At 39.9% G+C, this 59,186-nt stretch overlaps 1 long non-coding RNA gene across 1 annotated transcript; it reads left to right on the top strand.

Annotated features, from left to right (window-relative positions):
* Positions 1–891: 891 nt before the first annotated feature.
* On the top strand, positions 892–24,204 carry LOC119698344. The gene is made up of 3 exons (XR_005256131.1): positions 892–1,598; positions 19,632–19,712; positions 19,816–24,204. It is a non-coding gene; the product is annotated as an uncharacterized LOC119698344 (long non-coding RNA).
* The last annotated feature ends 34,982 nt before the right edge of the window (positions 24,205–59,186 follow it).

Below are 59,186 nucleotides of genomic sequence, written 5' to 3'. Positions count from 1 at the left end.
AAAAACTCAAGCAGCTCTGAACTGCAAACATGCAGTTGCCCCATCTAAATAAAACCCACTTCAAAACACTTATTAAAGAAGAAACTTGGATGTCCCAGATGACTTGGTTTTTGTGCTGTTGCAAATCCCCAGTTGTCTATACCTCTCTCTTTGATGGTCTCAAATGGTTAACATCTAGACTTTATTATGTTACTGAATCTTTTGTGTTATCAGGCAGCACCGCATCGATTAAATCACACTCAGGAGAGAGCTAACCACAAAGCCATAAGCATTCTTGACAGGTCATTCTTGCTTGAGCCTGGTTTCTTCAGTGTAAAGATTAAAAATCTTGTCACTGATGGTGAAGAATGAAGTACATGCAAAACAATGGAGCATCAATAACTCATAAAAAGCACTTAACAGAAGTGGCAGAATTTGAATGAGATGCTGTATACATTAAACAAAATCACACTAGTAATAAAGTTGAAGATTGAGAGTACTGTGAAATTATTTCACTAAATATTGAACGCAAGTACTAATTGACAGTGATTGTTCATTTTGGTGATGCATTAGTAAGAATTTTATTTTTATTCTGCACTGTACCAAACCCAGACAAATAAATCCTTTGCATTTTTGTATCACTTTTTTTTCCTGAATATTCCATATTAACAATATTTGAAATTAATGGGTTCTCATTTTTTATTCTGCTGGGTCTGATTTTGCTCTGCTCTTTTAGAATAAAAGGCAATTCTTTTAGAATAAAATTCTTTTAGAATAAAATTCTTTTAGAATAAAATAGGCAATCTACCTAGTAGATTCCTGAATTCTATTGTGGCATGTACTTTATTCCTTTGTCTTGGTTACTGGTGTAGGAATTTTGGCTTTGGAAGAAAGACTATGACCAATATACATTTGCATTAGAGTTTATTTCTCCCTTCTGACCTGCTATAAAGAAGCTGAGAGTTATGACTTGTTCAGAGGCCCATTCTGGTAGCCAGGTAACCCTGGGGAAGAGAGTAGAAGCAGCCCAATACTTTTTACCTACCTTCTGTCTCCGCAGGTTTCCATCAGGTGAACAGAAACCTTGAACAGGGGAGACATTTGGTATCTGCATTTTTCATCCTTCTAGTGCTTTTGATTCTGAACTCTCAGAAATGGTAGGCAGTGCTGATGGTTGAAAGGCAGTGTATGCTGGGGTCTACTTTGGGAAATAAATAGCAGTGGTTTAATTTGACTTAACAATATTATCCTATCTCATAATACACATGATGAGGGAAAAGAACCCAGGATTTTGTTGACAACTCCTGAAGCTTATATTTTTAAAGGGTAGTCTTCAGCAGCTGGATTTGAATCAGATGTCAAAATTGAAAATAAGGCTGACAAGTGGCTTGAAATGGTGATTTTTTAGGGGGAACTTTCAGTCCAGAAATACCTTTGTTTTTATGGAATGCTAGCATAACTATGAAGCTGACCTAGCAAGTCTTTTGTCTTTAGGTTTCCATTCTTTACAGAGAGCTGTACACTTCCACAGGAAAAAAAAGTGGAACGACAAAACTGAAAACATGAAGGCCTACATCTTCTTGATAATCTTTATCTGGGAAGCAGGACTGTCTCTCAAGGTATGCAGAAGAATTCTTACAAATACAAAGAGAAAAGTGTTCTTTCTAATTGAATAATCTAAATGACTACTATGGCCTCCCTGTGGATTTCCTATCCAAATGCCAACTCAACCTGTTCATGATTACCTTGTGAGAGCCAAAGAGTTCACAACCTGCAGTGGGAAGATTGGAGAGCATGGCAAAAATGAACATAGGAAAACTGAGACTGCTTCACCATATTATTATTACTTAATACATCATTAAATTGCAGCAGTCTGAGTGAAGATGCTCATAAGGTTATGTTTTGTGTGTCCTTTTTAAATTGTCAAAGGATTCAAGTCGCTTAAAAAATGGGTAGAACAAAGTGTGCTACAGAAGATTTACCACTAACACTTAGACAGTCTTGCTGTACTTCAGACAGGCCATCCCTCGGGCAAATTTGTGTAATCTACACAACACACAATTTCCATAGGCATGAACACTTGCAGGGCAGGATTAAGGTGAAGATTTACACTGCTGGAAAGCAGACAGGCCGCTTCTTCTAGGGATGGTTTCTGGAGCTGTTTGGTGTATTCAGTATTTTTGGAGGATAGAGAAGCAGTTTTAAACTGTTTAGCCTAAAGTTTACAGTAACAGGGACTATAAGTAGTCCCAGATGGTCTCAGCACTTTGTTGCTGCAGGCAGGATGGTGATTTCAGGGAATGCTCATGGGCTGATGCAGAAATACAGGATGTAAAGGTATGAAGTGTTCCAGTCCCTCTAAGTTTGCAAGCCAGAGAAGAAGGGGGAAGTGCTGCAAGGCCTTCAGAGGGATTTGCAATACCTCCCTTGTAGGATGTCTGATTTTTGTCTCATCCTTGGCAGAAGAGCACACAGACCCATACCATCATCAGTTATGATATACTGTAGGGTTGCTGTTCCACTGCTGCTAATTCTCCCTCCTCTGCACTTCTGGGATTTACAGCTGCAGCAAAGCTGCAGCTGCTGCTGCAGATGAGACTGAGCAGTGAAGAGCATGAGCAGGCAAGGAGCTGCCATTGCCTTCTCTTTCTCAGACTGCAGCAGATCCCTGCTTCCAACCCATCAGGCATGGCAATACTGCCTATCCCAGTGCAATGGGAACAACCTGTGTGCTAAATGTGGCCCAGCTGGACCAGACCTGGCTTGCTCAGCATAAATAGTGCTGGTTTGAAGCTCTAATTAAAACAAAGTGAGGATAATAACCTTCTGAAACTATGGAGGGGAAGCAAAACTTCAAACGAGCCATTTCAGTAAGAAGGAAAATTTGATTTTTGTTTTTTGTCCAAGCTTTTAGAAGGTGTTTGTTAGATCAAGATAGCTATTGTGATCTAATGTTATGCCTTAAGATGCCCAACCAAATAAATCCCTGGTGAATTTCAAGGTCAGGAAAAACTTTTGCGAGTATGAAGGAATAGATCAGCTCCAGTTCCTATTTCAAAGAAATGCCTTGGAGGCAATAAAGCAGTTTTCTGCCCCTTAAAGAAAAAAGGGTTATGTATCTAGGGAAGACTATTTGGGACAGACACATCTGACCCAGAGGTGGGTGGGAAGAGAGGGTTTGCAAACACAGCTGAGTCATGTGTGGTGTTTGCATTGTGCTAACAAACAAAGAACTCAAATACCTGTAGCTCTGTGAGCTCCCCTCTGACTGGTGTGCTAGTGCATTTGGTGTTTTAACAAGTGATAGGATGCAGAAGGGCTGGCTGCAGAGGTTTGGGCAGGTGCTAAAAAGAAGTAGGCTGACATTATAGTCTGGTTCATGGCTGTGTTGATAAGCAAATAAAGCACAGCAAGTAATGAAATGTATGTGTTATTTCACACCGAGCCAGGTAAATCCAGTTTAAAAAAAGAGTCTGGTGGCATATTAGATTGCTTATAGGAATAAAGTACCTACTTTGTAGTCTCACTTTCACACTAGCAATTAGCATTAAATTCCTGTTTTGGAAAATGGTTGGGTTCTGCTGAGGTTTTTTTGGAAACAAAATGAAAAGTTTCTGTGCTCCTGAGTGCTAACTTATTTATTCTGTTCTTTGCATAGGATAACTGGAAACAGCTTTCTGCTTCATGCTGAATTTGGCTCAGGTTTAAATGTGCTTTTGCATATTTTCTTATCCTGTAAGTGTAATTGCTTTCAGTGAGCCTTGATTACTGTCATCTACTGTCATGCCCTAGTGCATCTGACCAGTTACAACTGCACAGTAAAAAAGCACTTTATGTGATTGTTATCCGTGTCCACAATTTTTATGCTGCAGTTGTGTAATGCCCTGATTGTACCTCTGATATTTTAATGCTTACTCCTTTAAAGTGGATCTTTAAAAGATTCACTGAAGTCCTGTTCCTTAGTATATTACCTGGAGTGGATAAGCAAGTAGAGCACACTTACAGGCCCTCTTTTGTTTTCCTGCTTATGCCAAGTCCACTTTTTTTTTTCTTGGCCAGCTGTCTGAGACATAATTATCCAGAATTGCAACTATCAGACTTAGGTGAAGCTTTCATGTGGAGATCAAATGCCTTCTATTTCATAAAAAGCTCACTATACACAGCAGAAGAGCTCACTGGGAAGCTTTGACTTATGTCTGTGCTCCCTTGCAGTTGGGGTGATGCTCTTCCAGTTGCGGAGGGCTCTCCTACAACTCCACCTTTACTATTTTTCAAAACTTTTTTTTGTTCATCCAGCTTCTTACTCATACCACAGCCTGCACCTCCATCACAGCTTTTAACTGTCTTGTCTCCTCCTGTGCCTGTTTCTGGATCTCTTTTGCTTTTCTCTTTGATTGCTCAGTATCCTTCCTCTCCCTCCACTAGGATATCTTTGGCTCCTGCACATGATCCACCACCATGATTTTCTCTTCCTCCCCTCCACAGAGCTGTGTCCCTGCCACTGCCATTATTCCTAACCCAGCACTCCCCATCTATTCTCCCTCTTCCTCTCATGGCCTCTCTAATGCCTGATGTTTCAAAAATGAAATGTTTGTGCCCTTCCTCACACCTTCCACACTTGTGCCCTTTGGTCCCTTTTTGTATGACCACATGGTGGCTGGTCCCTTGAGGGTTCCTTGCCACCTTTGCCCTATTTAGCTTTATTCCCAGGGAGCATAAAGTGTACCAAGACATATAACGGGGTAGGTCATGGAGCTAGATCAAACCTGGAGCTGCCGGTACAAATATGGGAAGATGTAGCTAGGAGGCCTGTTAATTAACAATTTTTATGTGGAGGTTCAAAGGAGCAGAATGGTTCTGTGAACTTTTGTACTCAAATTAATTCTTCTGTACTGCCAGGTAAAGGATCTAATGATTTAAGGCTGGAGCATGAAGGCCAGTCGTGTTAGCAGAAGCTCAACCAGAGAAGAGCAAAAAATCTGCACTCACTGTTGCTTGGCTTCACTTGGAACATCTGTGTCTCTCAAAGGCATGTCTCTTCCTTGATGCTTCTTCTTGTTTTTCACTTTCATTTGGTTTTTCACTCAAATTTAAAAGAACCCTTCATTGTAAAATGGTAGCAACCTCTCCTTACATGTGTCTATTGCTAAATGAACTACATTATTTAATTAGCAATTGTCTCGTAAATAATTGAATTGAGTCATACATAGATTTCAGTCTAAGGTACTATTCAACTTGGTGTTAATTAAGGTGACTAATAAAAGAGATAAGAAAACATGAATAATGAAGTCAGTCTCTCTACCACATCACCCACAACACTTACATGGCCTTGGCTACCTGGAGATGTAATATGAAAAGCTCTTTGTCTCAGCTAAGGGAATCACTGGTTGTGTTTTCCCTGGATCTTATTTTAAGCTATCCGGGTCACACTGACCCACAGTTACATTGTGCTACTGAGAGCAATTAGATTTACTTAGCTTTCCTTTTATTTGAGACAAACTCTATAGAACATAATTGTGCAGGTTTTTAAATGAAATTTTACGCACTATTTCAATCAAGCTTGTATAAGCAAGAGGTGCATTTTTTAATTTGGGTTTTTCTTTTTTTTTTAATGTGAGAAAGAACTGCTAGTTTTTGAAAGGTTTTCATGGGTTTCACATCAACTTCTAAAATTCTGCTTGTTTCAAAGGAACTGCCAAATGCTGGAAAGCTTGCTTGTTCTTGCTTTCTAGTTATCCTGGCACAATACCAGAAGTAAATCTCAAATGCTGATTAAATCTCAAAGAGAACGGGGATCCAGAATTAGTTGCTTGCAGGATGTCATACCTTATAAACACCAGAGGAGAAATAACTTAACACATCTCAAGATGGATTATGGTAAAGGTCTAGAATACATAAATAATTGTTTAATGATGTGACATCTACACCTCCTGTATTAAACTATATTAGCTGAATCATTAATGGAATAATTAGCTGAACCAATACAGACAGTAAGTTGTTGTTGCCCTGGTGAGGCAGGAACAAGATATAGAGCAATAGATCTGGCAACAGGACAAAATTTAAGGATCACTTTTCTTCCCTGTGGTAAAACTTGAAAGACCTGCAAAAGAGGCACTGAGCTTGCTTTCAAGGATGGTCTCCATAGCAGCACTCTCAACTTTGGAAAAAGCTTTGTCAAGAGCTTATCTTGTCAGTTTTTACTATTCTGTCACAACCTGGCTCTACCCACATCTGAAAAGCTGTATCTGAACTCAGGCCTTGCTCTCTGCTTGAATGGGTAACTTGGCATGTTTCTACTGGACCCTTGGGTGAGAATATACTGCTGTGGCCATGGCATCTCTGCTTTGTAGGGTAGGGCCATGGCACAGGTTGACAGATCTGAAATCTTCTGAGCTGCAGGTCATGCTAAGGACAGTGTGTCAGGAGACAGAACAAATTCATCAGTTTACCATGTATTTTATTCCTGAGAAGTCTAATGCTTTCATGGCTGAAAAAGAACAAAATCCACCCCCCAAATAAAACCAAGCACTTCCCCCTACCAAACCTCTTCTCACTGATAGAGGTCATGGCGTGTGGGGGGAAAAAATGCTTTGTCACTGTTTGTATTCCTATAAAACTAAATTCACTAAAAGCTCCTGACTGAAGTCTGATCTTCTAGCTAGTTTTGGGGTAATCAAAAGCCAGAGTTTCACTGCCTGGGCAATAAAATAGAAAAGTCCATGAATACAAGCAAAGGCATTAGAAACCCCTCTGTTGGGGGTTCCCAGTATTACCCATATCTCTCTCCCAGCTATATTTCATTTTAAACCGCTCTTAATCCTGCCCAAGGGAGCAATAGGTCATTGTATCTTGCTAGATTAGCCTTCAGACTGGTTAAAGGCTTGTGAGCCACTTTAGTTGGGACAACACCAGCTCACTCACCTCTTCAGACAAAACCACAAAAGCAAACCTAGACACCAAAGCACCTACACTGTTTATAGCTGCCATCCTTGCTCAGCAGGTTTCCAGTGTTTCAGGTCTGGTATGAGTCCACAGCTGGCTTTAGAAATGGTCCTGGGCAGGCCTGGGAAGACCTTTTCCATACATATTTCTGGAATATCTGCAACTAATAGTTTAACTGGTCATCCCCAAAGCCTCTGAACTCTTTTGACCCCTGGCTGAAGAAATGCAGCCACCAGGTTCTTCTCTGAATTCTTCTTAGAGCTCCTTGTTGTTCTTGAGGTCTTCCATTCTTCCTGACCACAAAGTCCTGGTGATTTCTTCACTGTCTGATTAGTCTGAAGAGGTTGTGGAGTTGAAGAGGTTTAGGTTGGCATTATGGGCAGTGTTTAAGGGAGATAGCCTGGTTACTCTTCAAGGTGTGGAAGAGAGGAATTGTGACTTAAAATCAGCAGACAGAGTGCACTGGCCACTTGCAGAGGCTTTAGTCATGTTGAGAGCTCTCTGCTTGCTTTTCTCTGTGGTGCCAACCAGCTGCAGCAGCAGGGAAAGAGGGGAAAGAGGAGCTGTCACAAAGCACTGGCTCCTACAGCAGGCTGTGCTTGCCTGGCTTCACTCCTGGGTCTGAGTCAGCTGATAGCTGAGTAAAATTAGGTCACCTGCCACCATGTTCTTGGCTTTTAACACAATATTTGAGGTTAGGTTAATAGATTAGTGAGAGAAAGCTGGCTCTGAGAATGGAGTGCTGGATGGAAGAATGTGTGGGTGCCTTAATTTGGTTTTATACAAGTCCTAACAGTCCTGAGGAAGTCCTGGCTATGATCACAGCTGCAGATTCAGTCCTTTTGCTGTGGGAGAGGTCCTCACAGGACTGCTGTAGAGTGGAAGCTGGTACCTTGGGAAAAGAGAGGGTAGATGTGCTGCCTCCAGGGGAGAGACTGGTGGGGCTGGCTGTTTGATGAGCTGTCAGCCTGGCCGCAGGATGGGATGCTCTGTGAGGAGTGAAGATTCCTGCTCCCATGGCTCCCTAAGTCCTCCCCAACAGCCAGAGAGGAAGGGTGCTTGGGGAAGCACGTTGGTTGGTTCCTCTCATTCCCCCAGTCCCAAGCTGATGGTACATCTGTTCTGCCAAAAGTGAATGTTTTTTCAAATAGGCACTAGCTGCTGTGTGAGGAGCACAGATGAGAGGTTTCAGGAAAGAGGCAGGATTTTAATTCAGAACAAATGTAGAGGACTGCAATATGTGTGGTATGTTCAGCACAGCTTTGAGGCTTTGCTGTCTTGTTTTTAATTATATCCTAATATGATAGCATGCCACATTATTCATGTTCTTAATAATGGCTTGTATTGTTTAAGGAGATGCAAACAGAGAGACCCTGGGGATATACAAAGCTCAGACATTTTGAAACTAGTAAGATTCAATGACTTCAATCGCTTGTTTATTTTAAAGGGGTACATCTTCATCTACAGCAAACCCAGCATCTCTCAGTCCAGCCCCAGAGAGACTTCAGTGGGACTGCGTGATTCTTAGCTCAAAATTAGGGATCCATCACTGATTTATCTGATGTAGGTTGCTGCAAGATGTTTTACAAAATGTTTCTGCATCATATTTAAGCAGAAAACTTGCTTGAGTATTACTCTCTATGAATAAAAATGATTTACCCTGGCAGGTTTCATATAATTATTTTACATGTCAACCAAGGGACTGACAGTCACGTTTATGTGAGAAAAATATCTGGTGCTAGAACGCAATGCTCTTAATGGCATTTGGTGAGGAAAATTTTATCTGCAAACTGACTTTTTTCCTTTTTCAAAATTAATAATTATTTTTAAACACCCTTATTTAATTTAACAGTTAACATGAATGAATTCCTGGAATTCTATTGTGTTCTACTGCCAAGCTGCCTGAGCAGGGCCTGTTCTGTGATGCTGGAGGATGGGGATAGCCTCACATAACAGCATGGAAATTAATCTGAAAAAAAAAAAAAGATTATGTTGTGCCAGGATTTAGAAAAGAATAGCAGATGAGAAAGAATGGGATCAGAAGGAAAGTCATGAAGCAATTAGCTGAGCTAGGTGATACAGAAGGAAATGTTCAAAAGGAGGTGGAGATAACTAGGTGAAAAAATCTAAACTTAGTGGGAGAGGACATTGAGTAAACTGGAAAAAAAGAAGGTCAAGGGAGAATGCTATTAGTGTGTACATCCACTGGTAGCAAAATGACACATTTTCATACCTCACTGCTCTGAGCTCTTTTTAGTGACTGCATACAAAAGCCTTACTCTGTTAAGATAGGCACAGTCCAGGATCAATATTGTACTCACACTTAGGACCACATCCTGTTTGCCTTGCTTTCCTAAATAGTGACATTATTAAGTAGAATTTATTTGCAATATGTTAGTAAATTTTATGTATCAGTAATTTCTCTTGAACAAGGAGACTAAATGCCAAGGAAAGAGAAGTGGGAGAATCTCAGTGGGAATTAGAAAATAGTGTGGTATGTCTCAGTATCCACCTTAAACCATGACTCCATGCCTGCATATAGGGATTATTAGTGATATCTGTTTCTTCATCCAATTTGGACTAAAGTGTCATGTTCTGTCTTATAATGGCAGATACAGACTGGGATACCCATGTGTATAATCTTAATCTGTCTTTAAAAGGAAATTATTTTTGTTATGTTTGGCATCTTAGCATAATTTCAGGATCTAGTTTCCTGAAAATGACAAGAAACTACCTTAGTCAAAGTACAGAGTTGGGTTTTGTACAACTTTCCTTTACAGGAAATGGTTAAAATTATAAATTTACACCAAAACTGGTATATAGTTAACAGTTCATTGTTTCCTCCCAAGTCTGGATGTTAGTTTGGCTATAAGGAATGAGATCTCAGAAAATACCCTGACAGATGACACCAGTTATCTGTAACTATTTTTCCCTTTAAATTTAAATATTGAAATACCTGATTCTACTTATTTCTACTTATAAAGGACCTATACCTGCAATGACCTAATTTTGTAGAGATAACTTGCTTCTACTTTTTTTTTTTTTTATTTTTATTTTTTTTCATTAAGGATGCAAATGAAAATAAGCCTGTGCTTTAAAATTTTGCCTGGAATAGTGTAAAAGTTGTTTCATCTGCTAATAATGGAAAATATGACAATGCCACCACAGCAGCACAGTATCAGCACTGTGTATTAGCATGGTGCTTACACAGAACACCAAAATTCTTTCCAGCTCCTTGCAATATGTCCTGGAAGAGTGGAAGGGCATATCTCTTCCAGTTGGTCCTGGCACGAAATCCGAGACGAGACAAATTGGGAATGAATCACAGTTTGTGTTATAAATACGAGCCTGGAAATGACTCAACTGGAAAATTTCAGAGCTCAGTTTTGTGCTGAAGGAAGAGCAAGTATTGCTGAGTAGACCACTGGTGCTTAGTCACTTTACAGAGGGGTTGTGGTGTGGTCATGGTCTTGGCTTGAGACAGGCAGGGTCTCCCCTGTTATGAAAAATCCATTTTGCAAGGTAGGAGGTTCTAATCCCTTGGCATCATCTTTTGGAAGCTGATCCAGCTTATTATTCTGCAGATACTGTTTTTTATTTACTCCTTGGCTTATAAGGAAATATGAAATTTTTCTTTGGCATGTGATGGGGATAAAGATCTGCACTTCTGGAGCTACCTGTGATTGAAGTGGGGTGAAGTATTAAAAAAAAAAAAAAAGTAAAGCTTTTTTTTTTTTTTTAATTTTTCCTCTCTTTTGGTCCAAGAAAACTTCTGTAATTCTCTTAGGAGTTGCAGAAATGAAAATGTATGCAGGCTAAAGGGGAACAGAGGGGAAACCACCTTTGATTCAAGTTCTGTTATTATGGCTAAAATGTCAGACATTTATATTATGAAATCCATCTATAGTATTTTAGGAAATAGCATTTCATGTGAAGACAGGGAATGCCCTCTCCCTGGTGAATTTGCATGAATTGATAAACTGAATGATTAACAAAATCAGAGTCTGGGTATTTAACTACATATAAAAATGATAATGTGCCAGCTTGTGTCTTGGGATAATGGAGGCAGACAAGTCCTGACAGTCATCCAAAGGGACTTAATTTCCCAGACATGTAATCCAAGCTGTTTTGTGCCCTGGTCTGCACAACTCTATATTTCAATGCAATCTTATATAGCAAAGACATTAGGATCTTAGAAAGTATATCATATGTGATAAGTTTTTCATTCAGGAGAGTCATAGGGCAGCACCAAAATGCCATATTGTAGAGTTTGGCTGTCATGATCAATTTGTAGAATGAGTAAGTATCTGTTTTATTACTTGTAAATCAAAATCAAAATCAACAGTGAAACCCTTTTATTGCCATAGGGATCATATTTAAAATTCCAGAAGCCTCTCAGTTGATTAATTTGATCTGGGAAGTTTACAGACTGTTTGAATAGTAAATATCATGTTAGTTAAAAAAAAATCCAACTTTGGTAAGGATATATGATATAAAAACCTCCAACAAATCAGGATTCTGAGAGGTGATCAAAATCACATTAGTGAGAAGATGAATGAAATGAAATTAAGATCTTACACTGAAAATAACATTCCTATCTATAGCTCCTCACTGTGTCTTCCTACCTAGATAAGGACTCTAAATAGCACATAATTATAATGTATAAGTGTTTCTCTAGATTATTATTCTGTATAACATTTGAAAGATAATGTATTCAGTCATTTTTACACCCCATTCCTGTATTCAGGGGAGGCTTTCTCAGAAGCATGAGGAGACACTTGTAGTCACCATACAAATTTATCAGCATATTAAAAATAACTCATGTTTTTCTAACATAATCTAAAAAAGCTGTACTTTATTTTAAAATATGTTTTCTGATAAAGGAGCTCAATAATGGGTAATTTCATTCTAGTAATGTTTTACGAGAACAGATATTGTCTCTGTTAAATTGTATTACTCAAGATAGCTGGCTGAAGCCTCCAGTAGAAGCTTACAAAATCAGCAAAGCTATGGAAAAGGCCAACAGCAGTATACTTAGGAAACGCAGTCCTATCCAAAATAGAAGTGACTTGACCAAAGCATCAGAGCTCAGGCTTCTATTACTCATGTTCTGCTTACTTCTCTTATTTCCCATTAGGAAAGACACATACTCATTTTTTTTTTCATTTGTGTGGCTTCTACCTTTTCCTTTATGCCTCAGTGAGATGTGGAAAACAGGAAGGAGGCCCTAACTTCCCCTTCTTTAAAAAAAATACACCTCTTTGTCTTCCAAATATGTACCACAGCTCTGGTGGATTGACTTTGTTTGGATGCCAGATGCCCTCAAAGTCTCTCTATCATTCCCCTGCTCAAGTGGACAGGGTAGAGAAAACATAATGAAATATTAATGAGCTGATATAAGAACAAGGAGAGATCATTCACTTATTACCATCACTGGCAAATCAGATTGAATTTGGGGATATTAATTGAATTTATTACCATCAAAACCAGAGCAGGATAATGAGAGAAGTAAAACAAACCTTAAAAACAACTTCCCTCTATCCTCTATCTACCCATGCTCTACTTCTTCCCTCCCAGCAGCTCAGGGAGATGTGGAATGAGGGTTATAGTCAGTGACAGTTGTTCCTGCCACTGCTCAGGGAGAAGAGTCTTTCCCCTGCTGCACCATGGGATCTCTCCCACAGGAGACAGTTCTCCATGAACTTCTGCAGTGTGAGTTCATCCCACAGGTAGCAGCTCTCCACAAAAGGGCTGCAAACATGAGTAATCCTTCCACCAGCTGTAGTTCTTCAAGCACAGGCTGCTCCGGGCGTGGGCACCCCACAGGGTCACAAGTCCTCCCAGGAAATCTGCTCCAGCGTGGGCTCCTCTCTCCACGGGTCTGCAGGTCCCTGCAGGAGCCTGCTCTAGCACAGCCTCTGGTGTGGGTCTCCCCACACCAGAGGGGCTGCAGGGGGATCTCTGCCTTCCCATGGATCTCCATGGGCTTCAGGGGCACAGCTGCCTCATCATGATCTGCACCATGGGCTGCAGGGGAATCTCAGCTCTGGTGCCTGGAACACCTCCTACCCTTCTTCTCCACTGACCTTGGTGTCTGTGTAGGTGTTCCACTCACATATTCTCACTTTGCTTTTCTCTAGACACAATTAACCCTTTCTGAAATAACTTTATTTCCTTCTTAAATCTGTTATCACAGAAGTGCTACTGCCATCTCTGCTTGGCTTAGCCTTGGCCAGAAGTGTGTCCATCCTGGAGCTATCTGGCATTGGCTCTGCTGGATGTGGTGAGCAGCTTCTCACAGAAGGCATCCCTGTAGCCAGTAATGCCCCACTACCCAAACTTTGCCCTGCAAACTCAATACAACAGCTCAGTCCTTCCCCCATCCCATCCCATCCCCTGTCATTTCCTACATGAGGTGAGCTGATTGGCTCTAAAGCAACTCTCCTTTTCACTCAAGCTTCAAATATGAGGGCAAAAACCCCCCAGAGCTGTATCAGCTTTCCCTTGAGAGAAAAAGGAAAATAAACCCCAAAACTCCAAGGGCATTCAGAGCCAGTTCTTGTTCCCCCTTTGGTGGGAAGCTGAATTTGGTTTCACCCTTTCCTTTTCTGATTGAAGGTGGGATGAAGGCTGGCAGGCTGGTCTCTTCCCTGGGTCACAAAAGCAGGACCCCTTCACAGTGAGTGATCACAAACTGATCTGGATAAAATTAAGGTAACTCAGAACAGCAAGGCAAGTGGCTGGGTTAGACTTACTTTGCTTCACAGTATGGGGCTATGACTTGGATTTGTGCTGAAAGCATTGTTGAAAATAGAGGGTTGTATTTGATATTGCTGAGCAGGGCTTACACAGATCCAAGGCCTTTTCTGCTTGACACTGCCATGCCAGCAAGGGGCTGAGGTTCTCAAGGTGCTGTGAGGGGACACAGTCGAGACAGTGTTAGTCTTCATGTGTGTATACATGTGTGTTTTAAGCCAAGAGAAAACCTCAAGCTACTTGTGAGTTTTATTTATTTGTGTACAGCCTCACTCCATCCCTTGCCCCAGATGTGTGTTACTAGCCACAAGGGTAGTGTTTTCATCTCTCATCACACAGTGAGGGCCTGTAGCTACCCACCAACTCGGTGTTTAGAGTGGCTCAGGTGCCCCTTATGGCTTGGCACAACACCAAGTGCAGGCACAACAGGGGTGTTTTGTCTTGACATATTGAAAAGAATGAGCAGCCCTGTCAAATTTTGCTTTGTATCACAGAATAAAGGTGCTATAAATAGTGTTTAAGTGTTGGAATTTCATCATCTGCATATCAGATCTTTGAATTTCAGGGTGCTTAGAGTCTGTAGGGATAAGTGCCATTTTGTGAAAGTAGCTTTGATGCTGCATGTTATGAAAGCAACCCAGAATGATTTGCTTTTCCTCCAATAATCTTTTCTCCCTTTCTCAAAATAAGCCATTCAGGATGCAAGCATAAGTTTGCAATTCGCATCCAGAAGCATGTATGTGCACTATCATGCTATTACTGAAAGACTCGGCAGCCCAAGCAGAAAAATGTGTTAATTGAGGGGTGTGACATAGTGACCTGCACTGCTTGGAGATGGCCCAGAACCAGTTCAGCTGCTGGCTGAAGGGAAATCTCAACCCTGGGAGCACTGGATACTCTGCTACTGTCTGAAGAGGGAGAACAACCCAATTGCTATTTAATTAGGAATTAGAGAAAAAACCTTTCTGAGTTGGTTCATTCTTTTTCATTTTGAAAGAAGGAAAACAGATAATTGTTCAATAAATTTAATTCTTATTTCTGATATTTCTCACTAGAATTGCCAGGTCTAAAGCCAGCAATAAGCCCTCATTCATTTTTGTCTTTACACAGAGTCTGTGCTTTATCATTTCTTTGGGTTCCCAAACACTTGTTGCATTTTTTAAAGTCAAGGTATGTTTATTCTCTAGTTGACAATGTAGAAACTAATAAATCTCCCCCTCCCCCCCATTTTTAATGTACTAGAAAATATTCCAATTAACAAGTACAATCACAATATTCTTAAGGGATCTTGATTGCTTTCCAGAATTCAGTTGATTGGTTGGTTTGGGGCTATTTTTTTTTGTTTGTTTTGTTGTTGGTTTTGGATTTGTGTGTGTTTTTTGTGGTGCCCCCCCTCCCCCCATTTATTTATTTATTTGTTTGTTTGTTATTAGGTCTTCATGAATGGTTTTGGAAGGGGTCTAGGTAAAGGGATAAATATGGCAGTTCCCTGTGTGGCTGTGTGTTCCACAGTGTGCTACATTCTTGTCCATTTTGAGAATTAATCTGTCATCTAAATGATTATTTATCTGTGTTTATTGCAATAAATTTAGTTCAGTGACCTTTACTCTGAAAATCAGAACATCCAGAAAGCTTCAAGTTAGAGGTGGTAAATTAGGGACAATCAAATGATGGAGAAATTAATGAGTTGGGTGCCTTAGCTCTTACTTATCTTCTAAGTCAGTATGGAAATATGATCTCAGGAAAGTTTTGAATGTCTGAAATCTCTGAAAGAACTGAGTTTAAGATGAAAAAGACTTGATTTTGTAAACTTTTTCTTCCTCCTCCACATTATGTAATTGTAGGTGAGAGGTTTTTTGTTATTGTTATTGTTTTTTTTTTTAAATAAGTGATTATAGAACACCACATAGGTTTAGTGCTGTTAGGGTCTCCCTTCACTTAGAGGGGACACCTTGCAAACAATGCAATTGCCTTTGCCTGAGTTGCAAGACAGCAATTAATCATAGCTATCACATTGATTTTCATGCAAGTTTCAAACACCTTGGAACAGCTTTAAAACCCAAAGGTGGCTTTGCATACTTGTATTGATCAAGCAGCCACAGCCTGCAATAAATTTCAGTAGCTGTAAGGTGGGAGTTGAACAACTTAATGATGTCATCACTTATTGTTACTAAACTCTCATGTACTCAGCCTTTACTTCTGTTAGCTAAATGACTGAATGCCTGATTAAGCTGTTTTTACAAGTAGGCCTTTCCCCTCAGTAAATCTAATTTTCTTCTGAGCAAACTAAAATATAGCTCTGGTTCACTTTTGTTCAGGGATTATTCTATTGCAGAATATGAAAAAAACTTCATCAAGTGTGGCCAAAATGTTACTTAAAAATTAATAGCAAGATACTTCTAATTACTGTAGTTTTACAGTTCTTTTTCCAGGTATTTATATGAAATAGTTATCAAATCCTAGATCTTGGCAATAAACAATGGGCTGAAAATTGTTAACTGGAAATGTACAAATCTGAAATTGAGAGGGATTAGTGAGAGTCAAGACTGACTGGCAAACTATTTGCTAAATGATAAGAATATAATCCATGTACATAGTGTAATATTTAACTGAACCATCCTACAAGAATGAGTCCTACCAGTGCCTCATTTTTCTCAGTTCAGTTTCTGAGTTCTTGTCTGCTTGCATTTCTGAAGAGAAGTAAATAAGTTAGTGATTATTTTTATTTGTTATGAGGCAAGAAGGAATCTTTTTTAAAATAAATAAAATTACAGAAAATTTCAGACTCGAGACTTTGTCTCTCTTGCAAAGTCTGTAAACCTCTGTTGTGTAATTTTTTTGAACTATTGCTACATTCTCCACTGCAGATTGCCTAGCAGTAATCGGAGAAATTTTTTTTCTATATGTGAAATTGTCAACAGTCAAAACCAAGTAAATCTTCCTCCCTCATTTTTTATTCTGCAAACCAGAATACTATTTATGCTGAACAGTGTTTGACTGAGCTCCTGTCAGTCCCCTCACCAAGTGAAATAACAGAATAAAAATAAACTCATGACTCTGAAAGCGGAAAGACTTTTAGTCCTTTAATTTGCAGGTTGCAGAAATGTTACACTGAATCATTTGATCCTTAAATTGTTTTCTAAATACTGGTTGTCTTGCATGGAACTACCTAGCTACCGAAGAGATCTTGATGTAAAGCATCATAGCTAGCTAATTATAACTGATGAAGTGTATGAAGTAATACACTTTGGTATGAAGTAAGAGCAAATCATTCCATTGAGAGAGCAGGAAGAAAATCTGACTGCAAGAAAACATTTGTGAAGTGCCTATTCTTCTGTAATTAGCAGTTTAGCTTTTTTCCTTTGTGTGTTGTTGTACTGAATCTCTGATTTTGTACAGGCAGTGTCAGATCTGGCATATCTATCAGCACACTTAATAAATACAATCCATATATATATGTAATTTCCTAAAGCCTCACTCACTCCTTAATATTTAGTGTGCTTTGCAGTGCAACAAATCTAGGGGTCACCATGGTCAGCTGTGCCCTGAGTGGACCAGATCAGTGTTTTGGGTGGGGAAAAACCTCCTTTAGTGTATTCAGTCAGGAGCGTTAGAATAGCTTAGGAGCCAGGGATATGTCATGTAAATGAACTCAAGCAGCTCTACTACCTATTATGCTCACAGTTTCCTTCTATTCTGAGGGGCCTCATTGGGTCTAGGAATTAGTACAGCCCTAGGGCTTCTCTATTTGATTAACCAGAGCCTGGATTTGTTAAATGCCCAGACATGCTGCAAAGTCCTTTTCCCTTCTTGGAAGCTTTTGAGTAGGGATTCAAAGGTGAAAGGGTTGGAGGTTAAAGTTCTGACCTCCTCTCCTCCAAAGCCCTTCCCTTCAAGAAGAAAACAAAACAAATCACTTAAGCATGTGCCTATCTAACTCAGCATTGCCATCTCTCATCTGTTTTGTGTTGATCTTAAGGCTTCAGCTGTGTTAACTGAGATTCAAATCTTCAACTTTAAATTTAAACCTAGTTTTTTAGTCCTTGGTGTTCTGGACTACAGTTTGAAAATGAGTCCAAGGAAAAATAATGTCTTTAAGAAAACACTGACCTATTACTTTGGAAGGTAGTGCTTTACTCAAGACTTTTGAATACCTGCATTTGGCAATATAGCTAGCTGAAAACATGGGATTGCTTCCAGCAAAATAAATGGGACTTAACATGTGTTTAATAAACTTAGTGAGTTGGGAGCTGAGAATGGCTTATGGACAATTTTGAAAAATGTGATATACTACTTACAGTACAGTTTGCTAAGTGGAAAAACTAAATGTATCTTTGTATTGTGAGCCCTTTCAACTATGTTCTGCTGTTGGGGGGCTGTGATTGTCTGGAGACTTCGTTACACAGAAGATCAAATTCCTCATTGCTTTCATGAAGCTGCTGAGTGATGGAGTGTCCCGTGGTCACTGGTGGGCACAGGGAACGTGTCACATATTTGTTGGCTGGGAACAACATAACTAACAAAACCCATCCATAGCTACCTATTTAGGGAAAGAAGTTCTGGGATGATGATTCAGAGTTAAGCTGTGGATTTTAATATTCCTCCAAGGATTTTTCTCTCTCCTCTGCCTGTGAGGAGGCGGTGGAGAATTGGACAAGGTGGAGTAATGGATGAGTGGAGAGCTTTGTACTTGGCAGGGTTTACAGTCTGGGGCTGTATTTTTCCTTTCTGCAGCACACCCCCTAGGGAAGATGCCTGTATGCAGTGTTCAATTATCTAAGCTGTCAGGAACATTCATATTGTCAAAATGTAGGCTTGCAACAGATTCCTGGTGATCTTTACAGATGGCATAGGTCTCCTCATACCTTCAGCTTAAGCACTGGATTAATCATTTCAATCATCACCCTAAGTGGGGTGAGTTTTGGATGTGTTTAAGACAGAGATAAATTGCACAGGAAAGAGCCAGCTATGGCAGAGGTAGGATTACTTTTTTGGTTTTGGTTACTTTGGGTTTTGTCTGCCAGCCAATTAGGTACACTACAGCAAATAAACATAGAAGATTGCTTATCTCATTCCAGAAGGTGCCAAAGACATTAAGGATGAAAATATCACCTTCAGAAAGAGAGAAATCAAGATATTGTGAATGAAAGAGCAGGAATTATCTTAGATATGTGGCTGAAGGAGTGTCACAGGAAATCTCCTGACCAGAAAAATGACCATCTGCTCAGCTTTCGTTGTCATTGTCAGTTTGAGACAAAGATGAACCAATACATTCTGTAGCTTCAGTAGGAGGTCAGTGGCAGGCTTTGAGAAAATATATGATTTGAATTAGATAGCTGTGAGTTTGCTCAGCAGGGCTGTCTGGCTCACAGAAACTAGGTTACTTAGTGGTCCACTTTATTTTAGCATGAATAAAAATAAGCAGTGTAAGTTCTGGGGCTACCTTTGGGCAGAAGAGTGGAGATTTGCTACACTCCCTGCTTGTTTCCATCCAGAAGTTCCTATTACCAGCATCCAGTATTCCTTGGAGGAAAAACTGAAAGAGATGGGCAGCACAGAGAGAAATTTGTTCTAAGCTTTCAGGAAAATTGGCTACACTCAAACTGCATCAGCATTCAAAAGTGTGGAGCTGGGGATGACCTCTATAAAAGAACAGAGTTCAAGGCTGAGAGAGAGAGAGTCTAAATTTGGCCACTTTCAGGTAGGTGGTACAGTGAACAGTCAACTTTGTGGAAGAATTGTGGGTCTTTGTGGCAGCCTTTACTGTCCCCCATCAGACATTAAACAAGAGAGCAAATTCTTGCTTTACCCTCTGACTTGGCAAAACAGGTTACGTTGCATTGTTTTCAATTCCTCCTATGCTGGAAGCTAATCTCTTGCTTAAGTGCTTTGTAGACTTGAACTTGCATTTTTTTTTGAGATTTCATTGTAACTTTCTTGTAATATTTTTCAAGCCATCCATCGAGTACACAAGTGAGAAACCCTGGCTGCACAACCCACACACAGGACAGAGAATTCCACACAGTTTTTCACTGGTAAGCTTGATTCCCCCTTGTCACCCCTGACAGAGAGAGCTTTTCTTCCTGAATTTTGTGTACAGCTCTGCCTGTGGCATGCCTTTCTCTCTCTTCTTTCCAGGAGCAGTGCAAGGTGAAAGCCAGGATGGAGAGCCCTGGTCGGACCTCAGAGGCTTTTGACTATTAAATGCCTCCTTTTATCAGTAATATGAAAGTGTACTAGGTACAGACATAATAATCTTTTCCCATCTTCCACACTGATTTTGGAGGCTGTTAAATATTTGGTTATATTTGGAAAACATTTTGACATTCTTTGCAGAACGACACCATAGAGAAGCAAAGTACGCATATTATTGCTTTATAAAGGAACCTTTAAACTAATGAGGCATTAATGAATAGACTGGTATGCTGAATCTTTCTCATGTAGGAAGGGTACAAAGTCATTTCACATAAATTGCAGCCCATTATTATAAATAGTTTGGCATGGGTTTCCCTAGAGGTGGGACTTCAAGCCAAATATACAGCAGCAGCTGTGGTGACACTTTGTGCAGAAACAATTCCAGGCATTGTGCTGGAGGAGCTGGTATTGCAGGATAACAGCACAGCAGCACATATTTAGAGCCATCTTACAGCAGCAGTTCTGCTGGTTTGTAGTGAAAGTGTGAAAAATATCTGTGTGTGCTTGAGATGAGCAAGATGAGTCTTCTTCCCTCTCATTGTTTCCCATTGATTTTGTACCCAGCTTAACCAACTACAATCACTGTACGTAAGATTTTAATGATCAAGGAGTCTCCCTGAATTATACTTTATAATTTTTATTGGAAATTGTAAGTTATTGCTGCAATACTCCCAGAAATATGCCTTTCCTCTCCTACATCTGACTTTTAAGGTCTGTGCTAAACTGGAAGCCACACCAGGTATTATCTGATAACTGGTGTCCAAATTCATCCCCAAGGCATATAATTATATTCAGGTTACTATGAATTTTAGAAAGGTTACACAAATTACTACAAAACTAGGGAAAAGGGACAGTCTTTTTTTGTGTGTATGTGTGTGTTTGCAGTGACCATTTATGCTTACGTGGCTTAAATCTTCCTACTCCACTTTTCCAACCAGCCAACAGATTACCAGCCTTTGTTTGGCATGCTAACAAATCCCTATAAATCAGTGTGTCATAGATTTGCCTGGCTCATACACATCAGTTTTCCCATCCTTTTAAAATTCCTACTGGTTATATCCCTGAGACCAGTTCTGCTGAGCCTTGGTACTCTGCTTGTCCTCAGCAGGATTCCACAGTGAAAATTGATTTGGGTACCTTCAGACATTGGTGGCTGGGAATGATGCCAATCAAATGCAATACTGGGCCTCATCTGTCACTGGCAAGCCGCTGGTATGCATTCCTCAAAGCAGAGGGTTTTTTCCTCCCTTGTTTCCACACCTGAATCCCATAAAGCACATGTATGGAAAGTGTGCTTGTAAAGTGTGATGCACCAAACTCAGGAGAGCAGCAGTCAAGGTGGAGACTGTGCATCTTGTAAAGCTGAAGAAGAATATTTTCTTTCATTGTATTTTCTGCCTCATAATAAAGGGGCTTGTAACAGCCCTTGTCCTTGTCCTGTCTTGGAACAGGACATCCTTCCTTTTCTCTGCTTTGCAGGATAGTAGCTGTGTTTCTCCTTTCCTTCATCAACCTCCCAAGACTAGTGTGTGTGTTGGTATGACTATAAGTGTTATTTCACAAGCAGGATTTGGACAGATAGTAGAAATAATAGTTACTTTTTTCTTTGGGCTCTCTAGTTTCTGAGAGCATCTAACTGAGAGCATTTATTTGGGTTTTTTTCCCTGAAATTTAATGCTACCTTTTCTTACCTTTTGTCATGGTTCTTGTCTAAGAATTGCTTAGTGCTTTTTTTGCACAGTTTTTTTTTAATGCCTAGCACAGGCTTTTAAAAGTAATAAAGGCATATTAGTCATATTCAATACCACTCAATGGTAATGGGTACAACATCTGATTTCCAATTAACCTTAGTTTTGGTTTATTTGCAGCCTTTAATTTGGTACTTTCAACAAATACATACAATTTGTGGGCTTTTCTTTGAATCTTGTGCTTTTAGGACTGAGTTTGACTCTCAGTTGCTTCCCTGGTATTTTCCCAAAATCCACTGAAACTTTTTTATTTGGAGATGAGTAGAGAATTCAGTCACCAGTCCCTATTAGCTATTTTTTCTTAACTCTTTTGAGAAGATACATCTCTTTAAATTTGTTGCTTGAATAACATCTTGGGCATTCTTTGGTGAAGTGACATTTCACCTGTCATTACTGGAGATTAATGTTAACTTTTTTTGCTTGATCATTTCACTTTTCAATAGATAGATTTAATGTACCAACACCATGAGCAACTAACTACCAGCTCTGCAAGAAGAGTTTATCTGCTGCTTTCAGCCAGGACTGTCTGGGTGTCAGAGCTCTTAGGCCACCAGCAGTCTGAGTGTCCCTGACAAGTTCCTTGTGTCTCTCACCCTTATGTTTTTTCATGTAGGAGTAATTTCACTGATAATTAAGGGTATTACACCAGCATTACCTTAGGTAACTGAAATTTGATGTCAGGGAGTCTGGCATGTACTACAGGTTGCATGTAACAATGTTTGTTTTTCCAGTGACAATTTTTTTTTTTAAGGGATGGCCCTGGAGCTTGTAAATTAGTAAGTCCTGGTGATGAAGCCTAAATTACAGTTCCCTGTAATTACCTGGGGATTTTTTTTCTCCTCTGTTTTCCATTTTCTCCTCAGATATCTGTCCTTCCAGTGATGCAGAAGTGGTTTTAAAAGTAACAGTGTGAACTAATTACCTGGAAATGTGATTGCAAATAGTTTACTTGTAGTATCTTCAGCCACTTCTCATTATTTTGAGGAAAGGAGAGGAGAACTTATGGTTTTTGATAACTAGGCATTGATCAAATGTGCAGTTGATACAAATCTCATCCTCATACCTGTCAAATAAATTGTTATTTTATTTCTTCTCACTTGTATAGAAAGATATTTTACAGATGGTATTTGGTTTAGAGGTTGGAAATGATTTTGCCTGGTGTTGTCCTTTGCCTATTCTTTTGCTTCTTGGTACTTGTAGGACTTTGAACATAAGTGCCAAAGTGTGTATCACAAATCCGGGAGGGATTCCCAAGCCACCTGAATGCCCAGGTTGAAACATTTGCAGGAATTCCTCCCTGCTTTTGTCTTTTCTTTTAAAAGCAAAATCCTACTGTTCATCTGTGCAGCTATGAATGCTTGCCTTAGAAAAATTCTGTTGGTATTTGTACATTGGTTTGAAACACAAAGCAAGGGTTAGACTCTGTCCAGAGCTACAGAGGACAAGCTGCAGCACTGCACCTCCTGTATGCAGCCTGTTTGTACCTGTCAACACAGCAGCAGAGGGAGGCTGGATTTTTTTATTTTTTTTTTTAGTGCCTCCCTGTGCCTTTCCTGGGCTGTTTAATGTAGTTTTGAGTGTTCTTACAGAGAATTTGGCTCTGCTGACCATCATTTCCATCGAGGTGCCTGAGAGGGCTTTCAGCCATACAACTGTGCTAGCAAAAACAGAATTTTGGGCTTGGCAAGGAATGGCGTAATTACATGAGGGGAGGTTTGTGAGGGGGGTGAGTGCCTGTGACTGATGGTAATGCTGGGCACTGTGTGGGGTGGTCCTGGGTGCCCTGTGAGGGGGCCCAGCTGCAGCAGTGCGTCCCAGCCCCACAGCCTCCCATGCCAGTGTGTGTGGGACAGACTGCGAAATATGGGTAAGAGATTAGGGACAAAAATGAGTGCACAGCCCTGAGTAGACTGCATGGAGTCCAGTGCTAGGGAGAAAGACAACTTGGAGCTGCCGTGGGCTGGGGCAGGGACAGGACCCTACAACCAGCTTCCTCCTTGCTGAACATCCTATCACCTATGCTGAACATCCCTATTACTCCACACCTCTAATGAGCTACATGCTTTGCTTGTGTGAAATAACTTCCTTCCTTTGGCCTTGCTGCTCTTATAAGCCTCAAGCTTTTATCCCAAACAAAGGTTGCCACTACAAATCATTTGGGGAGGAAGACTCATTTCTTGCCTGTCACCCTGACCATGCTCTTGTGCTGTGTTGTTTATTAGCTCTAAGATGGAGGAAAAAAAAAAGCCCTGAATTAATACCAAAATACTCTCTTTGGTATTTTTAAGGCAGGGAAGAAAAGGGAATATGAGTTTTTGGAAAGTCCTGCTTCTGTTAGCATTGCATCCTGTGGGAAGAGGGGTTTGAGATGTGAGTCACAACAGGGGTGAGAAGGGTGGGCAGTGAGCTGCCTTTCTGGCTGTGCTCTGTGGGAGGGAGCCAGGAGGCATCCTCTGAGGCACCAGCTCAGCTGGAAGGCTGGGGAACAGAGCTGGGAACAAAGGAGCATCAGCCTGTGCAGACAGGGAGACAGCCAGCCCATCAGTGAAGGGATTGATTTTTTCCCACCAAAAGGTCTTCTTTGTTTTTCTCTTTGCAAAAAAAAAAAAAAAAAAAAAAAAAAAAAAGAAACCCAACCTCCCCCCACTTATTTAAATGTGATCTGTTTATTTTTTTTTCTTATCTGACTGAAAATGTTTCATTTGTATTTTGAGAAAAAATATAGACAATTTCAGACAAAATATTTTCTTTACATGCTTTTATTTTGCTAAAACCATTTTTTATAAGAGAGGATGTTTCTGTGCGTGGTGTGAGCATTTTTATGCATGTGAGGGAGCTTCATCTGCCTAATAAGTGTGAAGGGCTGAGTGCTGTTCAGCTGGCTTCTCTGTTCCTCTGCAAAGCAGGTAGAAATCATCAATAAAAGGCAGGCTGGCCAGTGCTGCTCTGGGATGACATATGTATGCAATACTTATTGGAGTTGCATGGTTCTGACCTCACACAAAATAGCTCCTATTATTAGTTTTTCAGAGTGTCATTTGTCCTCCTGTTTTTTGGGTTGTTTTTATTTTTTGTGTGTGTGTTGTGGATCCCTTCCTTCCGCCACTTCCTTCCTTCCTTCCGCCACTTCCTTCCTCCTTTCCTCCCTTCCCTCCCTTCTTTTTGTCCTTCTTTCCTTCCTCCTCAAATATCCTATATTCCTAATACATTATAATACACAGACTTGTCACAGAATGCTGACCCCCTTTACTTCCTTGAAGTCAAGCACAAAAGTGTTCAGGATCTGCTGGAAATTGTTGCCTCTCACAGAAGGAGTTTTTTTTGCCTCAAACGTAGCTATGGCATTTTGCTTCACCAATAGCAATGAAGGGTAATAAAGATGCAACTGCAGCCTTCAAGAAAGAGATCAGTAAAATATCATTGCTTTGAAGAAACTGGTACTTGATGGATTGTGCTGAAAGACTGCAAAGCCATCTCATTTTAGTTCCCTACACACACACACACAAAAATTTTTGATTTCAAGATTTCTAGATTACTAAAAAAGAAACTATTTACCTGTTTTTTATTTTCTATTTCAATACCACATAGCATTAAAACAAAACAAAAATCAACTGAGTTATAGCTATGTCAGCTCTTCCCCTTGACATGCTTCAGAAGCCCCCAAAGACTGGCTGATGTGTAAATACATTTTTAGCAAAGACATGGGTAAAAATAGAAGAGAGTCAAAGCATTAACTACTGTTGCTCAGAAATGATTGGACTAATTATTATAAATAAGGTGACAAGGTACTACTGTGATACGTGAACTAAGGTACAGCCATGGATCCCCCTAAATGGAACTTGTACCAGTTCACCTGAGACAGACACAACTGAGCCAGTCCCTATGACACCCAGACTGTGAGAGAGAGCTTGGTGCCCCTAAAATTAGGAACAAGTGGCTGACTGAAGCCATAGCAACCCCTAGACAAGAGGCTTGGGTGGAATCTGGGTCTGTCATTCAGCCTTCCTATGGATCAGTCTCCCATCAGTAAAAAGGTATGATTTGAGCTCTTCTTGAGTTCCCTTCTCTGTTCTGCAACTCAGGATGATGCCTTTTACAAAAAGCTCCTGGTCTTGTTTGGTGCCTCTCATTATCACCATAATATTAAAAAAAAAAAAAAAAAAGTGAAAGCGAGATTACAACCTCAAGGTCAGCTTCTGCTGTAGTGCTCTCACCCTTTTGCACTGAAGTCTGCCAGGGTATTACTGAACACAGGATTTGGCCTTTAAGGTTCTGGTGTACAATATGCACATCTTGTGCTGAAATTAAATATGAATATGTTTAAAAGTCTGCTTTCAATCCAAATTTTGAGGGCTTGCCAAAGTAGCAGAGATTGAGATAGGATCTTTTGTACTATTAATTGAAGGCTATGCTTTTATTTCCTTTAAATATTTTTTAAAGCCTCCCTTCTGTGGTGGAAGATATCTTGCTGCTGCTTGGATGGATTCCAAATACTGTTTTCCCCTTTAGCTAGAGCTGCAGTTTGATTCCTTGCTAAGTATCTTTTGTTAAATACTGGCAATTCAGAGTTGCAGTTACCTTAAGGTGAAAGGGAAACCAGATCAAGATGCTATTAACTGCCGCTAGAAAGAAAACATGCCATAATGTCATATGAGTTAATAACTCTAAGTAGCCTGTAAGATGCTGCTGTGGAATTAAATGCTTAACAATAATTCAAGAACGGCTTACAGAAATTTAAGAATGTGGATCATTTAGTATAGCCGAAATTATGCTCCTGGCATATATGTATGACACATGAGAGCACTTACCTGGAAATTTATTACCCAGCTCTGAGCAAACAAAGCATGACCTACATTTGACTAAAGTCAGCTGTCTCTGGCTAATCCTATGGGCTTCTTTTTATTAATGTCACAATTGCTAATGTGGTATAACATTGTCATTACTGAATAGCACAGCGGGATAAGCTGCAGCTGTTATTTCTCTTTCTATACCTACTAACTCATTAAATTTGAGTTTTGGGGAATACAAATTGTAAAGATTATTCAAATTCTGATTGAGAAATAGGGCTATTGGGAAATTGGTGGCATATAAAGTAACACTTTGATTCAAGGATTTTGGTGCTTTTGTTATTAGGAAGATTGGAATGTTCACAATGGTTTTTTTTCCTTACTAGTATCTCAGCATTAAGGTCCAAATTAAGCCACAGGCAGGACATCAAGAAAAGTAATAGATATAGGGAAATTATTGCACAGTGAGTACTATTCTTTCTGATGGAAAGGGAAAAATTGAAGCTCGTATAGTGAGATCATGGAACAAGTGAGTTTTATTCCAAGAGATCAGTAATACACTAATCATCCCATTGTTATTTTAAATAGCATAACTTCCTCATTTAAAATACATAAAAAATAATGGAGTTTAAAGACTTTTTATCTTTAAACAGATTTTACCGGATTGTATAGTGTACATACAAGCAGGTCCTTGGACTTTGGTATTTCCACAAAAACACACATGGCAGCAAGAACTGACTTCTTCAAGAGGAAAAACTTTCCAATTTGTCTGCTTCAGGGCTGAGACATTGCTGTTCCTTTTTTCCTTTAATTATGGTAGATTTTTCTGGGAGCCTTGCCTCATGCTTACTCTCCTCACCATAAGGTCTGGTTGAAAACTTATTAAAAAATAAATAAAATCAATATTTTTTTTTTTTCTTTTGGTGTGGAATCAGAATGAAGCTCCTCTTTCCAAACTTACTTTTTTTAGCTTCTCTCCCAAATTGCGACTGCTTGTGCTACTGTGAGCAGGAAAGATTTTCCAAAGCGAAGTGCTCCAGGCTGGCTGCATCCCGGTGATGTCCGTCTGGGAGGAGCACCCCAAGTCCACCAGGGGCCTCGGGGTGGGCTGGCAGCCAGACGTGCAGCCCTCGCAAAGGCTCCGCAGGAGCCCGGACTGGGTAGGAGGAGGCATGGCTGGGGCTTTCCCACACCCCAGCTATTTCCTGCTTTCTACAAAGCCCCTGGAAACTGTGTCAGCCAGCAGAGAGTTAGGTCAGTGCTCAGGGGTCAGGCCGCAGGGTGGATTTTAATGGAGCTAAGCTGATGGTTGCAGCTGAGGATGTGGCCATTAATTTCCACTCTATTGTTACAGTGAATAGTTTTACAAGCTAAATTCAGTGCATGATGTATTGCTGTATTTCAAGGGGTGTAAATCCCTTGACTTTCATAGATGGACCTGGGGCAAGGCAATGGTGTTGAAGGATTAAATAAATGAAAGAGTTGAGGCTGGGGGGAAGGGGAGCTGGAGTACCCAAATATTGGTGGATGATCATGTAATTGTGGTGAGAAACACGTGGTAGTTGGGCTAATCTGGAAGCATGGATGAATCTGAATTTCTCAAATCAAGATTAAAACCTCCTGCATTCTTCAGATAAATTGGAAAAGAAATTATCTCTTAGGCATTCATGCACTTAATTACTTTCTCTCCTCCTCCCTCCTCTGCCAACAGAAACAAGTAACTGTGAACTTTTCCATTCTTGTTTGAAGGGTGATGTCAGCTGTTAGGCTGTGGCTGACTACTCCTGGGATAGGTGGTCAGCCTACAGTGGGTGCTTTACCCTCAGTACAGTAAGGAGATGGGTACTTGGTAGTGTTAATGAAGCTAAAACATTGGCAAGTGCTATGGAGAGGAGGGGTCTTGAACTGGGATGTCAAGAGGAGGGATAATGTATTGAGGAATCTTTGCAGATGATGGATAGAACTTGTTTGTGGGAATGTAATGACTGTGATCTCTATGATCATTGTAAATCCTGTTCTCTAGCCTCCCTAACTTTCCCTTTTTGAAACAGTATTTCCTCTTGTCTTGCTCCTATGTCTTGACTGAATTGTTTTCAGATTTCCTGAAAGTGAAGCCTTTTCCCCCACCTTTTTTCTTTTACAAATTTGCTTTTGTGTGAGCCCGTCCTCTCCCCTTCAGCAAGCTTGATCCCAGTTGGTTTCTTGATCTGCCTGTAACTGGTTCCACAAGCTGTGACTACTGCAGTACCCTAGCTTTTGGAAATGGAGCTTTACAGGGAAGCCTGGGGATAATAGAGGATAGCATGGAGTGTAGGGGAGGAGGTGCTGAAGGCTCAACAAGGTTGGCCCAGTTCTCCACACATTCCAGTATGAGGAATGCAGTGTGCTCCTCTGTGTGTGCTTGATAGGAGGGGAGGCTGTGCAGAATGATTCATATGGGAAATATGCCATGACCACACTGAGAACAAAATAATATCAGCTCAAATTCTGGTGGGGTTTTGTAGTGAGGAGAAATGCTTTTTACTTTTTATTAGGTGGTTTGTGGTCTATATGAATAGGCTTGAGGATTCAGCTTAGTATTTTGTGAGCTGGTGCCCACCGCAGGCTTTGTCACTCCTGCAGGAGAGCTAATTGGTGAGCTTAAGAATCCCTCCAGAGTATGACTTGGGAATGGGATAGCATGTGGAAGTTCTCATTGCTCTGCTTCTGGGTAAAATGAGAACTTCAGCAACATAAACACAGGATTTCTAATGCATAATACAAATAAGTGTACTCAAAATTTGTGTTAAATGTACTAAAAAGAAAAGTTAATTATTGGATATTTTTTGAACAGCAAATGCCATAGAATTTTTATTAATTAGCCACATGGCTGTGGGAGTTAGCTTAAATGATGCTTAAATTATACATGAATGTTCCTTTTTTTCTGTTTTGTTTTTGTTGTTATTTTAACTCTCCCTGCTTCTCCCATTTCCCGCCTCATATTTTTATCGAAAATGGAACAAGACCATTCCCATGCATCAAGCAAAAGCAATTCACTGATGGTGCTTGGAACACACTCTGCCTCTGGATTTCCATGCGGGTCTTAGGCGAAAGAAAATTGCCTGTACAGATCAGTCACGATGTGAGCAGGTCTGCTGCCATCCTTTCCCCACCCGGACTATTCCTCTTAGAGGAGTTTCTTCTCCAAAGGAGTCCTTTCTGATTAGTAGTTTGCTCCCTCTGTCTGTGAGAGATGATAAAGCAAGGGCAGCAGAAGAGCCAATTTGAAACCAATATTTATCCTTATCGTGGTTTTAGGGGAATGTGTGACTGCTTGTGAGTTGCAGATAAGATTAAAGTTACTAAGAACAGAAATCTGTGAGTTTTTCTTCATCTTCCTGAGAGCCAAAGCACTGACTGATCAACTTGTTTATAGTTTGTGCAGTTTCAGACTTGAATATAAATGAAAAAGTGTCTGAAAAAGGCATAGAGTTCAATGTGCTTAAAGCTTTTGGGGAGATTGCATTCTTTTTGAATAAACAAAGAATGAAGGTTGTTTTTTTTTTTTTTTTTCTGACAAGATTTTCTAAGGTGTTGCGGTTTAGGGGGACGAGGTGAGTTTAGTTTTCTTCCCTGCTGCCTGCTACCCACTGTGTTAGACTTTTACAAAGTCTGTGTGCCAGATGAGGAACCAATGGGCCAAATGACGAACTTTGGAAATGGGCTATCCAGGCAATGCTGGGAAAGAGGCTGGAGGCAGATAACTCTATGTACCTGCCCCCTGAAATATGGATCTTTTGCTTCTAGGTTCCATGCAGGTATTTCAGGGAAGGTCACATTTTTTCTGCCACCTCTCCTTCCTTTCATGTGGCCTAGTTGCCACTGAAACAATGCATCCAGATGTGCATCTGGATTGTGCATCCCGTGCTCGCTGATTTTCTCATGATAGTACAGGGAAAACACCCCCAACAATTCACTAACAAGCAAATACAACCATGCAGAAACTAAGCTTTCCATTAAGAAAAAACAACTTCTTCAAAACAAGGTCTCAGCTCTTCCCATAATCAACCAAAATATTTACTGAGTGTACGCATTAAAGAACTTAATTTATGGCGTGAGTAGTGACTGTGTATACAAGCCCCAAGTGACCTGAGAAGTGAGCAGTCTCACCAGTGCTGGTTAGAGTGTCAATGGAAAAACAAGTGTGTGAGCTAATTAAGTCATGTGTTGCTAAATGGCGTTGCTGTGTAGGCACAGGAGTAGGAGAGAACACTGGCCTTCAGCACAGGATTAAACCTCACTGAACAATATTCTGCAGCATGCAAAACAATGTGAAATGTTAAACGGTTGGGAAAAATAAACTTCCTTTGTATCTTTCTTGTACTGATGTACAAGAATCATAAGCCTTTTTCTTCTAAATAAAATGCTATCTTTAATTTCCAGATACTCCTTAAAAAAGGCAGATTCTCCCTTGGCTGCAGTTAAATATAAAAACCTCTTTACCAATTTTTCAAGGAATAAGCCTGCACTATGTCTTGTTATTTCTAGCCTGACAAAGCAGAAGTTGTATATTTTCAACATAATAAGAACCATTTTACTAGATATTTCAAAACAGGAAGGGCATTACTTTAATCAAGAGGCTATTTGCATTCATGTATGATTTTGTCCAAAGCTGAGTGTTTAAAACAGCTGATCTATATCTGAACTTCGAACAGGTTTGTTGGTGAACATGCAAATTAACTACATCATGTTGCAAAAGTACCCGTTCGTGACTAATAGAAATTACCAGGGTAATGCTGCCTTTGTTCTCCTTTCATTATCTTCTTGTCCCGTAGTGTAATATTGTATCTTTGGTAATGTTTAATTTTATGTAAGAAGAATAATGAGAGGGAAAAAAGCTGTGAAGAATAAAGACATTCTTTGTTACACACGGGAACGATTGATGCTGCTGCTTGCCACATGGAGGAGCTCGAGTATCATGTTAGGAATTACCATGAGCTTGGCGAGCCCCGGCAAAGCCGGTCTTGAAAAGTAAATCCTGGGATTACCTTGGTGTCATGTCTGCCCCTGGGTGTGTGGATAAGGTTGCTGCAACCCTGTGGCAGTAATGCAAAAGAGCATAATTTGTTCTGTAGTAGTCCTCCTAATACTCTTTCCTATTGGTATCACAAAGATCTCAAACCTACTTAAACTGGTGCAAACCCTGGCAATGGCATCTCTGTGGTTTTCTAGATATGTTTCCACAACTCCTCCTCCTGCTACAACATGTAGGGTAACTAAGAGGAGAGAGAAAAAAAAAAAAAAGGTAGAAGTCCTTCCTACTTTACTGTGCCTTACAGAACTGTAGATTTAAATAATGTAGATTCAGCTCCAAAATCTGACTGTAGCAACATAAAGGGCCATTGACCTGCAGCTATTTTTGTCTCTTTCTGACCTACAAGGAGACTTTTTTTTTTCTTTAGTACACTTCCAGTGGAGAAGTTTATGTGAAAATTCCCTAGATAGGTTCAGGAAAATCTGTCTGTGCTAAGTAGTATAATCAGCATCCGTCCTATGGAAGGTGGATCAGTGCAGATCAGGACAGTTCTTTGTCTTAGTGGATGGACCTGGGAGTGGGGCTTTGGGCTGTGCATGTTTAGTCTGACCTGTTGGACCATCTTGATATGTACTTGTTACAGTCATATTTTCTGAAAAATCCCTTTGCCAGGATTTCTTCTCCTGGGAAGCTGAGAAGCCTCAGAGAAAAATGGTTTGGAAATTGTTTACCAACAGGTGCTTGTTTTATTGGTTTCACATGAATTGTTTTAACTTAATGACCAATCATGGTCAGGCTATATTGGGACTCTGGAAGGAGCCATGAGTTTTCATTATCGTTCTTTGTAGCCTTCTGTCTGCATCCTTTCTCTATTCTTTAGTATAGTTTAGTATAGCATTCTTTAATATAATATAATAAAATAATAAATTAGCCTTCTGAGAACATGGAGTCAGATTCATAATTTCCTCCCTTTGACAGGGGACCCTAAAGATACCACATGTACTGGCTGTGTAGGGTGTCCCTGTTTTTGCTGCCCATGGTCATGCTCTTTTATGTAGGCTGGACAGTGCATGTAAACTAAAAATATCAGCTCTGATGAACTAGAAAAATAAGGAAAATGAGATGTGCACCAGCAGGAGGGAGTGGAAGAGAGACTAGATGCCTCCCATGCCATTAATTCCTTAAGGTCAGGTTTTCACAACCTGCTGGCTCATTAAACATGTTGACCCCTCAGTTTGAAGCACCAGTTTTAGGTGATCTGTGAGACTCTGCCTGAGGTGTGTGAGGAAGTGCCTGTGGGAGATGCTCACCTGGCAGCTCTTGGGGGACACAGCTGGCCACAGTAAGGTGCTGAGTTAGAGGCAGGGATGGGAATGGAAAAGCAGATCAAGGACCTCATCTTCCAAAAATGCAGTCTTGTGCTGATTATTTCTAGTTAAAAACAGGATTTCACTCCTTTGACAGTAATAAAATCACAATTCATGGCCTTTTTTTCTGATTAATTCCTTTTGTTATCAGACTTTACCAATGAATTATTGTCAGAGTATTACTCCTTCTCTCCTTCCCAGGAAGTATAATAATTTTTTCTCACAGTGCTACCTGTGCTGTTGATGGGGTCAGGAGTGAAACTGGCACAGCTGTAGCACCTGTCCTGTGTTGTAGGCACACATGAGCTTCTGGGGAAAGGAGGAACCACCTCAGAGTCTGTGGTGCTGCTGAACTTCTGCATTTTCCTTTTTATTGCTCTCATTGGTGGTCTCAGTTGCAGCTCTGTGTGCTGAAAGCAGAAGCCTGAAGAATTTTGGGGTTCTCCAGCTTCTATTGCTTCCTGCAGCCAGCTCCTGAGGGAAACAGCAGCCTGGTGTGTCTTGCAGGAGGAAAAGGTAGTTTAAAGTAGCCATTGCTGCTGCTTACCAGTTCATTTTAAGTTACTGTGCAGTTTTTTGCTGCATGATATGCTAAAACTGCAAATGTCAGTTTTCCAAAGTAAAGGATTAAAGTGTATTCCTCCTGGGTCAGATCAACGAAAAAAAAAAAAAATCTAAGTTTTAGCTTTTTAGATAGCCCTGAAAGACTTTGTGTTATTGTAAATCTTTGTTGGAAAGGTTAAGATAAATGACATTGGTTGCAACCAGCCTTAATTATACAAACAGTTTTGTTTTTACATTTGCCTCTGAAGCGTGTTAAATTTCTCAACTTGTTTGACAGGGATGTCTCACCTTATTTCCTCAGATTTAAGGCACTGAAAAAAAGAGCTCATGACATTACTGTCTGAAGCAATTCAGAAATGTGACACGCTTTATGGCTGCAAGGGTAGCTGCTGCAGGTTCAGCTGGAAGAGTGGCAATAGGAAACATTTCTAGAAAGCCAAGATTCTTTTGTGAGCTAATAGATCTTTCTGACCATGTGAGTAAGTAGAATTCACTGATAATAATTTAATTATGATTCAAGTGTTGGATTGGAACTAGGCTTTAGAATGTGAATCCTGCAAAATCTATGTTTGTGCTCTTGCCTTCTTTTTTCTTACCTGCTGCAATATTAGCAAATACATAGAGTAAGTTAATTGGGTTAAAGGGGTGGTAAATGCAGTAACATAAGACAGAACTGGTTCTAAATTAGCAGTTATGGGTGATAAATTATCTATTTCTGATTTGATGAGGGTAGAGCATAAAAGTGTGCAGTACCAGCAATTGTAGACTGCTGTACACTTTAAAAATAAATGGTATGCCATTAACTTTGTTGCTGGATTCTTGTGAAATAATAAAAGAACTATGGAAAATGCACACCTGCTTTAAATTAAAATACATGCTCTTTGTATTAAGTTGCAGCAATACACAAAGTAATACATACTGTCCAAGACATGCAAGGTAGTCCTAATTCCATAGATTTGGGGTGTTAGGAAGCTTATCTGAGGTTTGAGGTTTCCCTTACAGAAACTGGAAGAGATCAAAGTGCGCAGCTGAGTAAATAGAGGGCTCCACTTCACTTGGTAGGAATTTGCATTGGTGGAATTGCATGGTGAATAGGAGAGAAGAGATTTTGGCTAGGAAAGTGCCTTTTGCTTCTGTTTCTTGGAAGTTTAATCTAAATAAAAGAAAGAAAGCTTTCCCAATGTAGGTCTCCCATAAAAATGTAAGAACTTCATAAACCACTTCTCTCCTTAGTTCAATCATTTAAACAGCCCATAATGATGCTGAGGTTAAAGAAGGTCTTCAGTTCCATGCTGAAGTCTTCAGCTGTGATAATTCTTGAGGGATCTTTCAGTGAGCAGAGTTGTGCTGACCCTCTTGAACAAGTCATTAATGAAACAGCTTTGTGATAAACAGTAGTGTGCTAATGACCTGCAGAGGGGGTTTATAGAGAAAGGCAGTGGTCTCCTGGGGTCAGTATAGCTGGTATTGCATTTTTAGGAAGAGTAAAGGTGTTAATACTGCAGTTGCCAGACACAATCCATCTCAAAAAGTTAAATCTCTACTGAAATCCCCGCTACAGGATCGATAACTTCTTTACACTTAACTTATGCCTCCTTTCTAAGTGCTGGGTAGAACTGCAGGTGTGTGCAACAGCCACTGAGCTCATGACTGTCAAAGCCATCCTTCTGCTTCTGGAGGGATTTGCAAAGGTTTTGTTTTTGGGTTTTGGTTTTTTTTTTTTTTTTTTTTTAGTTAATGTTTAGAAAGGCTTTTTGTGCTCCTCAGAGGGGAGTGTGAATTCAAGGCTTTCAGTTCCTACTGTGCCGAATCTGGAGTTTTCTCTCAGGCCTCCATTCTCTGGGAGTCAAGTAGTGCTGAGGAAGGGCTGTAGTGTGGCCAGAGAGCCTGGCATACCTGCCACTGTACTGTGCCTGCTGCAAATCTTGAACTCCAGCTGTTTCAGTGACTTTGAGAGGATTCCAAGGAAAATTCCTTCCAGCAGATACTGTGTGTCCGTGGTACTACTTTCTAATTTCCCACTGGAAATACAGCAGAAAAAAAGAGGATCATATATGTTTTGGTTTTTTTTCCTCTTGAACTTGCCTGTTTTTTTTTTCATTTTCTGATTTACTCCACTTCTTCACATTCTAAAAATTAGGTCTTAACTTATTTGCGGTCTTGAAAACCTGAATGATAGTAAATTTACACAATCACTCTTCAAGGGTAAAACTGATTATTTTCCCCCTCGATTTCCTACTCAGCCTTTCTGTTATTCTTCACAATGTTGGCTGTAGACACTTAAGAAATATAAGTTAGTGTCATTAGGACTTGCCCCCTTTTTCACTTCACCTAGCAACATCTTTGCATCCCTTTTTCTCCATCTTCAGTCTAGGACATCCCCCAGCAAAGCAAAACATTTGTAAAATATTGCTATGTCAACTATTTCAAAGGCAAAGATAATTAAAAATACCCACACCCTGCTCAGAGGAAAGAAATACCAGGGACTGGAGACTCTGAAGGCAGTACTTTCTGCTTTTATGGGATGGCAGTGCTCTGGCTAGAAACAGTCGCAATACTGAAATAGCTGTGAACTTGATGGCCTCTTTTGGTGAAAATAATTTTTGTCTCTGTAGTTAAATTCTGCTCCTTTCCCTATAATTCACGTCTAAATTTGATGTGGGAGAAAGATAATACTGGGGGATTTTGAAAAGAACTATGTGTATTCATGCAAGTCTATGGAACAGCAGTAGTCCATTTGGAAGACAAAAAAATTTAAAATTTCAAGGTATAAATATGGATCCTAGATAACTTAACTGACTCTCTTCAGAAGTGATCAGTGGTCTCTAGATCTTGTGGGCAGGAACATTTAAGACCTTTTCAAATACACTTTTTTTTTCTGATGCCCTAATCCACAAATTCATGTGCCTGAGGACAGAGAGGGAAAATCCAGAAATTTAGAAGTGTTTTAAACGTCCATTCCCTAACAGACTTGCATAAAGTGTACAGTAGAAGAATGAGGAGGATATAGCTTCTGTATCTGTAAAGCACCAGAAATGTATTTGAGGAGCTACCCTGATACCTCCTAGGCTAGATGAGATAATACATAATTAGAATATTTATGCTCATTGGTGACAAGTAGGAATGATAATATTCACCAGCTGCAGTATTCAACTTCCCTGCAGGCTGAAATGTGTATTAAAGTGGCTGTAGTATATGGAGTGCTAATACAATAGATGTGGATCATTGTGGGGAGAAAAGGCTTTAAAATAACTTTTCAGTCTGCAGTTTTTCTCTTTGTCTGGGAACAAGGTCTTGCTTTGCTCCCAGAAGTAAATCCTGTTTTAATGAAATGCCTTAGGAAATCTACCTTTCAAGGTAGTGTTCTCTGTCTCCTTCAAGTGTTTATACATACTTAGAAGACATTCTGAAAAGTAATGCAGAGGAATTTTTAAACATTAACAAGACTCACTTTCTTTACTAATTGCTAGTGGCTTTGTGTTAAACTTGTACTTTTCCACTTCAAATACATGCAGCCTTTCTTTGAGCCGAGGGGAAGGTATTTGCACTTTCCTAGCATGTGGTTGAGTTCCAGCTGCCCCTTTGAAGTGCTGTTTGAGGCCGTAATCCTCTGAGCAGTCTGACACAAAGCTCAGCTGGAACTGCACCAGGACGATTTGTAAGGTGGAAGCCACTGTAGCACTTTGCTTCAGTTTAGCAGAAAAACGGGAAAAGTCCCACAGATCTCAACCAAGAACTCACAGAATGGGAAAGTTTTCAGTCTCCCTATCTCCTTCCAGCCATTATCAAGAATCTGCTTTGTGAGTTTTTTTTCCGCTATTTTTTTTCCAAAACCTAGTCTCTTGTGTCTTTTCTGGAATAAAAGTTTTCAAGAAAAACATTGTGTAGGCTGAGGGACATGCCAAAATTAGGAGTTAACACTGCTGTATTATATCCATTGTGACTTGGTTCTTCAAATATTTCCTGCCAGCCCTTGTTCAGTCAGCTTTAATCTTTGTGTGATCCAAGTTTCCAGAAATCCAGCTTTGTATTCCTTAGATACTCTGTCAAAATCTCCCCCTCGCCTCTCTTTTCCACTTGCTGCCTCTGAGGGTTTATCCTGCAAGATGTTAAATGTACTGGATATAATTAGAGTCAAGAGAAACTCTTGTGTGCATCAACTGTTGCTCACTCCAACTGCTTATCATACCCCAAGCACTTCACAGGCACGTAAGGTAGAGAAGCCACTCCAGGTGTCTCTCCACATACTGAACAGTCAGTGGTTATTTCTTATTCCTGAAATTACGCACATACTTTACAGCACGGGGATTGAAATGCTCATCATTTTGCAGAATCACAATCCTGAAGAATATACATGGTTTGAAGTTTGCTGTGCCTACCCAGAAAACGCTTTGTATGCTGATTATGCAAAACAGGAAGCAAGCCAAGCATGCTCACAGTGGAGTAAGGGACTGCAGACAGGCCTATGGTTATAAGCTGTGCCGCAGCTCCCTCAACAAATTACCCCCTACACTGAAAAGCAGAGTTCTGGGGCTAGCCTGTCCCTTAGGACAGGAGGCTTTAGCTGATGATATAAGCAGCTATTTTTTCTGTGGAAGAAACAGGTGTGACAAACCCAGTGCTTGGTAAATGTGAGAGATGAACAGACTTTTACAGAGCAACAATATGTTGTGATGTTTGATTGCTCACTGTTTGGCAGAGCCGTTCCAGGGAACCAGATGATTGCATGTGAGCTTCACCTTGCTGGCTCAAAACGACTGTAATGCTCTTCTTTAATATATGGAATACTTTTGTTATATGCTGCTCCTTCAGATTTGCAATAGAAAATAATTTTTAGTGTTTCTGTGTCTACAACTTTTGTAACAAGTGGTCCATAAATCCCCTCTCTAATATTGTGTAGCTCTGTAGTACTGGTGGTTTATCACAGGGATAATTTTATAACTTGTGTCACATGGGGACTCAGGTTGTAAACTGTATGCTTGTTGCTTGTTCTGAATCTTCAGCAGTTTGTTCTGATCAGCTCACTGCTGCACTTCTAATCCCCTCCTGAATGTGCTTTAGAGTAAGTTGTGCAATGGAATTTCTGTGTTTACTTTTACTGAGGTAAAATTTGTCCACTGAACATATGTATAGGGAAATATTATTTGTGCTTTTATGATTTTGCTCCTGATAAGAATTTTATTCTTAACCAATGTTTCTGCTTATTGACAAAACTAATTTTGATTAAAACACTGAGGTTTGCCTATGGAGAATTTGTATGTATTTACCCTGTGAGCCCAAGAACTTTTTGGTATTGGTTTTTTGGTAGGTTGTTGTTTTTTTATTTTTTAATTTTTTTTTATTTTACAACTACACTGTGAGCTGATATAAGAAAAAATTCTTTCTGAAGAAAGCAAGCTTATCACTACACAGTTTCATGGATAAGAAATACTTAATTTTTTCAAAGATCTTTTCACAATGCTAGCTAGCTAATATACAGGATGCGTATTAAGGAATGAACATTTATGGCTAGTCCAGCGGACGTGGAGTCCTTTGGCTTTCTCTCTTCATACCACCCAAGCATAGTGCAGTTCCTTGTTTGCATCACATTACATGACATTAGTACAAAGTGCCAATCTTTAAATACAGATTTGCATCCTTTCTGATAACAGAAAGAGAAGATAGCTTTCCTTCCAAAGCATTTTGTATCTCTTCACCAGTCAATTGCAAAGCTTCTCAAGGGACATCTCTTTTGTAGTCTTAATGCACTCCTTGTACATCCCAGACTCTTGATACATAACCTTTTAAACTGCACAAAGAGCTCTGCTCAGTGATACTAAGTCTTCTACAAAGATGAGTCATATTTATTGCATTGGGCATATTTAAACTACTTATTCTATATATCTGTCTAAACTGATGTAGGTAAAATAGGCAGTTACTACAGACAGCCTATAAATCTGGCATTCTTTCAAGGCCTGGAGCAATCAGCTATTGCTGGTGCAGAGTCATGGAATGAATTTTAAAGTAATCAGTTTATGCCAAGTCTTTCTTAATGTACTTGCAGGTCTAGTGGCAACAGGAAAGAAAAAGATAGTGATAGCTCATCTGGGAATGATTCTATTTTGTTGAATAATCTGCAGCTATACAGCAAAATGTACTGTGAGCAGGAGAGGTCTCTAGAGGTTTGCTGTGTTTTTTAAGTCTTGAAAGGCACAACTTTCTTGTCACTGACAAGGCTTTACATCAGAGACTTGATTCAAAAAAGTGTGGCATTTATCTTAATTTTGCTCTTTTCAACTTCAGTGACACCATTTTGCCACTGAGTGGGAGTAAGATTAGAATACTGCTGAACATCTTTGACAGATATTTTCAAGTTGGCAATTTTCTGGAATTGCAAAGAACTTTACCTGCTTGGTGCATAAAAATCATACACTTCAGATCAAGTCTTGGGTGTTTAACGCAGCCATAGAAAATTTCAGAAAATCTGGAGCAAAGACTTTACACGTTTCTCTTCTCTAGCTGTAGTGAAAAAAAAAAGTACGTATGCGTGTGTGCTCTTTAGATAAATATATACAGAGATAGAACTTAGCTGAGGTTATGGTGTATGTTGAAACTATGGTGTTTGTTGAAACTTTTTTTGTATTGTTTCATTGGTTTTTCTCTGATGAAATTGTACATTGACATTTAGCCCTGGTTGGGGACCATTGATCTAGAACTGTTGCTTCCTCTAACTATAAAAAACTAAACATATTCATTTAAAGACAGCGTCACTAGACAGACTTTTAAAAATAATTTTTAAAAAGCTGCCTACATTCCAACTTCTGATTTAGAGGCAAGATTGTCTTTTGACACTGGAGTACTTAGTGTGCTCTCCCAGATCACAGTATATTGTTTTTTGTTTTCTCTTTCTCTGCTGCTGCCATTTCTCTCCTTCCTTTCTGCCCCTCAATTGAGATCCACAGGCTATTCTGCAGGAATGGGTCTAGATTAACATTTCTGTCAGTCTGAAAGTCCTGTGGTCTGGTACTCTGTCCTTCTCTGAGTCTGTCACTTCTGGTGCCTCCTGTTAACATTGCGCAGGGCCCAGGGCTTCTTGCCAAGGCTATCTCTAGAGATATTTGGTAACTTCCATGAGAAACTGATGAAACTTGAATGATTTCCTGTGATTTGACTTGGATGGGATGAGTTGCTAAGATCAGGTATGGCCCTTTCCCAGAGGTTTCAGGCCACTAGTATTTCGGGGTTGAGCAGTAAGGGAAGCAGCAAGCCCTGAGCCCTGAGTGATGCTCTTGTTTGGGCTGTGCTGATCAACCCTTATGTTCCTGCAGCTTTGCAGAAAGGGAAAAGTAGAAAAGATTCTCTGAGCATAAGCTCCTTCTCTACACCACCTGAAAACAGAACTGGGGGAAGTAGTGGGGGTTTCCCTCTGTTCTCTTTGAAGGGAGGTTTTTTAAATAGGATTTCAAAGGTACAATATTGGAAGTTTGGGGGGCTGCTGATTGCTACCTCTAAGAAGAGACGTGTAAAGCAAGTTAACTGGGGCAGACACTTTGCCAGTAGGAACCTAATCTCACTTTAATAGGGCTCTGTGCCCACAAAACAGATGTTGCTCTCTTCTGTAAAAGTTTTTACGTGACTGTGAGTTTATGAAAATCCTAATATCAGAGATGTTGAAGATTCAACAGCTTTGGGAGTTAGGTTCTTTAGGCAATACCTCCAACACCACCTAAATTTGTAACAGTGTTTGTATCTTTGTGTTTACTAGCAGATCATAAAAAACTCATCAAACAACCCCCCCACCCCCACCCCCAACAAAGAAAAAACCTAAACTCCACAAATTCAGAGACTGATTTTGCTTAGGAAAAAAAAAAGTGAAAGACAGGAGGGAATTCAAACTGCAATGAAGAACTGTTTAAACAAACCTGAAACTATAAAGTTTTCTGTCAGAGTAACAGATGTTATAGCATACTACCCCTCCCCCATTTTTTAATGGAATGTGAAAGTGTGGGACTCTCTCATTTGAAGGAGCTAGACACAGGAGTATAGATCTTTGTTTCAGGGAATTTGAGAATGTGTCAGACATCTCTGAGTATAAGAGGTCTTTGAAGTATACTACTAAGCTTTGTACTTGAAAGAATTAAAGGATGCTGTATAGCTTTGTGAGAAAGAGAACTTCAAAGCACACTAAGAAGTAGTGAAAGATCTGCAGTTACTAAATTTACAGTAAAGAACCATAGTAAGTCTTCCTTTTTATGTATAATAGCAACATGATATTTATGGAGAAGGCACAAAAGATGGTGACTGAATGGATCAGTCAATGGGATATACGGAATTTTGTATCACTTAGTGTTTGAAATCCATCAAATGGTGATGAAACAGCCATGACTGCTCAAGGTGCTGAGTTAAGTGTGCCATGGTCTTCCACATTAAATGGTTTCTGCTCTTTAAAATTTCTGTGTATTTAGTTGAGCCTTGATTTTCCACAATGACAGCTGTGTTTTCATGTTAAGCTATTAGAAGTCTGCTAGACTGTTGGGCACTGAGCATACTACTGAGCTGCAGCCTGCACTAAGGTTTTTAGTGTTAAGGATATTTTTGTTATATTTCAAGAAAATTTCTCAAAAGATGGGGTGAGAGAGAGAAATCCAAGAGATTATGTGTTGTAGGAAGAAGCTGAGAAGTGTAAAAGAACACAGGACCTTCAGGTATAAGTTAAAGCCCTTAGCTCATCAAAGTTTGGCACAGATCATCAGTCACATGCTTGCTACCAGTAGCATGCAAGAGTTGAAGTTTTTTAGCTTTTTGTCATTTTTTCTCTGTTTAGGACCTGTATAAGGATGAATATAATGATGTTGTTTGAAGGGAACTAAGAGTTATCTTTGGCTTGGAGGACCACGAATCTCTGGAGAGGGGAGCAGGTAGGATGATGACATTTGACTTGCTTTGGCTGAATTTGGATTCTGAAAGCTGTGTCTGACAGGTAGACTAGTACAAAATAAACTAGATAGTACACTATAAATTCACAATCTGCTCCATGCTAATTGCTTTTTTTATGCATTTTTGGTATATCTGAGGGAAGTGATGCCTGCCAGAGGGACCTTGACAGGCTTGAGAAGTGGGCCAATGTGAACATCATGAAGTTCAACAGAGCCAGGTCCTGCACATGGGCTGGGGCAATCCCCAGTATCAGTAGAGTAGAGAGGGGTGAATGGACTGGGAGCAGCTGTGAGTAGGACTTGGGAGTATTCATGGATTGACAAACACACATTGGATATGAGGTGGCAGTGTGTTTGCAGCCCAGAATGCCAGCTGTGTCATGGGCTGTCTCAAAAGCAGCATGATCAGCAGCGTGAGGGAGGTGAGGTGATTCTCCCCGTCTGCTCTGCTCTCACGAGGCCCCACCTGGAGCACTGCATCAGCTCTGGGGCCCCCAGTATAAGAAGGATGTGGACCTCTTAGAGGGCCACAAAAATGATTGAAGGGCTGGAGCACCTCTCCTATACAGACAGACTGAGAGCTGGGGCTCTTCAGCCTGGAGAGGAGAAGGCTCCAGGGAGATTTTGTTGTGGCCTTTCAATACTTAAAGAGCCACAACAGATGGGCCAAAGAGATGGAGAAAGACACTGAAAAATGTTGCCCAGAGAAGCTGTGAATCCCTGGAAGTGCTTCGGTTGGATGGGGCTTTGGGCAATGTGGTCTAGTGGAAGGTATCTCTGCCCATGGCAGGGGATTTGGACAAGGCAATCTTTGAAGGTCCCTTTCAACCCAAAGTATTCAGTGACTCTGTATTCCTCAATATCAGGTGTATCTTTGTTTTCCTTAGAAGTAGGTTAATCCACGTTGCACAAAAGAATCCTTTGTTTCCGTGTAAGTAGCAACTAATGCACACTTATTTAATTCCCTGTATCCACAGCTTTTAAGCGTATCCTAAGAAAGATGATGCTTGAAAGTATTTGGAAAAAAGTGAGTGTAGCCAGGAGAAGTTGGCTGATGCAAGGACTGGATTAAGGAATGGGGCAGGTAGGGCTCACACAACTGCTGGTAGAAGACACTGACCATGATAAGGATCAGTGACAGGGAGCAGAGGAAAGCCATGACTTGTGGGGGCTGACAGCTGATCCAAGGAGAGAAATTTGCTACATCAACCTCCTATGCATTAACTTTGCCATCTAAAGAAGCCTTAAATGACTGAAGGAAAACCATTACCCAGAGAAACTGTTTAGAGCATCATTCTTCCAGATTATAAATTGGGAGAAACTGGTTTTATAATCTAGATTTTTTTAAAACTTAAAGAAATGAAATCACCCCCATTTTTGCTACTTCTCCAAATGACAGCAGTATGTCATCAACTAAATCAATGTAAATGAGTGCTGACTCCAGTTTTTTCTCACTTAGCTATGAAAAGTATTGAATGTTTTTTCAGTGGTGTTTTATTCAAAATTTATTCAAAACCAGCTGGAAAGAAAAGGGAGAAACTGTAGCTCCAGAGATTCACTGTCAGCTGTGCCATACATCTCCAGAGACTGTTATATCTTGCTTTGGGATCTTTGTTCTATACATAGCTTCTGAGGGCTGCCTACATGCTCATTATTCTACTGCCTTGATCCTTTTGTGTGTTTATGAGATGAATGAATGGCTAAGGTCAGTCTTGGACTCAGTGGTTTGTCAGGTGGCACTGCTAAAACTTGGCAGAAGGTCACACTTCCCTTTTCGAAGATGAGATGATCTGGCAGTGCCAATGTCTCTTTAAATATAGAAAGAAAGATGAGGAGTCTGTAAGATCTTACATTGTCTCCTCTTATGTTTTGAAATAAATACCGTACCAAAACCATTAAGTGAGGTACAGCTGTAATTCTAATACACTTTTACAGAGCAAGTACTTTCAAAAATATCCATTGGAGGACAGTAGAACACTATGAATCAAGGAAGTATGGTGTTTCTACTTTCAAAAAAAAAAGCCATATTTCTCTTTGAAAAAGAAAAATTAAAGTAGAACATTTTTTTGTTTACATAACATGGTCTGAAAATCCATTATTACTTGACAGTTTTTCTCTGTCTGTCACACCTTCTATAGCTCCATTGCTGCTTTGTTTTTGTTTTTGAAAGTGGCAGCACGTACTCACTCCCTGGATGCTTGTATAATCACTTGTTCCAATTTTAAATATTTCTCAGATGAGTTTGAGTTTTTCTGTTCATTTTTCAAAAAATTATTTTTATTTTTAGTTTTTAGTTTTTAGTAATTTGCAAGTCTTACATTAGCTTTTTTATCTCATTTATATTTAAAATTATTACTATCCTTCCATCTTTTTGCTTACATCTCACAGAAAAGGTCCTGGAAATGAGTAGCCAATCATTAGTAATGTAACTGAGATAGAATTCAGAAAACTTACTGCTGGACTGAAGAATGCTTTTGACTCAACATGGTTCTCTAGGAATGGAAGAAAAAAGACTTCAGTCTAACAAATAACCCAAATAAACTCTCATCTACACTCTCAGTGTCAGCATTCTACTCCTTTCTGCTCACACCATTGCACTCAAAATTGCAGCTGCTGAAATTATTTTTGTCCCCTGTCGTTCAGAGGTTAGAAGATGATTGCGTTGTATTTAAGATTTTCTTTTCTTTCTTTTTTTCCCCTCTCCTTACTTCTAAGGTCTCTCACAGCCTTGAACTTTTCTATAAGTTGTATACGCACCTGTGATTGTGAACTCAAATTTCTTCCCAACTTCTGTGCCAGACCATCCTCTCCTTTTAAAGCAATATTTCCTTTCCACTTGGAACATGCTGGTAGTAGGATGTGAAGGATTGGCTTGAGATTCTCTCTTGGAACTGGCATTTAAACACAAAACCCTTACTTGTATATCTTGATTAATATCTGCCTTCCATGTGAGGATATTTGGAAGACTAATGTACAAATAAAAGTTCAGTGGGGGTGGTGGAAGAGGGAGGAAGAGAGACAGGAGCTGTGGAGGGGATGGCACCCCATTTCTGGTTCTGCCACTCTGGTAACTTTGTGGTCCCTTTGCTGTCACATTTTTATGTTTCCTGTTTGCAGTATGTGTAAAGTCCACTGTGCTGTTGCTTTTACATTAATTTCACAAAACTCTGCATAAAGTATTTATTCAGTGGCTGATAATGTAATTGTAATTTCCAAAGAGAAAAATAGTACATTAAATGCTTTTTGCAAATAATTCAGTTGAATTTGGCTTTTCACTCCTTGTTTTTACGTAGGGTCAAGCTCTAAAGCAGTAAGTATCTTTACACTTTGGTGACCTTTATACAACTCCAGCTGAAATTCTCAGTTTAGTTCAAAGGAAAAAAACTAATGCTTTGCAAAGTTCAGAAATCAGTGTATGTACACACAGAGAGAAACCATGATCACACATGACATTTCCATTTTATTGCACCCAAATTTAACTGTGGATAATGAGCTTGACTTAAAATTTTGTTTCCCTTTCCCTGTTACATTGCATGTGGTGTCTCTCTATGTTTGTGTGCAAAGCTCATCCATCGTATTTAGTTGTTTTAAATTGTAATATAATGGTGAAAAATAAGTACTTATGTGGGGGGATTTTCTAGGAAGGTGGCTTCACAGTGATGTCTGACTAATTTATTCCTATCCCCTACTGTTACTTCTTCAAATGATTTCCAGATGCCTACTGTAGGTATCAAAATGTGTAATAACAAATGGGATCAGATAATAAGTCAAAGTCTGCTATTATTTAGTAAGAGGGACTATCTCTACTTTATTCTAGACAGTGTGGTGCCACACCATCTTCTGCAATCTTACAGGGACAGCCTGCTAGGAAAGCTATTTGTCACAAGTGGTTTGCATAATGTTTATTGCGCAAAGGAGGAGAGTGAATGATTGCCTTTGTGCTACTGAACCCCTCTGTGTGCAAGCAAAGCAGGGAAATCCCTAAAACTTAACCTATAGTTCTGCCTATAATGGGCCAGGCTGCTCCCCTGCTACTTGCATCACGGGTTGCCTTTCTTGTCTGATTGCCTTGCTGGTTTCGCTGCCCTCAGCAATGCTTAACATTGTTCAGGTATATCAGCATGGCCCAATGCTTCCAGTTAAGCAGTTAACATTTCAGAAGAATTATGAATTGGATAATATCAAATTTAAGCCCAAAAATTCTAAATTAATCATGTCTGAAGTGGTTAGAAGTCTCTAAAAGGCTCCTATAATGTGATATTTGAGACTTAAAAATTGAGCATTTCCAAGGTTCCAAGTTTATGTGACTGTTTTCTCTGAGGAGTTACTTAAGCTCTGCCTTTGATGATTATAATTATTATCCAAATTGCATAATGTCATAAAATTGTTGCCGCTTTCAGAGGCCTTTAACCTGTATTATGGCAGCTCCAGTACTTGCTTAACAGCAATTCATCAGGTACAAGTCTAATGTGTGTTGAAGCTCACAGATGGAATTGAATTTTGTCTTTACAGTGATGATAAATTGCTAATGAATCCAATATAAGCAGGCTGAAGAAAAGTGGTGGCTGTCCCTGGCTTGCCACTTCTAGCCATGGACATTAATATTCAATATGACCAAGGACTTCTGTTAAAATTAAAGTCTATTTGATTCTAATAAATGTCAGGAACATTTCTCTGCATTTGTGGTGAATGTTGTGATTGGTTTGAGTCTATTCTAATCTACCATACCCAAATTTCTCTTGCTTATGCATCAGGGGTTCCTGGCGTGGATGGTTTTTTAAACCACATATCATTAGACTAATATGAAAAACCATACTGTCATTTGCAAAAGATCAGGTGGGTACCCACAGCTAAATTGAATGAATCTCCAGGACAGTATTGTGAGGCTTAGTTGGCAAGAACGACTTACATAAGACAGGAAATTTATTTCACTGGAACTTTTTACAGATTACAGTGGCCAAAACTTACAAAGGTCTATAAAAAAATGGAGTGCTCTTTTCTCCTTGCTGTTTTTTTCCCACCCCTAAAATAATGAGTGATGTGTTTTATATAACAATCTCTTGTTTCAAAGTACAATCACAGAGCCTAGGATGAGGGACTTAGAATTGTCCAGAGGATAAAAAACTGCCTGATTTTCATAAAATCAATGGAAGATTAGAAAAGTTTTTGAATTTTTGAAAGAAATTCCTGTTCCATCAACAGTTCTGCCACATAATCAGAAAGAGATTTGAGTATTTTTTGCCCCCTATGCTCTCTAGGAAGCTAGATGCTATACTCGCTAAAGACCCACCTTCTTACATTCATCCCAAATTTATTTATGGCTAGTTTCCTGCCTACTTGTTCTTGCTCCACTTTGAACTTGAATTTGGACACACAATTTCTCCCCTGGGGGTTTCTCTGCCACTATACTCCAGGATAGCAATGCACTTCCTTAGTCTGTTTTGCCAGGTATTGTCTCAGAAAAAGAAAGATGATACTTCAACTTCTGATTGTATGGCCCACCTAAGGAGAGAGTGCACACAGCAAAATCCCTGTCATGGTTCCTGTCAGGGGTCAGAATGACCTTCTCTCTGCTGTCACCTTTGGAGCTCAGATCTTTAGTGCTGGTCTTCAGAAGAAGCATCCTACTGGGGAGTAAATGAAATGGTCCTGGAGTGAACTGCAGCACTGCTGAGGAATGGACTTCTGGAAACCTGTAAACTGAAGAGTCATGAAAATTTTCTGCTGCAGTCTTTGTACTGATTTTTAGGTGCAATGAGCCATGGTGTAAACTGTTTGAAGGTGACTGATTCAAGCATGTGGAATTTGAACCAGGCTCCATTGACACTGAATCTAATGAAGTGTACAAAGCTGCTTGTCAGATAAGAGAAAAGAGGAACCCAGCCTTCCGGAAAGGGGACAGAGAAAGTGTTGGGGGATGGGATTAGCTGATGAAATGCTTATTATGAGAGTTGTGTGTAGTTAGATTTAGTTAGATTAATGCATAGATAGATTAAGTACAAAAACACAACCAAAAAAGAAGTCCATGGTAATTCCTTTGGGATCAATTTTGCCACTTTTCCCTGCCCTCCCTGAGTTTCAGTTTAACTATACAACCTTGTCTTCAATATAGAACTAATTCAGAGGAAGAGAGTGATTGGGTTCAGAGTTCTGACTGGACTTCCAGGTAACTTTAGGCATGAGCCTCTCAGTTTTATTCCAAAATGAAGGTCTGTGGTCTGGAAAGAATTATTCTGGATTCGTTTATAACTCCTTTCTGTGTAAGCAAACCTTCACTGCTGTCAGATACTTTTTGCATCTGAAGTATTTGTATCTGGATAATCAATAATTCAAACTATTTTATAATTTATTACAATAATTAATTAATTAGAGCCAAATCCTATTGTTTCATGCAGTGGGGATGAAACAGGCTTAATGGTTGTGAAATTGGACTATTTCTGGTCTTAAACAACTAGACAATGGAAAAGTGGAGACAGAAAGCAAGTAAGCATGAGGTTTTGCTTTTATCCTCAGACAGCATAGTCTGATACAAGAAGACAGTGAGGAAAATATATTTATTGTTACTTACTGCTAACCACAAAATCTTACCAGCTATGCTTTGGGCATGTCAGAGCTGGATTTCATAATTTTCCCTGTTTTCTGCAGTTGTTTTTGCTCTCCTCTTGCCTGGAGACCTGTTCCTTTCCTCCTGCTCCTCTGTTCTTTCTGCAGGAGCCAGGGGCATGGGGAAGCTGGTGATTTTCTGCCCTTCTGCTGCTACGGTGAGTGAGACTAAGCTTCCCTTTTGTGACAGGCTGACAAAATACAAGAAATATTGTCATAGGTAACTGCAATCAAAGCTTGGTATCTTGGGAGGCTTTTTTTTTTTTGTTTTGTTTTGTTTTGGTTTTTTTTTGTTTTTTTTTGTTTTTTTTTGTTTTTTTTTACTTAGTTGAAGCATGCTGGAAGGCTTTCTTTGGATAGGAATTTAAAAAAACCTGCTTCAGAGGTAACTTAATGCTTGCAAGGAACTGCACCTGATGCCACTCCATTGCCACCACCACTATCCTTAGAATTTTTTGCTGCTGAGACTTGTTGCTCAACATCTCTTCCCAAAGATCAGTGCCCTAATCAAAAACATGACAAGTTTTAACAAAAACATGACAAGTTTCAAATGGTAATAGTAAATCTTCTCTTTAATTATAGTTTTTATTCTGATACTGTGTTTCTTGCTATTATTGTATTTGTCAATGAGCAACATCAACTGACAATAAAAAGTCATGGTCTAACTTTGAGGATTTCCATCTTGACTGAAGAAATTTCAATCTAACCTTTCAGCCTGAATTCTCCTTCATTAGACTGGAGTCTCTTATTAACTTACAGACTCTCTCCTCCATTCCATTTCCTTTAATTAAACTTGTTTCTATTATATGAACAAGAATAGATTTTGATTTATGGAAAGCTTTGTGCAATGAGGAGTTAATGTTCCCATTGTCCTTTCCTACCACTTGCAATCCCGGTGTGAATCAGTGGTTAGGAAGTGAAGATGATAACCCGAATGCATTATGCTGGTAGTTTTGTGGAAGTAGTCAGGTACAGCTTAAAGTTGCTTTGAAATTATTCAAGATAGACCTTAAAACTTACAGAGTTATTGTAATGCATTTAATTAGTATTTAAAACAAGATCTGCATTTGCATGCTTCCTTTTGGTATGTAAGTGTGCACACCATCTGATAAGCTAGAATTGTGGAAGGTCATCTAGAGGAAGAATAGAATAAAATTTTCCCTGTCTGTGAAAACATCTGCAGATCTAAAATAAAAAATGGGAGGCGGGGGGAAGAGAGTGGAATGAACTAGAAATTCTAACAGGGACATGGGTTGCTTACAAATAAGTATAAAGTAGAACTGGGGAACTGGACAACTGCAGCTGTTGATCATTGACTTAGGATAGATTCATTTGGGGACGCCAATATCTACCCTTAACTGGCGGTGAAAATATAAGATGTCAGTGTGCACTTCTTTCAGACCTTGTGACCCTGCTGAAGCCCATGTTTTTTAGTCAGAGATGGTTGTGGTTGGGTGGGGAATAAGTTTCAAACCGATTAGTTTTGTGACTGAGTATTGTAGGAGCAACCTGGCTCTTACAGAGGCTGCCATTTCACCCTGGATGATTTCAGTGGTGAATTCTCTGACCCTGGTGTTCATGCTGCCTGTGCCAGTGCAGCCTGGGAATGATGGTGCTGTGGAAAATGGGCCACAGCTTGAGGCAACTCATCTGTGCTTGGTTTGGACCAGGTGGAGTGAAAAAATCCTTATTTTAAGGCCCCTTTTTCTTATTTTTATTGCCTGGGACCTCTGAAGACTATTATTTGAAGCAACGATTCTCCATGAAGCCTTGCTTGGCCATAATGCCACCCAAAAGTGGAATGGGTATGAGATGCTCTCACATTATTTCCAAATACAGCTCCACTGGGAGTCTGAGACAGGGAATTTCTGTGGGTATCCTTGTGTAAACCAGTAATAGGAATCCAAAACCTGTTATATTTTCTGGAGTCCAGAAAAATACCAGGAAAAGAAACCCTGGTCACTGAAGGCCCAGCAGTGAGCTGTGCTGAGCATTTGCTGTTCCCCTGAGCATGAGGGTCAGCATCTCTCAGAAACAGAGGCTGAGCTGCCACCCTCATTGGTGTTTTGCTCAGGTTTGTTTTTCATTCTTGTAATTAGAACCTTCTGATCCCTTTGAGAATGCATAATTGAAAGCATGTTAGCAGAGTATTTGTGATGGACGTGTGTTTTGGCCAGGTTCCTAGATTCCTTTTTTCTTCTCATACCAGGAAGAGATTAAATACAGCCATATACTCCCACTGCACAGTGCCCTTATTTTCCTGTATTTTCTGTTTTTTTTGTGAAGATCAGAGATATACCCAGTGTAAACCTCTAAATACATTTAATGTAAGTAAACTGATAATATTTGCTTGAATAATTTGAATCAAGTAAATATGAGTACGTCTATTAAAATCTTTCACGTAGGTTTATATTGACCACTTTGCACTCAGTTTTTGTTTTCATTTCATTATAACTACATTGCATGGATTAGTTTCCTCTTAATTTGACCAAGCTAAGTGCTGGATTATACTATGGGCTTGAACTTTGCTTTCTGTAAACAGCTTGTAAAACATTTAGGAATAGTAGCATTATGGTGACATTAAAAAAGAAAAATGTAGATCAGTCAATTTCATACAGACAGCCCTCTTTATCTAATAAAAATTCATGAATAGTCATAAATTGCCTGTACCCTTGCTTTCATGGGGAAATAACAACAGTGTTTGCATGTTTATCTCTGAAACAGCATCTGCAGCATGTTTGTGATTAATATAAGAAAACAAGAAGAGAAGCAAAGCTGACATGCATTTACAAAGATGATGTTTTTATATTCATGTCCTAATGCTGTTATTGACATTGGGTATCAATAGCAGAAGCTCTGTCACAGAGACAATTTTAAATGTATGTAAAGAGGCTAACATTCATCTTTCTCTAATTAACTTCATTTTGCTTCATTCTTTAATTAACTTCAATTTAAGTTGGAAAATTCATCCTGGACAATACAGTAGGATATAATAGACCATGTGGACCCTGCTTAAGGAGACAGAAAATGTGGCAGAAGTCCCTTTAACAATATCTATTTTATTATAAAACTAATGTAATTTAAAACTGAAGACCATCCTCCTCAGGAAAAACACCTCTGGGACTGTAGATTATGTAGATGACCACCACCATGGGCTCCCAACTGGCTCCTTGTGTGCAGCCCCCATGGTGTGGTATGGCAGTGTGGTGCACCCCAAGCCCCTCCTCCTGCAGCCTGGCTCTTTCCTCTGCTGCTTCCCTGTCTCTCAAGGAGTGCTGCTGCCGTGCTGCTGCCATTGCACCTCCCCTGCAGGCTGCACTGGATCTCCTAGACTGAGCCTGAAAGGGTCCAAGGCCCATTGTGGCTGAGATGTGGGCAAGCATCCCTTATCCTCTCAAACCTCCCTGTGGTTTCAAGACAAGGCTGGGTGGACAGTGGAGCTGATCCTATCCAGAATGTACATGAAACTGTCAGCCCTGGTGGGACAGCGTGTCCTGCAAGGTTGCCTTTGGTAGGTGTCCTTCAGGAGATCAGCTAAACTGTTCAAGCTCTACAGCTTCAGTGAGAACAGCCTTGCTCACCAACACCACATAAATCATGATGGACTGTAAAGGCTTTTTTTTGGGGAGGCAAGCCAGTGCACGGCGAGCTGGACCTTCAGGAAAAGTGGGCTGCTGCTTCAGATACACTATCTAGCCTTCTCTGTCAGTCTGCTAATAATAATGCTTAAATATAGAGATGATACTTATAATAATGGCCAAATTGGTGTTTTGCTTGATGGTGTATAAGTAAAGCACATATATTCTAAAAGGGTAACTTATGTACACTTGTGGGATTATAGCACGGGGTTTGTTCTGGAGATCTCAGGAAATTCACTGTATTTGAACACCATTGATTGGTGGTGTTTTGTGAAGCTGTGATGCCTAAACATACTGACAGCCATGCTGAGGGTATGGCTGCTTGCTCAGGAGACATCTTGAATGGAGCAGACAGCCTTGTCTGGATCTTCCAGGGCTGGATCTTCCTCTGGACCACAAGAGCCCAGAGCACTGGGGAAGGCCTCTGTGAAATTTCTATATCTGTCTCTTTTGTGTCCAGATGTATCCTAAAAGGGGATTGCTATGTCTATAGGGACTTCCTTAGGGTAGTGATGTTTTTTCTTAGCCTTGGCCTCCCCCAATTATCCCCTTTCATTCTATACATAAAAGTGTCAACCTTAAAGTACTCATCTTGAGAGTGTACAAAGAAAGCTGTAATTTGTCGACAGTTTTAAAATCTCCAAGCAACTGTCTCCCTTTCCATCACATTTGCTGTAGTTGTTGTTCTGCAGGATGACTTGAGGTTTTGCATACAGGGGTGTGTGAGTGAAATTCTTACAGTTAGTTATCTTGGCTTACTTTCTGCATGGAGAAGGAATTTATTGCTAATTGTAAAATGAAGTGTCTGTATAAGATGAAAGAAAAAAAAAAAAGAAGTTTTATTTGTTTATTGTACCAGGCTATCCCCACTCAGTTATCACTCATGTGCATTTAAGTTTACCTTGGTGTGGTTGGTGGCTCTATGACACTATTAATCTTAAACTGTTTGATTCCTAAGAAGTCAGTTCAATAACCACAACAAGGATGGATTTTTTTGTTTGTGTTACAAACCTGTCAGGTAAAGGGATATTTTTCTAAGCAATTGCTCCCCAGGAGAAGCAGAAAGGCGGAAAAACGGCATTTGGTCTGACCTTGTGCTATTGAGCCAGGACAATATACTGCAGAAGAAAAGCTGTCAGCAGCCTATTGTGGCAAATCCTTGCTGCTCCTCAGGGCCTCACACCAATGAAAATCTGTGCCAAACAGATAACTTGCTTTCTAATCTCCTTGTTTGGCTTATTTGTATCTGTGGCCTACTATAAAATATACTATGCCTGAAAAGACTCGGATTGGATGTGCTTAGACCTGTCCATGAACCCTTCCTCCATAACATGAGCCAGACTGCAGCTAAGATAAAACTATTCGTATGTCTGTCCTTGGTGACAGAGGCCACATTTCCCTTCCTGCTACATTGCACCTGGCTGAAGATCATCTTGAGTTATTCTGGAAGGACCCTGATATGTGGTTCCAGAAGAATTTGGCTCTTTAGCGCTTGTTTACTCTGCTTATATCTTCTGCTGCTGTGAAATACCAAACTGGTAAGGGCAGCTTGATTAACTACTTGCTCCTCTGTGCCAATCTTGGGCAGTAATTGTTGTTACAAATACAAATTTCTATTACTATGGCAGATGCCTCTGCTGTGTTAGCCCAAAGGAGACTTTCCCCCGTCATTTCCGCTCCTCTCTTCCTCATCCCCAGGCTTTTATAAGCAAATACCATGAGAGCTTAACTCCAGCACTTCATCCTTCAATAGCAGTGAGCTTGCTGTCTGATTAGGTGATGGGGGATTTTTTCCCTCCAAAATTAAGACTTTGGAAAATTAAACTGCTCAATACTTCATGCTGAAGTTTTTCATGTGTTTGAGTGCTCTTTGGATAGATGGTTATGTTTACACTGTTTTATTCCTCTTTGTGTGAGTAATTCATTATGTAGGTAGTCATTTGGTAGACAAAAAATAAATTCTGGGAAGGCAATGTACTATTATAAATCTAATAGAGTTCCTACTAGAATTTTTATGTTGTTCTATTTAAACCTGATGGTTATGCTTTTCTACATAATAATTTCCTGAGCTCTCAACCCAATGCGGTTCAAAGCAACTAGGAACTGCGCAAATGGCTTTTCTTCACCACATATCCCTCGCACAATTTCCAAAATATCCTAAAGATAATGCTAATTTTCACTTCCTGTACCTGAAGTTAAATGTGTTTGTGCTCTGCTGAATTAAGGATTTTAAGGCTCTCAACCTGGTATACATGAAGCAGCACCTCCAGTACATAAACTTTTGAAACAGTACTCAATATTTACCAGGAAAGAATGGTTAGTACATTGGAAAGGAGGTGAAGAAGTTGGCAAAGTTACTTGGCATGGAAAAGAGAAGCTATATAAGCATATGTATGCTCATATAAATCTCCCTCCCAAACTCAAATCAACCTGCTGTAGTTCCTTCCCAGGGCTCTGTGACCGGTCTCCGCACAAAAGCCACAACAAAATGAAGTTTGTGGCCCCTGTGGCTCTATTAGTCTCAGTTCTGTTGGAAAATCAGGCACATGGCTGATCACTAATTCTTTTCCTAATGCTGTTATATTTTTTCCCTGCTCCTCTTCCATCCTTTTTTTCTTATTAAAAAAAAAAAAAAAGAAGTTAGTTTTATAAAGTGTTTCTGTGTATTATCTCTCAAGGGAAAACCCATTTTTTAACAAGCTTTATCAGATACATTGTTCTGTACTCCTTACTACTAGAGCAAAAATGATTAGTTGGTACGTACATGAGATAAAAATCAAAGTGTTTAGGACATGAGCTATAGAAGAAACAGAGAGAAAAATGTAGCATGAGGGGTTAATTTTTTTCTTAATCTGAACATTAACAAGCATTTAATGTGACTGTATTATCTCTAAAGAATAGGAACATAATGAGATAGTAAATTGGTGTGTCAAAAATTTTCTGAAGCAGAGCAATCTCTGTAACCAACTTGACTTCAGGCAAAATAGCCAAATTCCTGCCTTTTGACACTAAATTATATATCAGCCAGTGATATAAAATATCTTAGGCCCTGGGAAATGTCTGTATGGGATAGGTGCAAATGCAATCTTGAGCTTGGGAACAGGGAAAGAGTTGAGAGCCATTTAGTGCTGTGCAGATCGTGTCCCTGGACCAAATTTAGTGTTTCCAAGTCAACACACAACCTATTTCTGCCCCATCATTTACACTGTGGAGCTGAAAAGAAAAATCCTGATTGTACCTGCCCACAGGAGATTGTACTGGCTCACAGGAATGGAGCATATAATGGAGGAAAAGCCTGTGAGTAATTTTGTTGAAAGTTCTCCTCATAGCCAGTGTTTAATCTTTCCTCACCTCCTCCAGGGAGGAACATATGTTTCTATTTCTGATAATAGCCATAGCCCATAATAGCCCCTGTTATGAAGGTCTAGGCAGAATTATTAAAGTAAAAGGTCTCAAAAAGTCACTCTGGGTGGCTACCAAAGAGAAAAAAAATGACTCAATCTGTCTTCAAGCATCCATATAAAGCAGTGACACTGATAGTGACACTTCAGCTGATTAAAGAGATTGAGTTTTAATGGTTAGAATACAAGCCTTTTATTCCCCCCCGCCCCACCTTCTAAATTAGTCAGGGGGCTACACTCATGCAGAGTGGAACTGGCTGCCATGACTGGGGCTATCAACAGCTCTGGATGGGGAGATTTTCCAGGCAGGAGACAGACATTCTTACAACATCACTCAAGCCAGACCTGGCTGCTGTGTTTGAACCTAAATGGAGCCCTGGGTAGTGGGCAGGGCATGGGCAGGTGGTGGCCTCAGCTGAGGCCTCTCAGAGCGATCATAGCCTACAGATATCCTCAGCTGCTTGGATTTAAATTGTATTTAGTGGGAGGGAGGTTTGTGTTGACCGTTCTTTATTCCCATGCCTGCTGCAGATGTGGGAAATGCAGGGAGTAGCTACAGTTCCTTGTGGATTTGTTCCAGTTCTCTTCAAAATCAGAAGGTGGTGAAGCCAGCCTCTTGAGTTCCTCAGGTAATAGTAACAACTTTGTTTGTGTTTTAAGTGTAGCACTGCCTGGCAAAAACCTGTCCCTCTATGTGTCCTTGGGGACAGTGGGGAGTCAAGCTTGGGAGTGACCTTGTGAAACAGCTTTGCTCTGATAATTCCTTACCTGGCACAGAAAAGCAGCTGGAATACACATGAGGGAAATTGTGCTTGATTGTACAAGTAGGAGCTTTCAAAACTCATCCAGAACTTTCACCTTGCTGAGTAGCTCCAATAAGGACACTGAAGCAGAGCACATAAATTTCAGTGAACGTGATGTAGTCAAGCTGAAAAAGTAATTTTTCTTTAAGTCAATAGTGTAATATCCAGGATTTAGCACGTGCAGGTGCAGTATTAAAGTTGAGCAAAAGTAGTTTCAGTGACCTTGAAAATGGGCCTTTCTGTGGTAAAGATATAAGCAGTGCTGTCTGAAATGACCTGCAAAGTCAGCAAGTGTGTGGAAGCTGTTGGATAGAGCTTTTAGCTCTATAATGTACTTAGAAGTCTAATCAATAAGCCTGACTTTGGGAAATACAATCTTTTTCTCCTCCTATTGCAACAATTATGATTTATATTCCCTTTCAAATCAGCTGAAAAATACCTTTCTTATTTTCCAAGACTTTGAATTGGTAGGTACAAGGCAACTATTTTCTTGTTATTCCACTATTGAAGACTTTCAGATAAATATTTTCAGAATAGGTACATCTGTGCTAAGCCCCCCTCCCCTGCCCCCATTTCCCAGTATTTCCTTGATTTAAGAGCCTTCTAAGGAAAAAAGAAAAATAAATCCCAACACATGATGAGGTCTTGTTCAAAATCTGATGTTTGCAAACAAAGACTTGAGTATAAAATACATGTCAGAGGCTAACTTCTTTAATGCTGATAGAGATGGAAACAGACATGGGAAAACTTGGGTTTGCATGAGGTCTCTTAAAGGCAATGAGAGCCTCTTGGCAATTGTTTGCAGCTAGTGCATTGGAGGTTAACGTGTTTCATGTTTGCTCCTCACGATGCTTTAACAGGCCAGTTCAGGTGCTATGCAGCTTTGTGGGGATTCCGAGCCAGGAGCTGCATGCAATCACAGCATTATGAGCGACTTGGAAAGCTTTCAAGCTTTTCCAAAGCTTTCTACTAACGATTGCAATTGCATTGTGTTCCTGTGGGCAAATAAGCTGTTGCAGGACCCCGTTGCAGGCTGATTACTACCATTCCCACTGTGTTAATTGCTGAAAAGCCTCCTGAGGTTTTAATGGGAATCCTTGCAGTGTAAAGTGCTAGCTAGGTGAAGAAAGGCAGCAGCCCTCTGGTAAGATCCAGGCACAGGATAGAGAAATGTAGGGATAATTTGTGTTCTCCTCATTTTGCAAAAGGTTGACTCATGAGAGGAGGAAGAGGAGAAACAACTCATGCAGGGCTTGGGGATTTGGCAGACCCGGGGTGCTGCTGCAGTTGTTCATGCAGTTATCATATGTCTGGCCCTATATCAGTGAGTGTCAGTTATTAATATTTCATCTCAAGAAAGTTTCTGATCAGGACAATGTAGCATTTCCTCTGTTTTGAGATTACTCAGCCATTTTAACCTTAAAAAAGAAGCAACAAACAGATCTACTTGGGAGAAAATCTTCAATGTATGAAGATGAAATTTTATGTGGGAAATCTTAACACCAGTCTCAGCTTTTCATAGGCTTCCCTTTTGTTTTTCTTTTAAAGTTTTTCTAAATGCTGAATGTATTTGGTGTCTATATCTGTCCATTCTGCTGGGTTGTTGGAATTTTTTTCCCCTGAGTTTACTTTTCTGGTAAGCTTTTATTAATATGTAAATTCATGTGCATACAGATCATCATTGTCTGGCTTCTCAAAGTGATTAAATTGGCCCTTTTTTTTGGTACCTATTTTGAACTTAGACAGTTCTTGAATGTTTTCTCCTCTTTCATTTTAAACAAAGGAAATTATTCATATCATACCATTTTTTTTCCTTAATAGACCATAAGGGATTTTCTGTTTATTAATGCAAACATCTGGAAAACACTTCAGAAGTTCTTTATGTTAATTTCCTTAACAAGGTTCATATTTTAAGAACAAGTTGTGTATTGTGAAACAATTGTTGTGTGAGTTTACCTGCAGCACTCAGTTTGTTATCTTCTGAGTGCTCATTGCTAGTCTCTTGGTGGTAACTGGAAAACAATCATCTTGGAAATGTCACAGTCTTGATACAGATTCCTAAACTTTCTGGAACAAATTCTGCACTCTGTTTTAAGTATGTCTGGAGTCATTGGATTTGTGCTGGTGTAGCAACCAGATATGACTGTCTCTGAGGGCCAGCTGGAACTTGTGTGCAGCCTGATTTATTAGAGGTCACATTAGTTGTAGACTTCGTTATGGATCAAACAGTAAGATATTTCTAAACTATTTTGCACATGATTTTGTTAGCGTGCAGCTTGAATTCTCCCAGAGAATGTGGACCTGGAGATCAAACTACAAAGTTCCAGCATTATCATTGGAGAGATTTGCTTCGGCTCAGCAGCCTTACTTCAGAGCAGTGATACGAAACACTGTGTGTGTATGTCTGAAGCTCAGGGTTGGCTGTCTGCAACTTATGTAAGTCCTGTTCACAGGCTATTTGAAAACTTTTCACA

This window comes from Motacilla alba, chromosome 2 (genome assembly GCF_015832195.1).
Source record: "Motacilla alba alba isolate MOTALB_02 chromosome 2, Motacilla_alba_V1.0_pri, whole genome shotgun sequence".
NCBI lineage: Eukaryota > Metazoa > Chordata > Aves > Passeriformes > Motacillidae > Motacilla > Motacilla alba.
The sequence above is the reverse complement of the archived record's forward strand: the minus strand, read 5'-3'. Positions and strand labels throughout refer to the sequence as shown.